Source organism: Pezoporus occidentalis, unplaced genomic scaffold, assembly GCF_034315485.1.
Source record: "Pezoporus occidentalis ecotype Australia unplaced genomic scaffold, CSIRO_AGI_Poc_V1 ctg112, whole genome shotgun sequence".
Classification (NCBI taxonomy): Eukaryota; Metazoa; Chordata; class Aves; order Psittaciformes; family Psittacidae; genus Pezoporus; species Pezoporus occidentalis.
Window position 1 is genome coordinate 976,395 of NW_026912907.1, and position 72,089 is coordinate 1,048,483.

General features: G+C 39.4%; 1 long non-coding RNA gene across 1 annotated transcript; it reads right to left on the reverse strand.

Moving 5' to 3' along the window:
* Window positions 1–11,438: 11,438 nt before the first annotated feature.
* Window positions 11,439–45,210, reverse strand: LOC134171402 (uncharacterized). Its single transcript, XR_009967621.1, has 3 exons — window positions 44,763–45,210; window positions 15,013–15,225; window positions 11,439–14,065 (listed from the first exon to the last, which is right to left on the reverse strand). It is a non-coding gene; the product is annotated as an uncharacterized LOC134171402 (long non-coding RNA).
* Between the last annotated feature and the right edge of the window lie 26,879 nt (window positions 45,211–72,089).

Genomic DNA, 72,089 nt, shown 5'->3' on the forward strand with positions numbered 1-72,089 from the left:
GGGAGGGAATATGACTGAACAGGGCAGTGTGATTCTATAAACACCACTAGCAGGTGGGTTTTTTTTTCCCCTCTTCCTACTTTGAAGACTCAGTAGCAGCTTCTGTTTCAGCTAATTGTCTTTCAGAAAGATTTTCTGAGAAACTAAAGCCAGTCTATGATCAAGGACATACAGAAGCAGCAGAGAATAAAAACCTTTTCTCTCCTCAGCTTAGACAAGACAGAAGTTGTGAGATCAATCTGCCAAAAGCACACACTTGTCAAGTTTACCTGCTTACTCTTCTAGCATCTTTGTCCAAATTTCCTCTCAACAGGAAATCAAACGTTCTTAAAAGCAGTTCCTCTGTGGACTGGCTCTGGTGTTACTTGGCTGTGACACTGCTGATGACATTCATTACAACCAAAGGTTGTCAGTTTACAGCCTTTAGGCCATTTCCACCATGCCATTCTACCTCGCCATCACAAATCCAGATGAAAAACAATGCAATGCCAATAGTCTGGGAAGGCTCTAGAAAATGAAGAAGTTTATTTTGATAGACAGTGAATGCTCCTTTACTCACCTGGATTTAATTTAATTTTACTTATTTTTGGGACCCCTTCATTAAATGCAGTTGTTTTGAAATTAAACATGAATTAAGAGGTAAATGTCTCTGCCAACTCTGAAGTCCAGTGATATGTTCTTAATTAATGTGATGTACTGGTCTGTAGTTTACCATTTTTTCTGGTAACTTCAGGATTTGCAGTGTGGCTTATATCCAATGCAAAAAACATGTTAAAGACTAAAGTCAGTGTTCTTGCTTTATAGGTATTAGACTCATGGGATAAGTTAAGTAAAACCAACATCCACTAAACCAAACTTGAAATTATTGTTTCATGTTTTATGGACATGAAAATGTACATAACTTGAAGGCAAGTTGCATAATATAAATGTTAGGTTGTCTTTGCATTCCCAGTTCTTTGTCTTGCTTCAACTCAAAAGCTGGGAGGCCATTTAGAAGACAGGCAAAGATTCCCTTTGCATAACATTTCTAATGCTTCCAATGTGATGTAACTTACAGTGAAAAAGAAAGAGCGACAGAAAGCAGGAAGTAGAGGATTTTTGATTGAGAAAGAGCATTTAAACAATCTGATATAGTGAGGGCTGTAGGATAAATTGTACTTGCACAGTTTTTCCTAAGGAAGGAAGAATACCAGTTAAAGAATCAGTCCTAAAATCTTGTAACTGTAAACAGAATGTTGAGGTGAAGAGGTGTTATTTCCAGAGAAATGTAAATATTTAAGAGGTCTATTAAACATAGTAACACGCCCTTAGATAGAGGTAATGAGTTCAACAATGCTTGGAAAAACCTGTCTTGTGTGCTGTAAATTGATTGCACAGTTGTTTATGCGGTGCGTTGGCCAGTGGAGGAAGTCAGCTTACATTTATCCTGCAGTTTGCAGTTGGAAAGGGTCTTCCCAAACTTGCAGAGGGTGGGTGAGTCTGCTGATGGAGTTCTGTAGTACCACAGGCTGTTCTTGAAGCATGCGAGTGATTAGATTAATTATATAGGCTTAGGTATTATTTAATTATAAAAACCAAAAAGAAGCTACTTAATTTCCACTGTGGCATGTCAATTATTTCTTTTCTAAAACAGTGGGTTTAACATCTCTGATTTGAAAATCATAGGCCTGATCATTTAGTACGCTATTTATCTGATCAGGTCATCCTACTGTCCCACTAATGCCAAGAGAGAGATGAGGTGTGAAATCAGTGTAAGAGAGAGAAGATCTGGTACCATCAATACAAAAAAACCCCATACCTATTTAAGATGCCCAACGACTATCACAAATTTCATCTTCCTCATGTTCTTTTAAGTAAGCTTTTTCTCCTGCCTGTGTTTTGTGGAGTAAAATGTGATTACTTAAAGCCAAAAGGCTGTAAAAGCAGAAGACACTATAAAAAAGCTTAAAATACTGGGGTTTAATCGACATTATTTTTAAACTGTTCATGATTTTGAAAGCAGAGATTAATGGTATCTCCTGTGAGTTTAGTTGTAAAAGTAAACAGCTCTGAAAGCTGTGCAAAATGTTCTCTGCAAACTTTCCTAATTTTGAAAACCTGTTTATGTAATGCCAATTCATTGTACATATTCTGCCCTTGTTTTTTTCTTCCTTTTGGCATATATGCACCTATTTCTGTGTTTACTCTGGTTAAAAATATTTCTGTAAATGTATTTCATCCTTTACTCCTTTGGAAGATTTCCTATCCAGTCCTTGTCTGTATACATACCTGCTACATATTCAGTCAAAATAAACAGGAAACAAGAAAAAGAGTTAAAGATTCTGCTGTGCAAAACTGTTCATCTTTGCTATTAACGTAACAGCCAAAGCTATCAGGTCAGAGTATTATTTATATCTTTGAGTGTAGTCTATATCTGATCTTTGCTCTTGCCTGAAAGGGTTTTGTTTAAATAATTCCAGTAGTACAGATTCTCACATTCACAGTCTTCTATTTTAGTTCTCCTTTCAAGGGAATTACTGCAGTTTTAACCTGCCTCTTACTCTCTTTCCTAGTGCAAAGCTGTGTGATTACAGGGGAAGGGTGATGAAGCACATCAGCTCTGTCTCTTAATCTTCTTATAAACCCTAACAGATTCTGAAGATGAAATTTGGGAAATGTTAATTGTGCGTGCAGAATTCATGTTAGGAAAATCTCTTTCAGAAAAAAAATATAGAGAAGAAAATATAGAGTGCACAGCCGGGCTGTTATGCAAGATGTTTATTTCCAACAAATATAGCCCAGTGGAAGCTATGCAGAAAATAGGCCAAAGCTGCTGAGCTGTGACATCGTACCATCATCAGAAAGGTCAAAGAAAACATTGGCACACTGAAAGTAGTAGAAATACTACTTGATACTACTAACCATTTTGCTCTACATTTAACATCTGCCTTTACCCTACATATTTGGAATAAAGCCACATAGTGGTAAGCAAGCCTGGGCTGTTTTAAAACTTCCAAAGAAACATGTTTGTGATAGCACATGGCAGCATAGCAACATGGCTGTGAGAACTACTCATTCTTTTGATGATGAAACTGAAAAACAGAAAAAAAAAAAAAAGGTAGAATGTGAAAAGTTGCCCTTCACTAAAATCTGACTTTGGAATTTTGTCTTAAGAAATTGAAACATTCTGCATGCAGCATATCTGAATGAATCTACAGATTCCTTAAACAAATTAACTTTTTTTTTTTCTCAGTCAGCTTAAGACAAACAAAATTCATTAAAATGTCATTAAACTCTTTTTTTTTTTTTTTTTTTTCTGTTGAATAACCTACTGATTAGAAACATTTCTTCAGCTCTCACTGTATTGTCAGGCTCAGAATGACACCAATGCAATGATGCTGTTCTGTTCTGTCACTGAGGAATCTTCAGTTTAGCCAGGCATCCCATTACTAAGTGCAAGGTCCTACACCTGGGTGGAGCAATCCCAGGCACAGCTGCAGGTTGGGCAGAGAAGAGATTTAGAGCAGCCCTGCGGAGAAGGACTTAGGAGTGTTGGTCAATGAGAAAATGAACATGAGCTGGTTTCAGTGTGCGCTCAAAGCCCAGAAAGCCAACCGTATCCTGGGCTGCATCAAAAGGAGCGTGACCAGCAGGTCCGAGGAGGTGATCCTGCCGCTCTGCTCTGCTCTCGCGAGACCTCACCTGGAGTATTGCGTGCAGTTCTGGTGTCCTCAACATAAAAAGGACATGGAACTGTTGGAACTAGTCCAGAGGAGGGCCACAAGGATGATCAGGGGACTGGAGCACCTCCTGTATGAGGGTAGGCTGAGAAAGTTGGGGCTGTTCAGCCTGGAGAAGAGAAGGCTGTGTGGAGACCTCATAGCAGCCTTCCAGTATCTGAAGGGGGCCTATAGGGATGCTGGGGAGGGACTCTTCATTAGGGACTGTAGTGACAGGACAAGGGGTAACAGGTTAAAACTTAAACAGGGGAAGTTTAGATTGGATATAAGGAAGAAGTTCTTTACTGTGAGGGTGGTGAGGCACTGGAATGGGTTGCCCAGGGAGGTTGTGAATGCTCCATCCCTGGCAGTGTTCAAGGCCAGGTTGGACAGAGCCTTGGGTGAGACAGTTTAGTGTGAGGTGTCCCTGCCCATGGCAGGGGTGTTGGAACTAGATGATCTTGAGGTCCTTTCCAACCCTAACTATTCTATGATTCTATGATTCTACATTCACATGGATCGCCTCTTCTCATGTTATGACTAAAGTGAGGCATATATATGCTCAAGTACACAATAAATTCTACACAAAGTAAACATTTTTAGTTCAGATTTATTTTAGCTTTCATGCCTCTTCATACTTCTGGCTAGGTTTAAAAAAGCACCCAAACCAAAATCAGATAACTATTTGAAAAAAATGTTAGCATATAGACACAAATGTCTGAGTACAAAAAATAATTCTGACTAATTTCTTACATACTATTGAATGCCCATTTTTTAAAATTGATTTGGTTTTCTTACATGCTGTATATAACTGAAGCAAATACCAGGGGCCTTTTAAACGTTCATAGATCGGTTATCCTGGCTTGGGTACAGAGAAAGGTTCTGTTAATTCATGTTTTATTCCCTGCCATTTGTGAAGTAAGTTATTTCAAGAATAGAAAGAACATGGAGCTGATAGGCTAGCCTATAAGGAACACCAGTGACCTAACAGCATGCGGAGGTCAGGAGAGGATCCTCGAATTTTCAGCTTTCAAGCTGCAGCTGCTACACAGCCAAAGCCTCCTACTCTCCTTCTGGCCAAAGTCAGGACCACTGGGGGGTGGGTGGGGGGAGGCACCTATATAGTATGCACTAGATGCCTTGCTGCTGAAAAAGTCATTAAAAACATTTAATCTCTGATTTATTTTATTTTTTTCTACCCAGATTGTGTGACAGTTTTCTGTAGGCTCACAAACAGAAATTTGGAAACCAGCATTAAGAGCAGATTGTATTTGCCTCAGCTTGTGTATGCAGGGGAAGGAGAAAGCAACAAGGCTGAAAATTCATCTGACCAAGTGTAGGTACCTACAACACAGTTGCCATGTAGGCTGTTTGCTAGATTTATGGAAAGAAACAGACATTGCTAGAGAGCAGTTTTTCTCACCTACAATAGAAATCCCAAGCAGGATGGACAAAATATGCCAAAAAATGCCTTCTGCAGTGCTGCACAAGGTGCAAGAAGGAACCGTGGATGAATAAAACACGTGATCTGCACTGTAGGTGCCTAAATTCAGATGAAATGAATCTCATCCCAAATCTCCTTTTGCACGTCCGTCCCTCTAGTACAAGGAGTCAAGATGGCTTTTCACATGGAAACTTCTTTCAGGCATGTATTTTTGCGTGTGCTTGTATGGAGCCTGGCACAATAGAGACTACTTCAAGGCTTTGTTCATGTGGTGCAGCACCTACGCCCCATAGGTAGCCTGAAGTTTAATTTCTGATGGTAAATTTTTAGCTGAGTACTTCAAGGGAATGCAATCTGCTATTGCTTGCTTTACTTGCTGATGGGCACTTAGGCACATGAGATGAACTCACAGCCATCTGCACGATCATGGCTACAGGTCTGTGCTGCCTTTGCAAACCAGTTTGTGCTCTTGGGAGAACCTCAAGGCACATACTCATTGTTAGTAATTTTATAGCTTGTTTGTAGCTTTATACCTCCAGTAGCACACTTTCACAACTGAGGAATGGGACATGTAGATAATGGCACACAAATACTGATTTCGCCCCATGAAACCATCTGGCATTTAATTCCTAATGAGCTCTGCCCTTTCTTGTCTGCAATGTGAAAGTCAATGTCCAGGCCTGGTGCTGGGCTCTGAAGGCAGTAGGGGAGCTGCTTTCAGCCTCAAAACTGTTCAGATAGCTCAGCCTTTTCTTTTGCTACGTTTCTTCTTCATTACAGACTTCATACTTGTCCCGCAAAGGTTAAAACTTTGTATGCCAGGAAAACGAGTTCTTGATTTACTGTCATTTGCTTTATCTCTGTCCCTTGGCTAACTTCCAGTGGGATTTATTTGATTAGGATATAAATGAGACAAAATGGAATCATAATAGGCATTCAAACAAAACCAAACTTTGTCATGATTATTGTGTGATTTATAGCTGATATCCAGAGGACAGAGGAACACTAATCAAAAGAGGAAAATTTTGCACATAAAAACCGGATAATCCTGATGCAATCAAAATTGAATCAAACAAATGACAATCCAAATTAGCCAACATCTATTTTTTTCTTTTTCTTCCAGTGAGTGAATGACTTTCAACCTAGAAAGGGTTTGAGATTATTACAAATTTAGGTCCGCTGCCCCTTTTACGCTTTAACTTAGTTTGATATCTTGAATATATTAATCTTGCCTCTGTCTTAAACCATGATGGCTCTCACCACACTCTTTGTATAAATAGCTGCCTTATTAAGGCTCATTCTGTGCTGAATTCCAATGAGGACAAGAGCTTACTGCTTTTTCAGTATGTGTGAATTGTGTGTTCACAAAAGAAAAAGCTTTAAATCAAACTGCTGTGTGCATTTTCTTGATGGTGGTGGAATGACCAGTATCATCGTATTAGGCTGTTCAGAAGGATGTTCTTGAGAACTGTTTTTAAATTCAGGCTCCCTCAGCTGTTATTTTGCTGGCCAAGAAAAATAACTCTCCCGAACAATATGAGCCTTATGTATTGAAAGGCTGCAGATCTTTATGCTTGTTCTTTCAACTTTTATGAGTCACAGTGAAAGCTGAACCTGATAAAATCATTAAGAGGTTTCATTCTGTTATCTAGTGTTCCCTTTTCATCTTCCCAACCCCTGCACTTCATCAAGAATAATGTTTCAGGTTACAGAAAACTCAATTGTTGGAGCTTTCAGATGACAGCTATAGATGAGATTTCCCAATATTGATCCCCTTTCCCCCCATATCTTTTCTTTCCATACCTGAATCATATCTATCTGAATTATGAGCAAGCACAGATATCTCACTCTGGCAGACTGCATTAGAAGCACGTAGCACTGGGCCTCAGGTTACTGATTAGCAGCAGACTGACTCTGCTGTTAACCAGACATTTCTCCTTCTGCCAGAGACATCTCCATTCATAAATACCAGTGTGGAGACACAGAACCTTCTGCACTGTGGGGAAAGCTCTGCTGCCATTGTTTGAAAGGATTTTAGCCAAAGGACCACAACTACTCTGTCTTTGATGCCCATCAGAACTAACACAGACATTGTTGAGCCTCTTCTGACAGCAGGTGTGTATGTGGGGAAAGATTAAGTGACCCTGAGGTCTGTTTCAGGCCTGTGCTTCTATGATAAGTATGAAAACCAGGTGCTCCATGATTACTGATACAAGTGTACTGATTTAAATGAGAACACATTTAGGGAAATTTGGCTCTGACGTTTAGGTTTGGATCACATAAAGAATTAAACATGGCAGCATTCAACCTCATTTTAAAGTGCCATTTTGTCAGTTAAACCTGAAGGTGACTCACCACATCATGTGTGGAAATGCAAATGCCTTTGATGGATCCTCATAGTGGGGATGTGCACACAGCACACAGTAGTATGCAGTATTGATTCACCAGCAGCATGTTATGTTATTTACCATAGCAATTTTTTGTCTTATATTGTTATTTTAAAGGGGTCATCCATGAGTGTCAACATTTTAAGACAGAAATGTATGGAGGACTCAAATTTTATCAAGCCTGGAAAACATGCATTAGAAGTATTTTAATGAAGTAGTTATGAAACATGGCTGAGAAAAAAATAAAGATACTCTACAATACAAATCAATATAAAGCATGGCAGGTACAATTAGTACAGCTGACCAACTAAGAGTCTTTCAAGTACAGAGTTTAAGATATTGGTATATAAAGTACAGCATGTGACAGAATTCTTACATGTAGCTCACTTATTTCTCCTGAGGAAAAGCAGTAGTGAAGACATTCACGTAGTGCAGTGAAGTGCGAGCTTTAGAAGAACAATCACTTGAACCTCCTTGTATGGAGAAAGAAGAAATGCAAGCAGGCAGCTCCAACTCATATATGCTGTATTGCCTTCTAGAGCTTCCCATATCTCCCACAAAGAATTTAGGACACACACAAGAGGCAACAGTGGAAAGTCCCAAGAAAGGAAATCCAGTTGGGTTACAGCACAAAACCTCTTCAGGATAAGGGTGGTTAAGGACAGGAACTGACTGTGCAGGGAAGCTGTGGGTGAGGCCCTGAGCAAATTTACCTTGCTTTGAAGTTAGCACTCCTTTGAGCATGTAATCAGACTAGAGTTTGGGTTAGAGACCTCCAACTAAAACCCAACCTCAGTCTATGGTCCTGTGTACTCTTGGCTTAGGTACTCTGCCTCCACCCCTCATCCCAAACCTTCCTCTTTGTACAGTAGTACTGATCCTGTATAATTGGTCACCGATTTCACTAATAGTATTTGTATGCATAAACCTAAGCATATTCATGGAACATGGCTATATAGAGATGTGGATATTGGTACAATCTTTTTTTTTTTTTTTGTATCCTACCTTTCCCCTTTCCACAAATGCTTCAAGAGTTTTTAAACTTTCTTTTTTGTCAACTCCAACTTCAGTTGTCACATTGGCATATTGCTATAGCCCTTTATCTTTCTGATTTCTACCTTGCTTCCACTGGATTGCAGTTGCCACTGACAGAAATAAGAATCCTGTGATATTTTTCGATGCTTATCAAGAAGATGTCTTAAAAATGATGGGGAAAAAATCCCACATTATTTTTAGAGTCTCAGAAGTGGCTTGCAATTTTTGATTAGGAAAGGTATCTGTTTGAACAGTATCTGTTGATGTTCAGAGACTGCCTCAAAGATGAGTCACTAGAACTGGCAAATACAACCTTGAAAATGCCACTAAGCTGTTATTCTCTTTTCTGTTTCTTAATGCACTGACTAAAATGTTACCTTGATGTAATTTCATATATTACCGTTGTGCTCTCCTACACTACACTCCATGCAAATTGTCTTCACTACTGTATCTCAAATGGTCAAACGTGTATTATTTAGGTTAAATGTTACAAAAACTTTTTATCAGGGGTGGTAAAAAATCCATACAGCCTCTGATAAAATCTGCAGAGGCTTGCAGGTCTAAGTTAAATTTATTTAGCTACACAAATTCAGTAGAAAGGATATTTTCAGCTATATGGAGGCCAATGCATACAATTTTGTGAATTCTAACTGTAAGAGACTGCACATGCTCTTGTCATAAAAATATATCCATATATGTGTGTCTAATTTTACCCTTGGTACATGCTCTTCTTCCCTTCAAAAGAATGGGAAGGCAAAGCGATTGATACTATTTATTGACTCAGAACAGGGCAGATAACAGGACAATGGACTGGCTGATCTGCCAAGCTCAGCAGGTTGTGATCAGCAGCACAAAGTCCAGCTGAAAGCCAGTCATTTAATGATGCATCTCCTGGGTCAATACTAGGGAGAATACTGTTGAAGCTCTTTATTGATGATCTGGATAGTGGGACTGGGTATAGGTTCGACATGTTTGCTTATGACACAAAACTAGGAGGACCAGTTGATACACCAGACGGCTGTGCTGCCATTTGGAAGGACCTCAACAGGTACAAGAAATGGGCTTACAGAAACCTCATTAAGTTCAGTCAAGGTGAATGCCAAGTCCTGCACCTCAGCAGGAGTAATCCCATGCACCAGTGCAAGCTGGAGGCAAGCTAGCTGGAAAACAGCTCTGCAGAGAAGGACCTTGGAGTTCTGATGGACAGCAAGCTGACCAGGTGCCAGCAATGTGCCCTTGCAGCAAAGATGTCCAACAGCATCCTGGGCTGTATTACAAAGACCCATGGGTCAAGGGAGATGATTCTTCTGCTCAACTCACCCCAGTGAGACACATCTGGAGGGCCAGGTCTAGTTCTGGACTCTGCAGTAAAGGACAGTCAAAGAAATACTAGACCAAGTCCACCAAAGGGCTAGGAAAATGGTTAAGAGACTGAAGCATCTCACATATGAGGAGAGGCTGAGACAGCCAAGACTGTTCAACCTGGAGCAGAGAGGGCTCAATTGGGTCTTATCCATGCAAATACCTTGTGGGGGAAGTAAAAAGATGGAGCCAGGCTTCCCTCAGTGGTGCCCCGTGACAGGATGACAGGCAATGGGTACAAACTCAGACACAGAAAACTCAAAACACAAGGCAAATATTTTTTACTATGAGAGTGATCAAACACTGAAACAGGTTGCTCAGTGAGGTTGTGGAGTTTCCATCCTTGCTGATATTCAAAACCCAGCTGCACACAGCTGAGAGTAATCTGCTGGAGCTGATCCTGCTTTGAGCAAGGGGGTCTTAGTAAATGATCTGCAGAGGTCCCTGCCAGCATCAGCCATTCTCTGATTCTCTGTTATTTCATAAATATCCAAGAGTAGTGGCTGGCATAGTCATAAACTCAGGCTATACAATAAAGAAATTATCTAAAATCTTGTAAGTTACTGACTGAATAATTATGGCAAACCATTGTTCAGCATGCTCACTAAAAAGTTGGATTTGAGTTTCAAAACAGACCTGTGAAGCAGACTCTTTTTAAAAATAGAATGTGGATAGTCTTAAAAAGGAAGGTAAAGCAAGGACATACAAAACTCCATAACTATTTGTTCAAGTGATTTAATGTAGAAACTCATTACATATGAGTTTCTATTCTCATATAATGGCTAAAAAGACATAAACCAAGAAGGGAATTTATGAGCTGAAGAACCAATTCTTAAAAGAAAAGTCCCACAAAATACATTTATATGATAGAAAATACCTTTTGAAAGGTTTTGCACTAGGATGTGCAAAATATACTTCCACAGAATTCTATGGGATACTTCAGAAAACCTAGACAAAGATTTTAATTTTCTATTAAACATGAAAGATTTTTAATGTAATTTTCTACAGCCATATTACTTTTCTACAGAAGACTCTTGTCTTCCTCAGATCATTCAGATGCTCAACAGTAGTGTGAACATTCATTCATTTTATTGTTACTATTTTTGGCTTTCTTTTACTTTCACTGCATAAAACCCCAAAACTCCCAATAATAATAAACTCAATTCAGAGCTGTTGTGCCTAGTTACTAGAGCATGCATTGTACCTGTCATGGCTTTTTGGCCTTAGAAATCTAACAAATGCTTTTAGCCTTTGTGACTCTTTATGGAGAGTGCATACATTACTGTCTTTTTATATACATTTCATGGGGGTCCAGTTCCTTTTTTACTCTCTGGTATATCCTCTCTGAGGCATAACAGCTAAAAACACTATTTAACTTCAATTCCAGTGAAGGATGGCTATGAAAAGATCAGAGACAGAAGAACTATTTCTCTTTCTTTTTTAAATATGATTGGCTTAAGAACTTCCTTTCAGAAGTAAAATAAAATGAATAGAATAGAATAGAATAACAAATAAACCCCACCCACTGTTCTAGCACTTCATCTGAAAATATGCTTAATGGTTTTGAAAGATATCTGGGAATCCAACAGGTATGTGATTACCTCGGTGGTGGAATTACACAGAAAGTGCATCATCCTACTGTGTAAAACTCTTCTGCCATACTGCCCCAGACACAGTACAGAGCCTATATGCCAGCTAAGCAATGACTGTAAGTGAACTTCACGCTTTAATTTTCTCCTGTGTGTAGCATTGGAGAGCACTTAGTGCTGTACAGTGCTGTGGTTCAGCGGGTCTATGCCTTCTCTTGTTAAGGAATTTCGGTATTAATGAAGTGTCTCCCACTAAAACTGAACCAGTTCTTACTTTCTGTAAGAGAGTCACATGGAAAAAGTTGCTCTGTGTGTTTTCATGTTTGATAGTTTCTTTCCTCTATAATTTCAAAACTCATACGAATCCAGTGATTTTCTCCATGATCTATTTTTGCAGAAAAACAGGTATATCAGTGATCATACAATGCACAGCAGTCGATACTGAGAAAAAAATCCAGACTATATAATAGCTGCTCATTCTTCACTTTGATGTCTTTAACAATTGTCAGGTATTTGGTATCCACCTCGTTCTTCCATTCTATTATGCAAAGCTCTACTACCTAATAAAAATCATAGTGTTATGGTAAAGAGAGAAGCTTTATGAGACTTCAGCAGGTGCTAGGATATTTTCTTCTATAAAACTGCACTTGCTCAGGACGGCTTCAGTTACATTTTAGCAGGATGTTATTTATGTCCACGTATTTCTCCTCTAAAAGTTTCAAAGGGCAAACTAGGTAATGTCATTAAGTGGCTGAACACAGTAAAGGTTCCAAAAACTAGGTCATTATTGAGATTAACGACTGGATTAAAAGGATTTAGAAGAGTGGTAGGATTTTGATTTGCAAATTACTCCAAAGACCTTTGACTTATGTAAAGTCTCCTCTTAAAGACTATCAAGCCAAAGTATTACATCAAGCAATTTAGTTGTTGCAAATTACTCTTGCCTGTTTTTTGACCTTGTGTGTATTACCCATATTTCTACACTGGAATCGTTTTTCATAATTCGACACTTGTATTGCTCTTTTGGATGTGGCAAATGCAGGGGGAGCACTAATGTGAAAGAGATAATTTGTAAAATAATTAAATCTTATTAAGTATAAACTATGGGATTCTTGAAGGATTTCACCTGAGGGTCTTTTAGCCAGATGCTAAAACAGGAGACCTTGTTTAACAGCAGATTCTAGAAATTCAATCAAAATCAAGTCCCCAGAAAAAACCTCACAAATTTATTTAGATTAACCTTAGTGCCATTCTACAAGAGTATACACAGCTGTTTTAGTATATGAAAAATATTTCTAATAGCACAAGCTTATAAATGCTTTGGGAAATTAAACTGGAGGGTCTGCATGGATGAGGTCACCCATTTAGCATCAGCTAAAGGGAAAAAAATACTTTCACGGGTTACTTGGTATAACACTCCCTCCATTGACAGCATGTTTATGTCTTAGCCTGTGTGCGAAGGCTGTTTATGGCACTTGTATGTTTTGGTGTATGAAAGAAGGAGGGGAGGTACTTCTGTGCGGGCAATTTAGCACGGCCAAATGTGGTGGTGGGAAAGAGGGCAGATGACATTCTGCAGATGAGTGATTCTGTAAGATACAACATTTGTGACAATAGGCAAAATAGGCAAAATGCATCAAATACACCCCAGGGTTAGAAAAGGTAAATAAAGGTAAATAATTTTAGGATTTTCAGCACACAGTCAATTAATGAAGGCAAATACTTGCAGGTCATATTTTCATGAAACATATTCTTGATACATTATCCAGTCACTCGTATCTGAAGAGCACTCTATTTTTACAAACCTTTAACCTGCCAAATGCTCTTATAATTTTACTGCTCTGCTTTTAAACAGTATTACTTTAAAATGTCAGTCTCCACTGGCCTGTCAGAGTTGGGATGATGTAATTTCAGAAATTGCCTTAATCACCTTCAACCTTTAAAGTACAAATTCTAATCAAAAGTACTAGTAATGCTGTTGTGTCTGAAAAACGTACGTGGTATATGAGATCATTAGTTCACCTAAGGGATTCATGTACACACATTACTCACAACGTGCATAAGTTTTTTCTGAGTTCAAACAGAATGGATGACAAAATTCCCATGTAAATAAATCTTAATTATGTAGTGAGTGAATGAATACAGAATTAAGGCCAAGGAATGGTCCAATATGATGAGCTTAGATTTATCATTCAGGAGTTGGTTTAGTGTTAAGATACCATTTGTGCAACATTATAAAAGCCTATCAGTAACTTTCAGATTCCAAAAAGCCCGAACTGAAACATTTAATTCTTACATCAAGGAAATAACAGAGCTTCTCTCTGAACACAGCTTCAGCTCTAAAAAACTGTAGCTTTCAACGTTTTCTTCTGTCAGTACCTTGTTGGCAGAGTTATTATGAGGAATGCAGCTTTTCCACTTGCTGGCTTCATCCCCTTAATTTTGTTTATAGTCAAGCTGGCTTTCTATTTCTACGGCATTCAGATCTCATCAAATGTTTTCTCCAGTCTAAAAATGTGATTCTTCTTCCTTTCCTTAAGCAGTTTTCCACTGTAATTACAGAAAGCAACATTTAAATGTGCATTGTGAAAAGGTGTTATTCATGTAGAAAACTCCAAGGGAAAAACAGCTCATTTTAAAATCTGGTCTCAAAAGGCTCAAGGCTGGAAGGGATTAAAGGGATAAAAAAGGGATACAAGAAAAGCTGATGTGGTAAATTGTCCTGACTAATGTCTATGGTTCTGACCAAGTGTTAGATTTTGATCCCAACATTATTTTTTTTTTTTTCCTCTATTTTACTTAAAAACAGCTGTTGACTTTAAAATGAGAGGATCACAACACAGGCTGCTTTAGTTAAAGATGACAGCCCAATACTCAAGATGCAAATTTAGCTTCTCGGTATCGTTTGCTTATGGTTTTCTGGAGTCTTGGCTGTAATGTCTCCAGAAGGAGAGGTGAAGAGCTTGTCCTATACAAATTGCTTTTAACCTGATGGGAAAGGCCACCAAATCAGAAGCAAGAACTGTGCCTTTGAACTTGATAGAATTATAGAGTGGCTTTGCTTGGGAGAGACCTTGAACATAGAATCATAGAATCACAGAATCATAACCACAGACTGGTTAAAATTGGAAGGGACCTTAAAGATCATCTGGTTCCGGACACAGACAGGGACACCTTCCAATAGACCAGGTTGCTCAAAGTGCTGTCCAACCTGGCCTTGAACACTTCCAGGGATGGGGAATTCACAACTTCTCTGGATAACCTGTTTTCCAGTGCCTCTCTACCCTCATAGTAAAGAATTTCTTCATTATATCTAATCTAAATGTACCCTCTTTTGGTTTAAAACCATTACCCCTTGTCCTATCCCTAGATGCCCTTGTAAAAAGTCTTTGTTAGACTGAGATGTCCAGCCCAGCAGCCTTTCACATCCTGGTACTGTCCTTGCCGCTAAGCTGTATCATTAGATGTAATTTGTAGTGATAAGTTGTTGTAACTACCTTTTATGAAGAATCACATCTTGTTGACTTATTTTAGCCATGTTGTGAGGATAGCTACTCCCTTGAGGGGATTCACATTGGAAAATGCCATGTTGCTGGATTCACTTCAAGTCTGAATGGAAGACAGATGTTGAAACATCCAACTTCAAAACTCATGGTCCTATAGAAAAGAGAGTTTTAGCTGCCAAGGGATCCTAGATGTCTGAGAAGCACCTACAGAAGAAGAAAATAGCTGAGTCAAGGATCTGGGGCTGTAATACTCAAACCTGATTTTGGTATTTCAGAGCCTTAATTCAGTCCTTTAAAGAGATCTCAGGTTTGGAAGGCACAGCACATTAGAAGTGTAGTGGGAAAGTGAACATCCATCCCGCAGATTCTCCCCAGCCCCCTGCAGAGGGGTGACAGTGCTCCTTCAGCCAGGCATGCCTGCAGGTCCTGCGAAGTGCTGGGTGAGATCCTCACTGCACACAGCCTCTGACTGCCTACAAGCACTTAGTAGCAAAGAAGCACATATTGGTGGATTATACTAGTTCGTCATGACTAACATAAACATGTTTATGTTTATCTGCTCTTGGCTTTAGCACCTGTTTCTTGCTCCAGCAGAGGTTTCTGTTTAAGGAAGGATTAAATGATGTTCCCTAAAATATGAGGAAGAAGTGCTTAGCAATATTTCCTTTGCTTTTGAGGATCAAAAGAAAAATAGTTTCAATAAAAAAAAGTTTCAATGTACAAAAATCAGAACCTTCTGATTAGTAGTTCTTATTTACAGAATCTAGAAGGAAACAAGTCCCGAAAGAATCATTCATAAACATCAGTTGCAACAATACTGCAGAACAGCATCTTTATAACTCTTCAACCAAGTGAACCAAGGACAAGGAAAGGAAGAAGAGATTCTTGGATTATTTTTTTTTAAATGGAAACCAAAAGATTATAAGAAAAAGCTTCTTGAAGTGCCAAAATATTTGATGCAATATCTCTGGTTTCATATGAAAATAATTAGAAATATATAAAACCAAGTGTGCACACCATAAACTTCGGCAGGTCAACATATAAAGAGCTCTAGCTCACAAGGACTGTGCAATAACATTGGAAGTGTAAGATTTGGACTTGCCAATAGTTCCAGCAGGTCTCAGCCCAAAGTTCTTTATGCCTTTTTATTGGTGGAAGCCAAACATATCTGTATGTGTTTAGGAGGTTTACTGTTGTTGTTTTGAAATGGTGAAGCTTTTTGTGTTTTGGTGGTGCTTTTTAGTTTTTGTGGTGGGTTTCTGGGGGGTTGGTTGGTTGGGTTTTGGTTTAGTTTGGTTTTGTTTGGTTGGTTGATTTGGCTTGTTTTAATCCCAGGGGTATCTACAGGAACATTTGGAAGACTTACTCAAATTGTGTCCCTGAATTTCTTCCTCAAACAGCTTCCACTCTAGAGACAGAATTCACCTACCTTTACCTATATAGCAGTTGAGCGTCTACTCCATGCTAGATGGCTGCATTCCTTTTAAAAAGTAAGTGGGTAGCCCACTTCCAGAGGGCAATTCATTTTAATCTGGCTAAATTACTTCTTATAGTATAAACTGAATCACCCTCAGGAGGTTCCTGTCACTCTCTACTGACTCTCACTTAGACTAGATTATTAACTTCTAGATGGCTGAAGTTAGGTGAATCCCATTTGAAAAGGCAATGTTTAAATGATGAATGGGATAAACAGAAAGGTGATAAGAAAGAAGGACAAGATAAGGGATTTTAAAAATATGTTTTAGAATCAATCAGCACAGTATATAACCTTTACTAAATCAGCACCAGAAACTGCATTTTTTTACTAATCTTAAGTTTTCATTACTTCAATAATTGAAATGAAGAGCAACTATCAGTAGGAGGAAGATGAGATATGGCACTCAAATTTAGCCTGCTAGTCACAGAAGTCCTTGCATTACAGAAACCAATTAATTTGTCTGTCCTTTCTTTTAACAAGAGTTAATTCAGATTACAGACTATTTCCATCAGTATTGGTTGTCGTATCTACTTAAACAAGTGGTCCAATCGTATTATTCTTTGGATGCCCACACACAAACATGTATGTTTCTCCAACTTTTGGTTGCAGAATGGAGTGACTTCCAAAAATAATTTCATAATTTTAAATTTCTCATCTTACTACTGAGTGTACACACTCAGCATCTACATTTTATCTAAAATGCCGGAAGAATGAGCAAAAACAATGAAAATTGTTCATTTCATATGATAGAGTAGCTATACACGTTATTATACACATTATTATATGTCCCTTCCCTCTTTTCCTTTCTTTCCTTTCCTCTTCTCTTCTTTCCTTTCTTTTCTTTCTTTCCTTTCAAGCAGCAGCCATTATATTCAAAGAGGGAAAAAATCAATAAGGGTCACACATCTTTATTTTATTTATGAACTAATTCAGTTGCGTCAGATGAATAAGTGTTGTTTTCAACTATGTTTTTTAACACTTCCCACAAGTGATTTAGACTGTGGGATTTCAAGTCTACTAATTTTATTAGCCAGTGTCTGAGATGTTGTTTTACAACCGAAAAAATATCTGAGAGATAAGAAATTCACTGTAGCCTGATATCTCTTCACACTGCACAGTTGAAATATAGCCTTGGGCAACTACCATTCCACACAATAGAATAGGATCTTCTGTGGCTCTGCATCCTCTATGCAGAGATTTACAGTGTAATCCAAAACATCACTTACATGCCTAAAGTAAAAGATCCAGCAGGATTAGACTGTATCTATGAGACTTCGGGTAAGATATACTCCACAACCCAACTCGTACTTGTAGTCCCACAACTAGACAGACCAAAATCCCAGCTGGAGAGCAGTGTCATACAGGCAGCTCCCTTCCGGACCGTCCCCTGGCCCTGCTGTCTGCACAAGGGGTGGCATGGCAGCAGTGCAGGCGTGCCACAAGGAGCAAGATGTAGCTCAGGTCTTCCCAGAACTGGAAGTCTCAAAGAAATCTTGAGGTCCCACAACAAAAAATAAACTCTACTCTGTTACTACAGGAGTTACTGGACATGTGCAGATCTGCAGAATTAAAATTTGGTATTTCTCAAGCAGAAAGATCAAAAGAAAATAGGATTGTCAGTGGTTCATGACAAAAACCTGTGGACAAGGTATTCTTACAGTATCTGATTATGTAATTTATTAAACAAATCATAGAATTTCACATTATAGAATCTGGAGAAGAATTCATGTGGGAACATGATGCTTTTTCTTTCTTGGCACTAGAAAGGAAATCAAGCTATGAAAAGCTTTAAGGAAGTATGAAAGACATGAAATGAAGCCAAGCTGAGCCAGGAAAATCAAACTTGTGGTTGAAATTCATGATTGTTTGGGGGAAATAGGGAGAAGGGTGTACCACTTTTTTCTAGTTTAGTGGAAATACCACTTTGGGCAAGGCATTCTGGCTTAACTTTTTGGCTTAGATTTGTCTGTTTCTGTCAATAAAGTGGTTCAGAATCGAAAGATTAGATCCAAAATCAAAATTTAAAAGGTTGTAGAGGTTCCCAACAAAGTTACAGCCTAAATTCACACTCTTTGTAGGAGGGAACTCCAATGAATGAAGACATCTTCATATTAATTTTACCTGCAAAATAAACCATACAGATATAAATGGAAAAAAACTCTCAACTTTGCAGTCAAAGACAGTATTTCTTCTTTTGTCTTTTTTCTTTTTTTTTTCTTGACACTTTTAACTATTTTTAGACCACCACAATGAATTCAGACTCGGGGTAAAAAAAAACATGAAAGCTGAGTTGCCATTTTTTCTACTTCTCTATTTTTCAGTTTCCAATTTCATCAATATCAACACTAAAACATACTGTTAATTTTCCTTATACCCAGATATTCTTATATAAAAACGTAGCTGAAAATAAGGATCTTGACCTTTCAGTTAATGTGTTTTAGGCTACATCAGGAGTTAGCGATATATTCAGGATACTAATTTCAAGCTAATCATTTGTTAATTATATTAATGAGGCTGTTAATAACTTTATTAACTTAGTATCTCAGCACATCATGATCTTCAGCACTGTTATCTCAAGAATCCCCTTGGATGGCAGCTCCCATGGAAGCTGTGTGATGTTCCAAGACAGTCTGGGTGAGACTGATCTCATGGAAGCATCTACAATTCACCTGACTCCTTTTTGAGTTCCTTCTATAGAAAATTAAGAGAAATGGGTACACTTAGGAGATTAATCTGAGCTATCTATTTCGGGATGAGAGAAACCATGTCCTAGAAATGTCTTTCTTTCCTTCAACTATAAAGGGACTCTATCCTCCAAGTGCGACGAATTCTAAGTTTCCTGGTCATAGAGACATCATTCAAGGTATGGTGGAATGAAGCTTTTTGCTCCAAATACTTTAGGAATAGGCTTGTTGCTTTGGGGACGGGAATCTAGGGAAGATTTGGGCATTTGATCCCAGCAATAAAATGGAATACTTTAAAAAAATATCGAGGCCATTTTAAGAGGTAGTACAAAGTAGTATTCTTTTTTAGACTCACTATTCCGCAGAGTTAATTTAAATGTGAATTCAGCACCAGAGATCTTTTCAGTGCTGTTTAAATTTCTTTCTCTGCCAGATTGTTGGTTAGATTGAACTGCACTGAGCAAACTTTATATTTGTGGCATTTGCAAAGCAAGGACTAATGTCCCTATGAGATGTCCATTCTGAGGGCACAGATTGACCCCCTAGTTTCTGGGGGAGGGGGAGAAATCACAGTTTTTTTGTAGGCATAATCAAAATTGAGAGTTAGGAGGCTGCATGAAGAAAACTATAGGCAACTTTTGATACGTCAGACTGAACTTTCAACTAGGCTAGGTCTTCGCTTGTTTTATTTTTCTCCAGTACGTGACTTCCTACTCAGCTTCTACTCTTTCACTCTCAACGGTGTCCTGAAGGTATCTGGAATGAGCTTAAAACAGCTTTGGGTTTCTTTCCAATTACACCACTCTAAAAGAGCACATTGCACTGATCTCTGCATAGTGAAATTTCTTTTTGAAATATCATCATGTTTAGTGCTACAAAGAATGGTATTTTTTGACCCTTTTAGGGTCCTTAAAGTGGAACTCCTACAGTGTGCTTTAATGACTTTCGGGTGGAAGGTCTTGATGCTGTTCAGCAATATATTCATCTCAAAATTTCTGACCTGCTTACCATGGGCTTGGTCCTACACAAATGTGTAACAACGACACATTTTTGCAAGAAACTCTGTTTTAAGTCTTTTAAAACCAGAAATTCCATCAAGCAGTTTACTGTATGTGAAGCCATTTTGTAACATTAGCATCCATGGTAAAGAGTTTAAATATCCATGTGTATCCCTAGTATAAACAAATACATAGATAAGAGCATGTCTATTTTTCTGTATGGGTGCACATGCAGAAAATTGAGTACCAAGTAATGAAGGCTTTGCTGAGTATTGCACAAATGCCAAACAAGCAGAGAAAGCTGAAAACCTGACCATTCACCAAAGCGATGAAAAGCTATTAACAGATACCCAGTGCCTCCCAGGAAATTTTAGTTTATCTAAAATCAAACATGTCTGATGCTTCAAAACAGTTATGTGCTGCCTCCACAGTTTCCACACACTCAAACCCCCCACCAACTATTAGTAATTCCTCATTAGTATGCACCTGAATGTATCCTAGGAGAATACTGGGTTACAGATGCAGCACCCTGAAGAGGTTATCAATTCGCCTTAATCATTGTCATCTGTAGCATTTAAACAATACTCTGCCTAATGCTAAGAATACACTCCTGAACTCAAACTGCATAATTACCTACACTATTGCTATTTTAAATTATTTTCCTTTTCAAGTCAACCAGTAAAAATGATTTTTCACTAGGAAATGAGTAAACCTCTTATCTGCCCTTTGGTAAGAAGAGTGACAGATTTTAGATCTAATATTTGTACAAGGCAACACTGTGCATTAAAAGTGGCTCAATACAATGGGTATTAAGAACTCAGCAAAAGCTCAAGGCTATCAACATGGTAAGTAAATTGTGTTTCTGGATGGGTTCTGACTCATATTCAGATATCACCAAGTTTCATGTCAAATCTAAGGCTAATGGGGTGTAAAGCAGAAGACAGGGAATGCAGTAATTGTGGGAGAAAGAGGAGGAGAAAATAAAAATACTGTGCAAAATTAGAAGCACAAAGTAGATAGGGACAGGGAGAAGATGACAAAGCATTCAATATTGCGATGTCCATCAGGATTGGACTGAGGCTCTAACTACCTGTCCCTGGACTTTCACAAACACCTCACAACTGTTCCACATCTCCTTCAGATTGCCCAGCTTTGGTAATACCACAGGCAAGGCATAAAGCTTGCCTAGACTTCTCTTTAACAAATCATCCAAAGTCTCTGCCACCTGCACTCATGGCCACCCTTTATCTGTGTGTTTACAAGCATTATTTTAAAGCCATTCTTGATAAAGCCAGGTTAGGATAAACAGCTAGTGGGCTTGTAGAGAGAAAAGTGGCAGACACTTTCACCTTAGATCCTTCACATTCCCATATTTAGGAAAAGCAGCTGCACTGACATGCAGAGGCATCTTTCTTCTTGAACTTCAAAGAACACAATTCACATCAAACTGGAAAGAGTCCATTGAAAATACAGCACCATGATTCAAGCTATTTTTAAAAAGATGAGTGATTTTGTAGGACTTCCTTTCATTTATGCATCCTGGCTGAAAATTCTTCTTCTGATTTGTAACAAGGAGCCAACACTATAGCTTTGCTAATTCACATACACAACATTCACTCATTTAAACTATGTGGCCATGGCTCTCAAGTCATGGCCAGCAAGGGACTGAATAAGTTTGTACTAATATTTGAAAGAGATTCATTTCCCCACTAATGCTCAAGGTTATTTAGGATTGGGACTCCAGGATAATTTAAAATTTTTAGAAGGAAAAAGACTTAGAGAACAAGTGGGAAACAAAGATGAGCACGAGTTGTGGAGAGTTACAAAATGCAGTAAATTATGGAAAAATGGTTGAAATAACAGAAGTTTTGACAGACTTTCATAGTCAGATGAGCTGATGGAATACTATGCAGAGAAATTACATAAGTCAGTGGATTTACTGCTGGTTTCAACAGAACCACATAAAGCCACTCTGCTGGAGATTTTAAGTAGGGATAGTCTTCAGCTATCCTTAAAACTATCAATGTCCCCACGTCAGATAATAATGAGCTAAAAGTGGATCTTTTATTTGTACTTTAAAATCCTTTATTATTGCACTTTTCACATTAAATATCTTTCCAGTTGGCAATGAAAGTAGTATAATTTGAAAAATATAGCTTGCTCTGAAGATTGCCAGTATATGCTTCAGGCTGATAGAGATTACTTCCCAGCTGCTTCCCATTCACAGACAGTATGTGTGGCCTTCCTTAAAGAAGATGGAAAATGCGGTACTATATCCCATACCACATGTCTTACACCCACTTCATGTGTTTATATTGGGTTTTACTTCTGGTTGCTAAAAGGCATGGTTTCTTTGAGACATTGCTTTCGCTGTATTTTGTATATGTCTTTTGGTTCTGTTATTGTTTTTGTTGCTGTGTTTTATCCTGCTGTCTAAGAGAACATTTGTGGGGCTTCAAATGACGGGCAAAACTGGGTAAGCTCTGCAAGTTTGTTCTGGAAGTTCTTTGATACTATTTATCATCACTCTGAAGGAAACTGTGCCCCAGTAGGCTCAACTGATGCACCAAACCAAGTGTTATCTACAAAATGGTCATCTCATGCTGCCCTTTAACTGCTGGCTCCACTGTCAGCAGTAATAAAACTAGGGGACAGTCCTTGGGAGGGAAGCCAGCCATTGATTCACTCCTGATACCTGACGGTGTTGGCTAATGTGTGATCTCGTGGTGTCACAGAGATAAAGTGCAAATTGTTTTTGAAAATAATTGGCAGGAGTAGAGTGGATGCATTTTTCAGAATGTCACACCCAGTGAGCTGTGACACACAGCCGAGCTTTGTTCCTTTACCAAGTAGAGGAATCAGGTTTATGTTTTATGGAAAGATCCAAGATCAGCCCAGCACTGCGCTGATTTACTCTTTTTTCACCTCTTGTCCTCAGTGTTCTTCCTGAAAGAGACAGATTAATGTTATACCTGCCAGCAATTCAGTGAGCAAAGCAATAGCTTTTCAAAAGATGGTGAACTACTGCATGCATTAAATGCATGCTCTCCCAACTCAGGTTTATATTCATACTCTGATGTGTAAAGCACATCATCGGTGGTCTATGATGCCCATAAAGCAGTCTAGTTCAAGAAGAGGCTGTGAGTTCACTCACCACCCCTGAATGGAGGGAGCACATCCATCTCTTACTGACAGCAGGGGAATGAATTGCACTGTCCTCAGCACACCTCCATCACTGGGCTACCAGTGATCAGCTTTCAAGAGCAGAGTACTGCCATGGCGTGCTCAAGGGCAGAGTGCATCCTCAACCATATTGCACAGATCAGCTCCCAGTGCTTGCCTGACTGGAAGTGACTGGAAGTGGGGTGGCTTTCCAAAAGCTTTTCCCTCATAAGAGGGCATGATACCAAGTGCCAGGCTTATGCCCAGGAGGGCTTTCACTAAGAAGTTTGCCCATGCCGCTATCTCTGCACTGAAGCAAGAGTTCCCATGAACTGCTCTCTCAGCTGTACTGCATGGGCAGTTAAGCTCAGCTCCATGTTCTCTATCTAAAATCGCTGCAGTAATGTCTGGCCATTTAGTTGGCAGTGGCAAAACATGGGAATGCAAAGACACAGAAAGCTTTTTGGCTGCAAACTGCTGGGGGCTTGGAGTACTCCATAGCAGGAGGCAAGTGCTCTTTTCTGCAGGCACACACTAGAGATCCCATCACTGCCAGGATAGCACATTGCCTTGCCTTTTGGGCCTATTTGGTATTTAAAAAGAGGAACAGCTTCTTCTACTACTGTTTTCTGCAATAAAGTGAGCCACTGAATTTACTTATCTCCTTCTGGATTCCTTCTGTTTTGTACATCTGCTTGCACTGTATGCTTCTTAGGCAGGCAATGCCTCTTGCTACGTTTAAATATGTGCACAAAGCCAAAATCAGCAGCATTACCAAATGGGCATTAAATTCTAAGCTTACTGGGGTATATACCAACTGGGTATTTGAAGACCCACACCAGTGCACAGGGACCACAGTATTACCTGGAACTTCTAGTGAGAACACCAGTAAAAAAAAAAAGACAAAATAGAGGGGGAAAAGAAAAGATAGAAATGGCAATGACTCAACAAACAGAAGAGCCAAGACCATGATTTCTAATAAAAGACTGTAGGCAAATTACTGCATCGCTAAACGTGGTTCAGCTTCAGTCTGCATCCAGAAAAACAGGCCACGAACTGGGCAGGAATAAAGCAGCAAATAACAGTCTTTTAGAGCAAACAAGGAGAGAACATGCTGAAAGATGTAGACTATGCAACAGAAGCAATTGCAGCATGCCCAGTGGGTTAGGAGGAAAGGTGGTTATGGTGCCACTCACTACTGTTGTGTGAAATTGTTTTGGTATAGGGTTCCCTACTACTTCCTTGATTCTGTTTTGCTTGAAAGTGTGGCAAAAACCTTAAAAGATACTCAGTTACTCAACGCTGAAAGGAAGATACTAAGAGGTAAAACTTGTCCCAGAGACACAAAAGTGAAGCAAGAAACTGAAGGGCTTGTCAAATCAGGCAAAGATCTGCTCCTAACACACAGCTGAAGGTGAACATGCTCCTAAAACATAATTGTGAAGCCTCCCCAAGAAAGAGGTCATCCATGATTTAAGTGACCAGCTGTCATACCCTCAAGGAGCACCATAGGCAGTCCCATAACCACTTCTCTCACTAAAGAATCCAGCTGAGTATGAGAGCAGACTTTCCCCTGATTTTTCAGTTCTCTTAGAGGGGACGGAAGGAAAAAAATTCTTTTTGCACCTTAATAAAATTTAGAGGAAAAACAATCCTGAAACAATTGCTTTAGCAGTTAACAAAATTAAAATGTAGTTATGAAAATGAACCTACAAATTGCCTTCAAATTCAAGCCATGATCAGAGTTGCCAAAATTCATAACCTGAATGTTACTTCTTTAATACACATATCTAGAATAATGCAAATGGAGACTGGCTCCAGTCAAAGTCCACATTACAGACAGCATAAAACCAGGTCCTGCTAAATAAGAATGCTTGGTACCTCTGCCCAGAGCTTGGTCTGCACCCAAACTAAACATCACCTGAGGTTCACAAAGCTCAGATAAGTTTGCTAATTTTTTAACTGCCACCTGCCTCCTTAACAGTTCTTGGAATTAGAGGTCAGAGTGCCAAAACTGCCCTGGAACCTGTTTCAGTGCCATTATGTGAACGCCACAAAAAGTCTTCCACCAAAACTTTTGGAATTCCAGCTGACTTCTGACTTGACTGAAGGAATTATCGGAAGAGGCAGAGAAGACACAATCCTATGCATAGAGTGGAACTGACAGGGCATAAAAAGGCAAAGAAGTGCACTTTTTCTTCACCTATGTTTTGGGGTTTCTTTACAGCTGGCTGCTGCATTTTATCCTGAAAATAGGAAAGGGGAGGAAACAAAGGAACTTGATTGCTTAATTTCTGGATTTCCTTTTATTCCTTTTTTCCCCACAGATGCAAGAATATCATTCTGTGCATGAGTCTTATCAAATTTGACACAATTCACCCTACCCACAACCAATTCCAAGGTTTTCCTGTCCTTTGGTGTGTGCTGTTGCAAGGACAGTCTCTGCAGTTCTGAAGATGTGGCTATTGCACTGTCTCACCATCACTCTCAGCATCTCGGAGCATGGAACCTACTGTGCTTTCTTGATCCAGAGCAACAGAAACATGCTACTTCAGGGCTAATTAACTGAAGCCCAAAGTAATGAAATAACTGTGCCCTCAATTCACAGAAGGGTTTTGGTTTTAGGATGGCATGAGGTGCAACTTTATATTATGGAAAATATGTCCTAAACCAATGCCTGTGAGGTGAACAGCAGCCTGAGTATGTGATAGAGTACTGTGGGTTTAAGCAAAGAAGCATTTGGCTGGGAGTTGAAATTAGAGTTTATTGTCTGCCCTTGAGTAAACAAAGCTATAATGGGTTATTGAGACTGCTGACTTCTAAGAAACAATACTTTCTGTGCAAGCATGACATTTTAAAACCATGAAGCCTGAGGCATGTATGCTTATTATCATATGTCTTTTTATTGACCCATTTTATGTTAATGCTTTTGAAAGAACACAGAAATACACAGCATATGAAGGGAACAGAGCTGAGGTGTATGAATAGGACTGTCAATGATTATTGGTATATGCCAAGATGACAGGCAAGTAAAAAAAATCTAGGACAACACTTCAGAAGTAGCTGCAACTATAAATGAGCAACATAGGTTTGTTCGAAAGGTGTTGCCTCTCAGGGAAATTTCCAAACTAGAGCTTAATGATCTGGGATGTACAGATGCACAAAACCCCTTACGATGGTGTTCACACAATGGACCAAGAATGTGCTCTTTTTCAATCCAACTTTGACTATTCCTAGACCAATACACCTCTTTGTCAACATCACATTGGTGAGAAGACGTGGAAGCTTTACAGATTGTTTTTAAATTATTCCTGTGTCCTGAGGTCTTTTCTGCACATTCTGTGTCACTTTTGCTGTTTTTACAAGCAGTTTGACAGTTTGCCAGTTTCTTGTAGGATCAAGGCCTAGTGAAAACTGCATTTAGTTTTTCTTCTGGTTAATATTTTGGTTAAAAAGATGGGCAAGTAGAAAAAGCTGTATAAACCAGCTGTTGTATGAGATTTTGAGGACATAAAGCATTTCAAAGCATACCCTTAGAAAGAACAAGAGCTGCCATTGTCCTATTTCTTATTCCTGTCAGAGCCTGAATGAGCAACCATGCTGCCTTCTTCTGTCTACAGCTGGAGGTGCTGGGATGAGAACAGATTCATCTTGTGCCATGGTCAGGTCTCATTTCTGTCTGTGGATAGTGAGTTACAGCAACACTGCTACAGCAGCAACTCTTGTTACAGGCTCATTTTGGGGACACATTAAGTAATAAAGAACACATTAAAAAATAGAATCTGCTGTACAATATTCTTAAAGTTGTGAGGAAAATAAAGAAAAAATAATCCATTTTTAGGGTAAAAATTTTCCTGAAAACCAGAGAAAAAGCCTTGCCAATCAAAGCTGTATCACTGACAGTCATGACTAAATGCATGCATGACAGGATTTCATCTGAGAACAAACTAACTCAGGAAGTATCATTCCCAGAAAGACCTCTGCAAAATGTCTTCCTTAAACCCAGTTTGTGTGGTAAGCCCCTGGCTCACAAACACGATACTGAAGCATACTGAATTTACAGCAAAAGGCTTTTTGTTTGTTTGATTTGACTTGGCAATATGAAATCCCAAGCAAAATATTGCATCCTGATTTTCCAAATAGAAAGCAAAAAAAGGATTGGAAAAATCTGGAATTTCCTTAAGAACCAAGTGTCAAAAGCTTTACTCATGACATTTGTCCTGTGTACAGTTCAGCTCCATCCAAGATATCCAGCTTGACTAAGTGACTACAAATAGGACTTAAGTTTGGTGGCTATAAGCATACCTAATACTCTATCTTGTTTCTGAAGCAGGAGCTCACGCTGTACATTTGGCTTGTCTGGCTCTGTAAGACAGCAGAGCTCTACTCCAGTATTTGAGGCTGGGCTCCTCTCAGGACAACCTTTCTTTTCCCCATCAGAAAGAAAGCAATCATGCAAAGGGAATGCATAAATTGCTGTGACCTTGTTACATCAGTACCTCCCATTTCCAAACAATGTACAAGGAAACCCTTTGTGTGTATTCATTTTCCAATGCATTCCAGGTAATCAGGGACGCATTTTCATCCACACTCTGAACATAAAAATATTTACAATATGTAGCAATAGCATACCAAAGGAAAGCTACACACAATAGTACCTTATGTTAAGACGCACTCCACTACTGAATGTTATCTATTTCATGTAATAAAAAAATTTGGTTTTCATATTTTATTAAATGAAAAGAAAAAAAAAAGATAAATGCCTTAATTCACATGGTTATTTGATGGCAGCAGAAGCTCAGATAAGAGTGGAGTATCTTTATTTCTTTTGATTTGACTTTCTTTCATCTGAGTTTCACTTACAATAGCAGCTGGCTTGAAAGACATAATGTAATTCCCATCAGTGATTATTTTTTTTTTTTTTTAGTTAATGGCATTATGAGCTAGAGGATCCATTTGACACAAGATCAGGAAGATGGTAACAAGTTCTTTTTATTTGCTGTTGTTTAATAGTGAGTTTTTTCAATATCTTACATAGCTGTCCTGTGGGGAAGAGATTAAATTCTCTAAGAGTGTTAATATACTGGAATAAATATGGAAGGTCAGATAATGTGGAAATGCAATTAATGTCACCAACTAGTTACAAGGAATGGAGGTGGGAAAGGATTTCAGTCAGCTAAGTTTTCTCTACATTATATATAATACACTAATCATGGGATAAGGAAATAAACTAGTTCCTCAGGTGACCTGGATCTATTTCTGGCCTTGCCACAGATATGAATTCTGACATGGGGTGAATAATTTTATATATAAATAGACATTTAAAATATATTGTTTCTAGAGAGCAGTCAGACCACAATCAAAGCCAGATCAGTACCACAATCAAAAACAGATTCTAAGGTATGTTAGGCACGTGCTTTGTCTCAAATGTTCAGAATATTTAGACACAGATTCTCATTTCTAAGTGTTTTTATAATAGCCATGCAGCAGGATATCACCTGAAGCCTACAGGTAAGATGCAGATAATAGCAACACCGTACCATCACCATATGGATAGTATGAACTTTTGGACAAATGTATCTGTTACTATTTAGCCATTGTTTTTTCTTTTGTCTTCTTCCTCTTGCTGCGACTGCCGGTGCTTCATTCATCGCCCTTTGCAGCAAAAGGACTCTACACTCTTGTTCTTGGTGATCTCAGGAGAAAAATGAAGGAGGGAAAAGGACATAATCCAAATGACTGATATGTTTTCTTCTTTACCATCTCACATTTTGTCTTATTCATGACTTGGCCTTAGCTATACTACTTGCACAGCAATTTCATGTTGCTGTAAAAATGTTTTATTGGAAAGGAGTAAGCTAAAGGAACTTAAAATCTACAGATTGATATCCTTACAAACACCCTTTTTAGCATAAAAATGTTCTCCGCTTTTTTCCCAAAACTCAATATATTTCATTTTGTTTCTGCTATTATCACAAAGTTTTTATTTCAATTCCCTACTAACTTTATCTGAATTAATTCCACATGAAATGCTACTTGCTTTATCTTATACTATGGTAAATTTAATCCAAGAAACATGGAGACAATCATCAGTTCAAAAAGATTAAGGTCATTTGAGCTAGCTTTGATGTTTATGCATGTCATCTAGAAATTAGAAAGAGTTACTGGGAGGTATCTTTATATCTCTAATTAGTTGGTTACAGTAGTTCTACAATCTCTGTCATCAATTCTAGGTCTCTGTACTCTGCACAAGAAGTTCATTGATACCACTTACTATCTGAAATGTAAAAGAATTACACTGCATTTTTACAGTGTAGTTAGATACAGACACACAAAATTCCATAAATAGAGTTTCCATTAGGGTAGCACATTTGTCAGTTCTAAATAAATTGATTTTCAACAAAGTCTTTACTCCTTGATGTGCTTTTCAACTCATTTGCAAAGGGATAGTTGTTGAGGAAGGCAAATAAGAGAGAAAAAAAAATAGTCTCACTATACATTTAAACCAGAAGCGTTTAGTACATATATGCTTATATTTATACTAAGAGAATAAAGATTAGATTCCAATTTGATTCGTGACACGGCTCCATTGAAAAACAGCTACTGCAAGACCATGCTCATGCTATAATTTGTATTAGACAGGATGAGCCATGATGCAGAGCACATGTCTTAAATTAGAAGCTGCCTTTTCATCAGTATGTCAGCTGAAGACCACATCCTAATCTTAGCCATGTGCCATTCTGCACAGCACATGCATGTGCATCTGAGACAAGAGTGCTGTCCCAGGATGCGGCATAAAAAAAGAGGCTGTTCAACTTGGTGTGGGCCATGAAGAAGCACCTTGGGGAATTAAAAAAAAGCCAAAAGCCAACCCACCCCCCCCCCCCCCCCAAAAAAAAAAAAAAAACCAAAAAAAACCAGAAAAAACAATCGCAAAACAGAAAAAAAATTAAAGAAAAAAAATAGGCTAAAAGCCAGCACCATACAGAGATGTTTGAATCTAAATGGCTTTAGAATGGTCCATTTCAAGCAGTTAATTTGTCAGTGTTTTTTCCCTATGAAGTGAAAGGACAACACAGTATGAACACACAAAGAGTTTCTTAATCACTGCAGCTCTTGTCACCCTCCTTGCATAACAGCATTATGTAAGTATCTGATTTGCATCAGTGTACAGCTCTGATTGCTGAGAAAGCAGTTTGCAATTCAATAAGGTTCATACACAACATTGTCTTTCTCTTTATTTTCTTGCAGTATATTGGTAGCCGGAATGATACAGATTTTTTCTTCACACTAACAAACACCAAGGCTGCTGTGAATAATATGATTTTTGTCTGTGGGTGTACTGAAAGACCTTTCCAGACTGAGAAAGATTGTTCATATTTTGTACACTTATTCGGAGAAAATTAATTCTAAAACTAATTAGAAAACTAATTCTAAAGGTTTCTATATTCCATTTTCTGATTTTGTGCCCGCCTTGTCTCAATACTCAAGGCTCAATATGAAAAAGACAAAAAATATCACTAGGTCAGGAAGCACGGACACACAGTTTCTTCAAAGAGAAGGATGGGATTGCTTTACAATACACTTTTAGCTCACAGTGTCTGAATCATTTGCTGCCTGGAAGTATTTTCTTATAGTACTGATGATATCCAGCATCTCAGAGCTCAGCATATTAGGTTTTGATTCAGAAAAGCTAAAGATGACATTTCTAGCCTTATATTGCTAAACCCACAACAGACACCAGAGCTAAAATCTGGGATACTTACAAGAAGTGATCTCAGACATCTTTTCCGAGTGGTCTTTGGTACAAACAGACCTCAGCATAACCAGAAAAGACAAGAGCTGAGAGGCAAGGGGGAAGACAAGTTACCCTTTCCATTGTGCACATATACCAGTAAGCATAAAGGGAGAGGCATCAGGAAACCCACAGTAGAGTTGGAAGTCGGACCTGTAGATATCTCCTGCCTGACACTTCCATTGGGAGGCTGTGCAGGAAAGCCAGGTGGAGAATGTGGGTCTTGTACATGTTTTAAACCAAGTGAAAATTGCTTTATCAGCAATGTCATCATCATAAACCAGATAGAGTTTGCTAGCCCTGTGTCTGAAGCACTGGGTCACTGGTGGTTTTTTGAGAAACCACTTGAGGTTTGGGCTAGAAAAGGCTGTGAAAGAAGTTCAGTAACACGTCCACCTGCAGACTGAAGGTGCTGTGAGTATCCAGCACAGGGAAATGTGCTTCTTTAAAGGTTTTTTTTATTAGTGAATTCGGGAGACTGCAGCAATATCTGAATTAAACCATGAAACAAACACCAGGGAACAGTGGCAAAGGATTAAAGTGATTGAGTATTGTAGGGAAAGCTATAGGCACATCAAGTATTTTTTGTACAGAAATGGCTTACTTATTCTTCATCTCTTTATTTCAAGGATAATGCACTAAACAAATGGATTAAAGCTACTTTTGAGAAGATAATATCTGAAAGTAGGCCAGTAAGCCGAGTTTCTTAAATTGGCCCTTTTTCAACAATATGCAAGACTTCCTCCTCATTAATAGCAGACAAGAGAATTCAGGTGAAAGCAGCATAGTGAGCTTTTGGGTTTTAAACACTCCTGTTTCAGTGTACCCAGTATTTTTCAAATACTATCATTGAATGAACTGAGAATTTGCTTCTAAAGACATTTTCCCCCCTTTGGAGGAATGGAACATTTGAGATACCCTTTGGCAGTTAAAGCATGTGAAAAGAAGTCAAAACAAATGGCATATTTGAGCTGATGAAAAAATCCTAGTAGTAAAACAAATGAGGTCTTTATTAAGACGAAAGAACCAAACACATTACATCAACTCTTTCTGAGCTGCTTATGGATTTCTTTAGACAGAAAAGTTCATGACATTTGTATTCCTATTAGTCACTGTATTTTATTTAAGCTTACTAAATGACTGCTATGATATTTCTTTCCCCTTATTTTTTAAATCATCTAGGTTTATTTTCAAATTGTATGCTAATGATTTCTATTAAACTTCTGGAGGTATCACCAGCTTTCTACAGAAACACACAATGGAAGAAGAAGGAATGCTTTTACTGAAGCACTATTCTGTAGAGCTCCTACCACTACCAGCAGCTAAGAGTATTTTCTTTACTCTCAGCCGTGTGATATATTAGTGAAGATTACTCCATGTTTTACAGCTTGTTCACTACCACGAATGGCAGTGGACAGTTAAAATGCAGTGCATGTTTATAGAGGTGAAAAACACACAGCTATTTTAAAGTGCATTTCTGGGGAGGGCTAGAGTCAGTTGCCTTAAAAGGACATTAACAGTACAATTTAAAGCTCAGAGGTTAAGGAAATGTAATGAGACATCTTAATTCAGGGGGATCAGGAATGACTTTACCAATTTTAAGCATATGTTCACCTGTGTTTTCTACTAGGTGCTGATCTGAGCACTGTTTCTCCTCACAGCTCATTCCCAGTGCTGCTTACTTTTCCTCCCCAGTTACCAGTCTTTCTCTTCTTAGCAAGTGCCAGCCTTCAAAAACAGCCTTTCCTTGCAGCACCAACAACCTCTAGTCTTAATTTCTTTATCTTATTTTCTTCCCCCCAGTTAGTTTAGATCAGATCTGAATGACTTTCTTCCCATGTGCATGGGTTTCAGGGCAAAGGAGAACAGCAAATATGTTTAAACACCCCTCCCCCTCCATACTCCCCTTAGTTTTAGTATCTGACAGGGCTCAGCAAGTAAAAGTAGACAATTCTACCTGGTTTATAGCAGAGTCAAGTATGGATGGATTTTTAAACAGTAAGCAAAATGCACATCTCACAAAAGCAGCAAAACCATCAAGAAGAAGAAAACTCCCACACTCTGGCAGACACCCAGCATATGAAAACCCAGTTTGCCCAGCTAATTCCAAATTGAACAGTGTATTTTGTAATGTGAAGTACTTGGTTGTCTGGAAAATAAGCTAGGAAAATCTCCTGTATGTAATACACATAGACATAGCACACTGACCATCCCTTTTCCCTTCTCTGTGATTCTTCTTCCCTTAAGTTTCCTAATTTCATTATGCACTCATGTTGCCCGATATAGCAGTGCTGTAGTGTATTTCAATTAAAGACTGGTGATAAAAGAGAAACAAAGAGAAAAAATTGTTTCTCTTTTTTCAGAAACCCTACTGACAAACTGAACTTTGGAACACATTACTGTAACAGATTTGAAGCACAAGACAGATGTAAAGGCAATAGTACACTCTCAAATTCATCACTACAGAAAGGTAACTGAACAGTTTCAGGAATACAATAAAAACTCTAAGGTGGCACAAAGATACCATAGAAGAGTGTTATGATCAAGGGTTTTTTGTTTGTTTTTTTTTTTTTTTGTTGTCCAACTCAAATGCCTTTTCATTTCTTGGCTATAGGTGATCTTTAGAAATGGCAAGCATTTCTGTCAATTGGATTTTTTAAACTTCCATGTTCTCTTAAGGGTCTTCTTGCAAAACCTAACTTCCAAAGCCCAGCAGTATCAAATCCAATATTCTCTTTCATAAAAATAGAAAACATTAACCCCCCCCCAAAAAAAAAAAACTGATTTGCTTTAAGCTTTATGTTAAAATCCAACTCCCAGTCTTAGCTTAGACCTCTAATTTATAATTCTAAGTATATCCTTCAACCATCTGTATCACTCTTTCTAACCCTCCACATCCGTTCATTCAAAAGGTATTCCTCATTCCTCTCAAAATCAAGACCCATAATCATGGACAACTCCTTCCCCTGCAAATGAGAAACCCAGATGTGACAGAAATTTGATCTGTATCCCAGCTCAAAGTATTTTTGTTCCTATATATTTTTTTTTTTTTGTGAGGCTAAGAAGTATTTCCTTTGCCAGAAAGGAGGTGTTACACCCTCTCAGCTACAGATCAAGATTCATGGAAAGCCCCAGAACCAATTGCTTCTGATGTCCAACCACCACCACTCTGCCTACTGACACCCCCAGAGGGTTTCACAGACTACAGCTGCCTTGTATAATACCACCTCAGAGGACAGCTCTGGGACTGGAACCAAAGTGTGTGACAGGACACATCCAGCCACGCTGCATCCAGAGATGTCTTTGGAGGGTGGCAGAGACTAGCAGACACTGGAAACTCACCCCTCTCCCTTATGACCTCACACAACTGGTGCTCTGTGGGAAAACTTATGGAGAGGAGGCATAACAGAGACTTTTGACCTTAATTTCACATGTTAAGGAGCATGTACCCCAAAGTATCTCTTTAGATGCTTATCCTCCAAATGAGCAAAAAACCAGTAAGCATTGACCTGAAGGCCCTGACAACATCAATAATATGCCCTCCAAAATATTAATTCAGTCGCAAGCATTCCACCAGATGTATTCCTGTAGGCTTAAAGTCACCTTTCAATGGTTGCCTTTTTGAAGTTTTTCGTAAAACAGCAGTTGCATCCTGCTGCTGCAGCAAGCCCCAGATAACTCCCAGTAACAGCAGTTCTGAGAAATACGATGACATTGGTAAAAAAAAAGCTGTAGCAGCTAGTACTAAGACACACATTGAGGATACACAAGGTAATGAAAAGTATGGTTTACGTTTATGTTTGCTTTCAGTATCAGATATGCAGTAGGTAATCTCTACCCTCGGTTCTAAATGCCTTTTTCTGCTCCTTCTCCACAAAGCAAAGTAAATCCCTGCAGATTTAGCACAAGCAACTTTACTGTTCCACGTAAAGCATGCTGATGGCACTGTGAACATAACCAATTCCTTGAAGGAAATGAAAGGAGAACCTACTGTGCCAAACTCAGCTTTTGAGCCATTATGAAAATATGTTTTAACCACTTTAGAGTCTCTATAAGTGTTTCATTTCTATTTATCATGAAATTAGCACAGGTTACTTATGATGGGAACACATTTGCATTGATTAGAAACTAAGCCAATCAAATCAAGAATCAGCACTGCTAAAATCCACAAAGCTGTGGAGAACACAAGTCATGACTTGAGTTAATTTTTTTGAAATAGCCAAAATATGGTTCAAACATTTTAGAGAACCTCAGAGGGTCTCGACAAACACATAGCCAGACTCCATCATGCTTTTCCAAATGCATGCCTACAAATGCAGACAAGCAAAGTGTAAGAGGGGCAACAGAAGATCAGCAATGTAAAATGTGTAATTGTCCTGCGTAATACACAGTGTTATTCACAGACCTAGGACCTAGTCTCAGCTCTCCAGGTTCATAAGATGAACTGGATATCTACTACATTGTACTGAAACCCAGGCATCATATCTCCTTGAAAAAACGATGCAAGGAGAAGGTCTTCCTCCTCCATCCCCTGCCACCCTGCTACCCACAAGAAATGATCTGTATTGTGTCTGAAAGGGAAGGTGGAGTTCAACCTATAGATCTTTTTTTGCTCAGGCTGTATCTGCCATACCTCTGCTGTCAGTAAGTACCTGAAGCTGATTCTAGTAGAGTCCTCAGATAACTCTCACCTTTCCGTAAGTGGGAATAGACTATTCCCATTTGAGTTGTCACTTTGATTTTGCCTTTCAGAGTACATTTTGTGTTCCTTCTTTTGAAGTCTGACACTTGCAGCTTGTTTGTGTTGCTAGCATCTTTGTATGCTAAGCTGCACATATGAGGTTTCTCAAGTGGAAACTGAGGGGAAGCCATAAAAATATCATACTTAACTAACTGGACAAAATCAACAAACTCCAGAGAAAAAACAGCATTAGCGGATAGGTTTAAGTCTCTGGATAGTCTTCCAATCTGTTCTTTGGTTTTTAGTGATGATGGGATGAGTTCTGTGCTGTGAGTAACAAAGAATTTTTGATGAAGAGTTAGGAATTTTTAAAGGAGGATATGATTCACAGAGGCCACAAGAGCTTTGCTTTATTTATGATCTGCTTCAGGGTTGGTAGTAAACTCATTACTTTAGCAGTACTGACCAGAGATTAACAGGGCAACTCTGAGAGATGGAAAAGCAGGGAACAAGACATGTCAAGATACATATGTTCAAAAATTATGTCAGCTGGCCCTTGAGAGGATAACAGTTCTACAGGTGCAAGGACTAAAAATATCATGTAAAGCTCAGCATTTCTATTAAAACGCTCACAAAATTCACAGTGAAATCTGATGGATATAGTTCAAACATTACCTTAAACACACCAAAACCAGAGAAAACAACAGAATTTTGTAACGGTGTGAAATGAGCTTACAATAAATGGCTCTCAACCAGACTGGATGACACAGAGGATCTTCAAACAGTTCACTGTCTCAAAGGGTTTTTACAGCAGCAGTGTGACACTTCCTTTTCTAGTGTTTTAATGGCTTCATGACACAGAAGACATCAGAGGAGATCCTACAACTCACTCAACAGCCTGCATAGTCAGACCTTCCAGTAAAATAGGATCACAATTCAGATTAGAAGGGACTGTTTGACCTTCCTCATAGTGAAAAGCTTGTCTCGCTCTTGTTTCATCCTATGGACACTGCCTCATTGTGAAGAGCATGACTCCATTTTCTTGCTGCCTCATAAAACTCCCAAAGCCACTGCTGGAGCTGGTGAGACAGCTCTGGTGCCTCAGGCTCTCTCCAAGAGTAGGTTTTCCAGCCCCTGACTGCATTTCTGGGTCTTTGCTGAACTCATGCCAGAGTCCCAATCTCTTTTAGCATTGGCTCCATCTCATATAATGAGGATCTACGTCTAAGTAAGCTCTTCTTGCATCTCTAGCTTGCAGAAAAAAATATACAGCCTCAAAGGACCTATCATACAGACCTCCTATTGCACTGGCTGTTTTCTGACAGTGCTTATTTTCCATCTTTAGCTGTGAAGGGAACTCAGACTAAACAGCCTCATTTTCTCAGTCACGTTAGATTATAGAAAGTTCAACCATAATGTCACTCTTTTTATTCCCTTTGAACTATATTTTTCAAAAGATTTGTAAAAAATAAAAGAAGGGAAAATCAGTTCTAGGAAGTGGGTCACTACTTAGGATGCTTGCCTGCGAGTAGATATTTGCCAAGATCGACAAGAAAATGACACCAGTCAGCAAGTTTTTTGTTTACAGTTACTTTTACTCTGTAATCCTACTATCTTCAATGGTTTGGCTTTCATACAGTTCAGGAAGTTTCCTATATTAACAGTAGTTTTCTGGGTTTGCTCCTAAATCGTAAGAAGATCTGTTTGTACTAGGTTTACCCTTTTCCTCATTTTCGTGTCAACAAAGAGAAAGATGCTGAAGCATGTCAGTGCAGTGTGATTTACTCAAGCACCTCATGATGCCAAAGGATTCCTCTCATCTGCACTGGTACACATGGCACATATTGGATCTGATGCTGATTAATCAGATTCACTAGAATGAACCAAAGCAAACACTTAATAGACCAGGGTGAACAGCCAGAGCAAACAGTTTGTAAATAACTCAGCAGCTGAAAATCCAAATTCATCCAAGTAAATTCAGCAAACATGAACCACTAACACACTGCCCAAAAACCAGGAACGACTCTCAGTCAGGAAAAAAAACCAGCTAAATTAGCATGAATACTATTTGCTCAGCCTTAACCTTTACATTAAGTTCCACAAGGCAAATCTGTTACATGCTGTTCAGCTTGAGAACTGCATAAAAACTTGCTGCAAAAGTCTATTTTTACCTCCAGCCCAGAAAATATTTCTTCCTTATTTGAGACCTAACTGGGGTATCACATTTTGTCAAAATTCTTAAATCAATGATGATTATTAGTCAAAGGTTTTATACCAATGTTCTTCCTTACCAGCATTTTTGTATATTGCACATTTTTATAGATTTTGTTCATAAGATCACAGTCACTTATAAGTCTTAGTCTCTTTTTTTTTTAAGGAATGGTCTAAGTCAATTTTCCATTTACCTCCAAAGTAAAAATTACAACATCATATGGAGATTTCTTGATGTTTGTCTTGAGCATACCCTTGCTTGATACACTGGTTTTGGTAAGGAATATGTCTTCACTAAAAAGCAGCCCTTGTTCACTGTATATTGTATCTTCATCTTTGCAGGAGAGCTGTCTTTGAACTCATGTACTCATACAAAGTAGGATTTAATGATATACAACACTTGCATGCAACTTAATTACATCAGAGCCTAGAATACTTTCTTGTGGTTCAATGATAAAACTATAAATGAACACTTTGAACAAAATCCCAAAGTGGTTAAACCACATTATAAAGTAGTGACATTTGGCTGAAGAATCAAAACCATACAAATAAATAATTATATATGTGTGTTTGAGCAGGCTGTGCATGTGAAGGAAGATGAGTCACTCCATTTTTACATTGGCCTTGTGACAGCTGAGCAATGTAATTATCTTCTTTTGCATTGTGCTAGTTTTATCTCATTGGTATTAGATTTTTATTTTTTCCATATTCTAATTTCTGCGTCAGGTGAAGTGCAAGACTCGGGGAAGCAAGGCATTGCTATAATTGAGTTTGCTCAGGTTTGATCTAAAGAATATTTCAATACTTTTAAAGAAAGACAGAGTGGTTATTACACACACAAATAATGATCAATAAATATTCCCACTGAACAGTTTTAAATTGGATTAATTTACTCTAGTTTAAAATCAGGAAAGAAAAACAAACAAGAAAATCCTTTCAACCAGGCCAAAGGGTTTACTGAATCCATACTACAAATGAAATGTATTCATGAAGGTATATAAAGCTAGAAACATTTTTTCTGGCTTTTGTTCATCATTCCAAATAAAATAATAATAATAAAAAAGGTAAAAATTACTATATTTACAATGAGGACTCTGCTAGTTGACTTATGAAATATGTGTGAGCACAGGGCGAATGGCAAAAGGCAATGCTAAGCTACTATTATTACTACCAAAACATGTGGGCAAATGAAAAATACACAAAATCTTGAGACTGCAAATACATAGCAGAAAGCCTGGGTATACCCTTAAATAATGAAATGTTAATAAATACCCCTTGCCTATTATAACATGTATCCCAACTGGAATTAATCGGATTAATCTGATGTCAAAAAGACTTCTTCCAGTACCAGGCTTTGACAAGACTCCTGTAAAGCCAGTTAAGTTGGACAACTATTAAGACAGAATTAGTTTTAAAATTACATGTGCTTCTGTTTTTTACTAATGAGCTTGAACACCAAGCCTGTTCATCACAAATAGATTCACAGGAATAAAAACAAAACAGGAAAGTATTCCTGGTAAAGTAGCATACAAAGAGGAAGGCAGTCATATTTTGCACTGGTTTGGAATATGGGATTCAGACTATTAATATGAATGTCTATAATAGTAGACATACACATCTACAGTGTACATTTTGTACACTAAAATGAGATGGCTGTACACTAAAATGAGAGCAGATCTCTGTAAAGCAAGTGTCAAAATTTGGTGGAAAGAATCTCACCTGAAGTGACAAACATATACAGTACAGTAGTCAAGCTTTTACTTAACCTATTGCTAGCAGTGTGAAAGGAGTCATCACCTTGCATCTGATTATCTAGGCTGACTCAGCAGTCAAAGACCACTGACCTGATGGCAGCACATGTGTATCTGCATAAAAGGGGAAAAATACCCTGGCTTTCAGACTATCTCCATTATCTCCGTAACTTTACCCTTGCTTAGGTTACATTTCAGGGTTAGAGTACAGGAGGCGTGAGTGGATATGCAGTGGCTACTCTGCCAGAGCTCTGCTGGAACTCAGGTACTCCTGCAGTACTACAGGTCCTGTCTCACCACATAAGCTAAGGGAGGCACACTTGTTGCAGCCAAAACTACCAGATCAAATCCAGGTTTCATTACTCATTTTGTAGCTCAGTGACATTTCCATCAAATCATACAAGCTCTAACAAAGAAAAAAGTAACTCTGGTCCACTGACTCCAAAATCCTATGCACCGCAGTAGATATTCTTACTATCCCATAATACTGCGGAATAAGTCATAAAGAAATGTTTATGAATATGAAAAAATAGAATTAAGAAGATGACATGTCATTTTGATCTTAAATTCTGAACTTCAGTGGTGAAAACCAGTGCAGATTACCTCTTTATATAAAAGTATTCCAGTAGTGCAAGTTCCCCCAAGCAGCACATTTTGCAGATACAGCAACTTTCTTATATGATTGTGAACAGTAAGCGATCCATGGGCAACACTATACAAGAGTAAAAGGACGAACAGCCTTACACACAAAACCTATTAAAACTAAAACCACAAGGCTCTGTTTTCAAGCCATTCAAAAGTTGAAGTCAGAAGCATTACTAATGACAGGCATATGTAATAAGAGCTGTGTGGTGAAGCAAGGCATCGTTGCGGCCAGATTTAGAGCCAGATCATCACTTTAGAAATATCAATAGCTGGATAGGGTCCAAGCTACTTCTTCATCAAAGCAGCGTGACTCTTGACTCCAATGAAAATAATAACCTTACTTTGGGGAGACAAAGTCCTGATCAATAATGAATCTTAACATGTCTACGGGATCTTTTGCCTTTTCAAATGTGAATTAGTACTGACACCTTCTTAGCATTCAGCCAGCTGTGGCTACTCACTGAAAGCTGAGTGGCAAATATGGGCTGCTGGAAGTTGAATTAAAATGTGATATTTGAAGTGTGCTTTACCATGAAAACTATGATACCACTGTAAAAAGTAGCTGAGGGAAAACTAGAGAAACATCTGACTGTGGTTATTAAATGTCTGATATGAAATGTAGTGTGACACACACATTGTTAGGGTCCTAAAACATCACACAAGACCTTAGTCCTTCAAGTCACCTCTCCAGTTTTTGGAGCCAAAGGACAATCATCAATCTTTTCAAGTTTCTCATGGATTGCCATACAGCTTGCTCACCAAACTTGTAACTGAAAATTCTACCAATTTTGCTGTTTAATAGAACATTACAGATTAGCTGTGGCCCACATATCAAAGCCACACAATTCAAGAGTTCACGAGACACAACTCTGGACTGCACAGATTTTGTTCCTCTACTCAAACTTCTGATACTTTGTCTTTCAAAACAACCCAGTATTCACCAAGAAGGTCCCTGGAAACCTCTGGGAAAACAGGAATTACTAAATTAGACCCCTGACCCATTTAATCCTCTCTCTGGTAACATGAAGACTCAAGAAGGTAGGCACTCATGACCACCACAATAGGTTTCAACTCTGATTTGCTGTGTAACTTAATGATTGACTTAAATGCTAAATTGCAGGCTTTGCTCTTCATTATGCATTTTTATTATCATAAATCTCGATGTGAATTATAGCTTTAGAATCACTACATTCCTAAAATATATTTAAAAGCATGTTTTGAAGGTCTCAATTCTATGGCTAACATTCACATGAGGAAAGAGGATAATTTTAACTGATTGCCTGTCCAGGCTTCCTCTGTGATCAAGTTCTACACTATATCCAAAAGCATGCTGACACAAATGCAGAATTCTCTATGCACTGGGAAATCTGTTTTACCAGTAGTAGGTTAGGACTGAGTCCCCAAATAAGCATCTTATACATTTTGCATAAGTCTTGTTATTCATTTAGTAAGCATTACAGTAGCTGTTAACATTCAAAATACAGCCACTACTCTGATAGAAATGTAAGTATCTCAAACACCCATTTGAACAGACATTCCTGCAGGACTGAGTGGAAATTCATCAAAGAGCATAAATGCTTGCCTAAACACCCGCTGAAGTTGGCAGCACAAATGTATGTGAAACTTCTGACTGAATCAGGACCACTAACTGCTTCAAGCCATTTTTTTAATCTGGACTTCCAGAGGTGTCACAACCATTCCACTCACATGTCCTGCACTGCATAGTTGCATGGATAATGTTTCATACATATATGTATGATATATACAGACTCCAGAGGCAGAAAAACACATTTTACTCACAGCATTCCAAGTCTTCCCTGGAGCACATATACATATCTTAAATTCTAGAAACCTTGACTTTGTAGTATTTATGCAGAAATTAAGTTTGTCTAATGTTTTTACAATGAAGACCTGAAAATCAGGTTTCTGAACTCGTTTATACACCTTAAGAAACTACCTGATTTTTAAAAGCAATGAGCCTCGGGTGACTCTGGTGGACTTAGGCGAGAGGTCTTCTAAGAGAGCTGGCAAAAAATGCCTAATCTGCTCCCTTTGTCATTGGTAGGAGTATTAGTGTTGAGCCCAGCAGAGCTCAGCAGCTAACTTTTAGACATCTGGTTTTGAAAACAGGTAGTCATAGGAACTGAACACCAAAGAACAGGGCAGGGTTTTCAGAACACCACAAATGTCTGATTCTGAGTGTTTACTGTCATTGGTTGCTTGAAAAACTAACAGGTGTATGGGAAATAGGATAGGAGAAAGATGTCTTCTTGTTTCAAAATAATTTTAATCCTATTGTACCTCCTATGCCTAAGCCTTGAAAGAGTAGATATGCCATCTGTTTCAATAAAAAATGAATAGTATATATGTATACAAACCCACATGTAATTGGGGCACTCCAGGAACTAGGGAGAGCAAATGAAGAATCTATCATTAAAATATTAAACATGGAAAATTACAAAACAATAAAACATCTGTCCTTTCAGCACTCTAATACGCGGGGTAATGTTTAACTACTACAATTATACTCATAAATTTTCCTCAGAGCGTCACATTTCTGTGCTCATCAAAGCAACACAAAGTTCGTCATTTACAGCAACAGATTGAAGGAGTTCAGCAAGCTCAATTCTCCCTATTTCTTTCTAATTTTCATTTCAATTATTGGTTATTAGTAGAATCTTCTCAAACACATTTCTCTTCGAGGTGCATTTTCTTTTAATGATTGAGTTTCTTCATACTGCAGCTGATGTACTTCTCAGCATTTTAGTTATGATTACCAAATTCAGAATGAAAATGAAAACCACTTAATTATGCAATTGTCTTCCAGACAGCACAATAATTAAAGCCCTCAGAAAAGCAGCCCAGAGGCACTGGCTGTGCAGAAAGGTAAAGAACATATAATATAGGTGCCTTAGAAAAGGACTATATAAAACATTTTAGGGAAATAAATTACATATGCATCCCTGGACAGATGCTCGTAAGAACTATGTACCTTAATCAACATAGCATTTACATAACAGAGCACGTGCAGCAAGACATACCACCGTGATCTGTCTGTTCAAAAGTTCTAACAGACTGAAGCTATACATGAAATGACAAGAAATAAGGTGAAAATAAAATGTGTGACACATTAAGAAGAAAAACTAAAAATATAGGTGGGATTAATCTGCAAATAAAGCAGTTAAAAGTTTACTAATCAATGCATAAAAAATAATAAAAGCTGAAGATGTTCTTGTTGAAGGACTAATCTAGAAAGGTATCTCTAGTGTGGTTATAAATGCTCAAGCAGTGGTATTGAAGGTGTGCAGATGCCATATTAAAAGACAGTGTAGTGTAAACTTATTTAGACACATCTCCAAGCTATTACACTTTCCTAAGCTTTGGAAGTATCTGCAGCTGCACACAGCAGAACCCAAAACAGCTGGACTCTCTTATACAGTGAAAGGCTAAACCTAAAGAAGTTTCACAATTATAACTTGCATGAGAAATCCTTCAGTTAAATCCAAGAGAAACACATTTACCTTTCTAAAAAGCCTTAACCCCTCCATTCTAGCTTTGTGAGGTAATGACACAGGACAGGATTAGGCTATGATCAGATGGTGGGACTGGTTAAAAACCACAGAATTTCTGCTGCTGCCCAGAGACAGGAAGGACGACTGTGTGCACACTGGACAAGTTCCACCAGCTGCAAGGGGTGATACAAGCTCTCAAGTGCTTAGAACCCATGTGGAGAATGGCCCCTCTGTATATAACTTGCACCACCTCTGAATTAACTGTGCCAGAGTTATTATGCTATTTTTCCTGAATGCCATCACCACACAGAAAATGCTGTTACATTAGAAGAATATGTGAACAATGATTTTCTTTTTCATGCTAGAAGCCTCAAACTGCTACACAAGAAATCAGCTTCCTTCTGTTCCCAGAAGTTAACACTCATTTTGCATGTGTTTTGGCACTTGGCAGTACATAATTATTGGCTACACTCTTTGCCATGAAGTACTTTCCTTTTATAATTAAGAAATCCTTTGAATTGTGGACAGTTAGCTTTTCTACTGCTGAAGACTGCAACCAATTAGTATGCAAATTACAAGTCGACACTGACAGCTCTTATGGGCAAGATAATGCTCATGAACCAAACGCTACCTGTGCTTAATGCATGATCAATAGAAAATACTGATTTTTAGAAGCTTCAAAGCATTTATCTTTGGGTGGATCAGAACACATAACTGCTTGCTCCCTTCTATCAGTGTGAACCAAGGCACAGGCTCAGTGAAAATCAGAAGATACAAATTTCTTTGGAAGAGTCTTCTTTCACTTCCCATCTTTACAGTTCTTACCTACACTACACTTGGACTCGCACCTCTGTGATGCTCAGTCTGTGTGGCACTCATGAGAAAAATAGGTTCTGGAAAAGAGATATAAAGGAGTCAAACCACTCCTTGAGACTGTGAGATCTTTTAACAGTTCCAGAAGTGTTATCCAGTGCTTGAATACATTAGGACACAGCATCCTGCTAATCAGCTCCTGCTTCTGCCTTCTAAGTTCCCTAAATGCATTTTTTGTGGCTATAAAGCACTAGCAGATATCAAGCTTTTTTTTTAATATGGCTATACAGCAGGTCTCAAACTGTTTATATAACTATATTTATATGTAAAATTGGTGGTTTTCCAGTGAAACTACTGGTTTGATGTATTTATTGTGCACTTGGATACGTCTGAAATTAGGTTTGAGGGCATTTGCTAATTCTCCATTGCAACTGTTTTACCACTCTTTCTTGATAATTCCATGAAAAAAAAACAAAACCAAAAACCCCAAAACAAAACAAACGAACAAACAAACAAAACACACACAAAACCCCAAACAAAACAAACAAAATACTTCTACTCCATTTTGGTCCTTTCAGCTGCTGTTTCCTTGCTTTAAGAATTTGTCACCTCAGGTACTACTTGATACACAGAAGTCCACGAAATGTCTTTACAAAATACATAAAATCAGCTTGATACCAGGTTCCCGTAAAGGGATTAAATTTGCAGCAAACGGCCTTTGTTACTTCAGTGAGGAAAGACGCGTTGACTAAACCTGACAGAGCGGGCTGAGTGCCACCGACCCCGTGCCCTAAGCCCCATGGAAGAAAGCAGTCCCCCGGAGACACGTTGCTCCCGCGGACCCGAGCCCCGTCCCGCCGCCACGAGCCCCGTCCCACCGCCACGAGCGGGCCGCTACCGCGGGCACCGGGCCCTGCCCGCCGCTCCGCCACAGCCACGAGTGCTCCCTGCCGGCGCGGGAGGGCGGCAGCCGCGGCGGCGGCGCGGGAAGGCAGCGGCCCCCACAGGCCGAGCAGTCGGCGACTACCGGGGTGCAGGCGGGAGGTGGGGCTGTTTACAGCGCGGGCAGGGCAGCATCACTGGCCTCGCTAATCCTGAGGCTTTAGGCTTCACAGAGGGGAAAAGCACGACCAGTACGGAAAGCAAACTGCGGGTCCCAAAGCCGCGGCACCCCACCGGCCATGGCCCGGCGCAGGGCGGGGCCTCGCCCCTCTCAGTGGCCCCCCACACGTACGCCCACAGCCGCCAGTCCGCCCACACCGGCTCGCCTCCGCTCCGCTCGGCTCAGGCTTGCCAGGTACGCCCCTACCGAAGCGGCCGTCGGTCTGGGCGCCCCGCTGCGCCCCGCGCTCCCATAGGCTGGCGGCGCCTCAGCGACAGCCAATCAGAAGGCAGTTGTCAGGCTCTCCCGTCTATTTTTAGCGTGAGCAAAGAGAGGCGGGTGGAGGCGCAGGCAGCCGCGCAGAGCCGCGCAGAGCCGCGCAGAGCCGCGCAGAGCCGCGCAGAGCCGCGCAGAGCCGCGCAGAGCCGCGCAGAGCGCGCTCACACGGTCGAGGCGGCCGGTCGGCAGCATTGAGCTGCTTGTCGGCTAAAGCGCGAGCGGGCGGCAGGGTCCTGGGAAGCACCCACTGCCGCGCTCCTTCCCGGGGGAGGGCAAAGTGTCGTGTTAAAATAATGCTTTAATATCAATGGCTGCTGCAGCCGAGGATGGCTCTGCGGACCGCTCCATCCCCTGTCTTCACAGCTTTTCTTTCCCCTGCCTTGAAACGCTGGAAAGGATGGCCCTGTGCTGGTGCTGCATGTGAAATGGTTGCTCCCTTTACCCCTGCGCACAGGCGGAGCACAGCCTCTTGAAATGTATAGCGGCAGGAGGGGAAGTTAGGAGTACTAGTACGGGCTGAATTCTGCGTCTCCTGAAGTTTTATTTTGTATATTCTCAAAGTCACGCATAAGGTAGCTGGTTATTTCTAACTGAGGTGCTTCTGGCACATCGGTAACTACTGAATATGTAGGTTCTGGAGAAGCAAGATGAGGTACAAACGTAGATAATACCAACATTGAGTATTTTTGAGGGCTCATAGGTAGCTGGAATTGCATTGTTTCCAATTTTTCATAGAGGTCCAGATTCAATACAGTGTTTTCGTATATTCTTGAAGGATTAGACATGTTGAAGCATTCACTGGAGTACAGGGATGAAGGAGGGCCCCTGGGTTAGTGAAAGGAAGGGTAAAGTGCAGTAAGGAAAACTGTTCTAATATTTAAATTTACTTAAAGCGGTGGCAATATCAGTATACTGTAGAAATGTCAAGGAAAAAAACCTTCTTGCTAAGTAAGTTATTAAGACCCTTCTGTAAGTATAAAGAGTTTAGACATCTGTCTAAATACACAGGTATTTTGCCACAGGTGATCAGTTCTTTGGGGGTTTGTGCATAATGATGGATCGTAATAGATTCTTGGGCTTTGTAGTGACTTGCTCATATAAAATACAAAGAGCAGATGAAATGCAGACCTGTCTGTGCAGTAAATCTGCAGCTCCCCAAAAAGAGTAAACTGATCTGCAGGCCTTGTGGTGAGCCTACAGCGCAGGAATGGATTTCGGCATCCACACACATCGAGAGAGTATTGTACACCTTGAGAAGAAAATCTTGCAAAATAAGACAGCGCCTCCAAAGTCATCCAACAGCCACTCGCTGTACAATGAAAAGTGTTCCCTGACAAATCTTGCAGTATCAGGGCAGAAATTTGCCTGCCTGCTCTTTGTCGTCACCAACCCATGTGACGGTTATTGTCAGGCTGTTCCGAAATCCTTGTCCTCATTACTTGATTCCCATGGATGCTTTTCAGTTGCCAGTAGGACATACCAAATCGGCAGTGAAACAAAAGAACGGAGTCTGTTGCAACAATGTTTGGATGCCATTTAAAAAAAGTGGCCTGTGGATTTAAAATTTGCTTGGAAAAAAATAAAAGCTGTTTATTCTGTCATTGCCAGAATATCGATATAGTCAGAAACATTATTTCAGCGAAATTTTTACATGCCATTGAACTTTTTCTCTCTGTTCACAGGTTGTCAGTCTTACATGCAGATTAAACTTAAGTTCTCACAGAGGAAGTTCATGCAGTGTGAATTTCGTTAGCTTTGCTGATCCCATTATGCACCATAATGCGAGAGTGAAGATTGCTCTGCATAAATATTCATCTAGCATCTTTCAAGTTTTCACTTTTCATTCTGCTGCTGCCTGACCCTGTCTGCCACTTTTCTCTGAATAATCATTACTGCTGAGCAACCCATTTGGAGAAAAATGCATTTGCAAGACTAAAATATCCAAGCAGCACTGGACTTGTGAATTGTGACTAGGACACGTTGCAGACCATTGCAGTGTATAGCTGTGGATGTTAAAATGTTCTAATGTGCTGTTGGAATTGATGTGCATTTTTCTCTCAAAGTGTCATGACCTCTGACTCACACAGAGGCCATACAGAACACGCGGCTGGCAGCACCCCAGTTTTCACTCTGGTCACTCTGAGTCCAAATTATATGTTTTTCTTGTTTTAATTCCAGTAGGTTTTGAATTGTCTCAGTGACTTTTTTAGTGCAGTTTCTATAGCTTCCCAACCTAAAGGCTCTGCTTTTTGCAATGAGGTGAATTGGAATGGGTGCAAATGACATAAACAAATGTGTTGTGTTTTTGTGGAGGCGAGGAGTCAAGTCAAGGGCTCTTTCCATAGCAAGTGAGTTAAAATGACTACACATTAGAGAATTTAGTCCAAACATGATAAAATTTACCGCAGTTCTCAACAGGACCTGGGATATGAATGCCTGCTCTCCACTATTGTTAAATCAAGCCAGTAAAGGAAATTGCTGTTGTGGTCTGTTCCCAAATGTACTGCTTTGTCTTTCAGACTATGTATTTTGAGCATGTGAGAACAGGCACAGATTTTCTAGGTGAGCTAACTAGATTGCATCCCCATCCCCCTCCAGTTGCGCTGCAGTTTGTGGAGTATACTTAACTGAGCATGTGATGGCTGTGTGTATTAGCTGTTTGTTTTCGGGGAAGACTGTGTCTGAGTTTGCCCCCCACCCCCTACAGTTATGCAGCTGAGTTACCTACATTTGGGAAAATCAGGGTCAGCACCCCTGTAATGCAAGGAATGACCATTGCTGGTCATTCTCCAGATCATGGGGTCTCACATCTGTATTGCCATGCTGTGCCTTCAGGGAGATGAGCATGATAAGCTTTTCAGTGCGTCAGACGTGCAGTCACAACTCCCTCATACAGAGATCTCCTACAGAAAAAAATCCACCCTGACTCGCAGCTGCCTGAGAAAAGCAAAAGACACTGCAGGGATGCATCCCCATGGCAGGAGTGTGATGAGCCACTTCACAGGCTGCGCTGCAGGTCTTCCCAAAGCTTTCCTTGTTGCAAAGCATTGGAGAACACAACCTGTTCTCCCATGCAGTGCTCCAAGACATGCTGGCAAAGGGACACACACTTCTCTACTTATGTATAGTTTTGCCAGGTATTATCATAACACTTTTTTTCTTTCCCCTGTTTTCTTTCAGTCAGAATTCCCGTAGACAACACTTACATAATTACTCTGGTTATCAGCTTGACATCTGAATTGCAGAAACTGCACTAACAGGGAAAAGCTGCTAGATAGCAGGCACTGATGCCGTAACAGGTAAAAAAGAGTAATCATATTACTCAAGGAAGACCAAAGTTGTGAAAATATGCTGTCTTCAGAATTCAAGTCTAAACCCGACGTATTTCCATGCTGACTGAAGTGAATGAAATTTCTTTCTAGCTAGACAGCTTTGATCCAGTCTTCCAGCAAAAATACCCCAACCCAGTGCAGAGTACCCCAACCCCAACCCAGTCACATTTGTGTGACAAAGGCTATATATATGATTCAGAAAGGTCTGTTACTGGCTGATTTTTGGCCAACTGCTTGGGCCTGGTCCTGCACCCATGTACTTGGCCCGTGTGCTCACACAGAGACTAAAACAGAAGCCTGGACATCAAAGAAATGGGTGAGGCATTTTCCAACAGAAGAGTGGGCTGTTATTCTCTCTGTAAAGAGCTATTATGTTCATAATAACACCCCAGTCTGGTTTAGTGGGAAGTTAGAATGGCAATCATTTTCCCATTAGCAGCAGCATAATCTCATTTTTAATGTGTACTTCGTATCCACAAGCCTTAAAATAGATCTTCTCTCTGTGTTTTATGAGGACTGATGCTGACATTAATATCTCTCCATGCCCTATGCCTTTTTCTAAAAGAAAATTGTCATGTAAAAGACCCTTGTTCTTCTAATTAAGATCAAATCATTTGCAGAGTACATTATATTTTGAACCTGTCACTTCAGAGCGTATACATCACATTGACTTGTATGTGGTGCGGTCATTCAGCCGTGTGAGCGAAGGATTATGCACAGGCTTTCTGTATGCTTTGGGGCTTGAACCCTGCAAGCAGAAGATCACAGATGCTTTCTGTCATGTATTAATAGCTGGCTCAGCACAAGGACTGGAAGCCCAGAGCTCCCGTAAATGCTAAAAACGTTTCACCTCTAGGACTTAGAATGCATAACTTAATGTGTCAGTGAAGCACTCTGGAAGCTGCTTTTTTCTCCAAGCCACTTTTAAAAGGACCTGAAGTTCAGAGCAACATTAATGTATCATAAAATTTTTAAACTAATGTGACACTGTGATTGTTTTATTTTTGCAGTGGAGGCATAACATCTATTTTCATAAGAAAAACTGCATTGTTTCAGATATGTAAGAACAAACTCACCTATTTGGCATTCCTGGTTAAGCAGTAAAGAGATTAATAAATCTGGCCCACCCTTAATTACAGCATTTCTTGCGCAAACCTAAGATGGTTTGTCTTTACAATGTCAGTGGAGTGAAAGCAGTTTCTACAGTGGAGTCCCTGTTGAACCAACAAGGTGATGGCTCCTGGTCCTAGTCCTGATGCTCCACAGCTTCCCATGAGACCTTATTAATGTCTTCATCCTAGGCCGTGGAAGAAGAGAGAGAATACAGGGTGTTTTTTTTTTTCTAGTTGTTAGTGCAGGTTTTGGAGTGAATTAGCATTTGAATTTGGTTCTAACCAAACTGGACTAATTTTCAGCATTGTTTTGTGGGATGTCCCTGCCTATGTCAACCTCAAATGGTGGGAGCATTACTGATAAACATTTATCAAAAGAACAGATTGATCTTTAGGGAGCATTCATTTTGGTACTGGAAATAGATGCTAATTTCCTCTGCTCTGTGCTACATCTGAACCAATTCTGAAATGTAGTTCCTTAATGGGGAAGGCGCATCCCCTGAGGAAATACAGTGATCCACATTTAGTCCCAATCCCTAATACACAGCCAACGTATCTGTCTACATCTGGTCAGCTTCATATTCTTCCCATCCGTGAGAACGTGGCAACGTGCTTTGCCTTGGGGACTGGGAATGAGTTCAGCATTTACAGTATGATCATTGTAGTGGAACAATGTAAAGATAGGGACTGATTCCATCCTTTTCCAGGCATAGCTCATGTTCAAGGGCTGACTTTTGTGTCAGTTCTTACCCAAGTTAATGAGTCTGGGTTACTGAACACCCCCAGCCACAGCCATTTTCCAGGCCCATTTCTCTGTCCAGTGGTGTCTGGAGTGCTTTGCTTCCTTGGTGTTGCTGCCAGTTCAATGGAGCTATCTGTGATGGTACTGTAGACCTGAGGAATAACACTTGGGCCTATTCCTATGTTGAGTGATTTGGAGATTTTTTTCTGTTTCACAAGATAATTACAGATGTGTTATCTGTGGGGTGCCCACTCTATTCTTCTTCACTTGGAGGGTGCAGAAGCAGATTCTGCGTTGAGGGCCTGACTTGATTCCTCCCTTTCTTTGTTGACAGTGCTTCTTTTAACCAGGGAATGATTAACCTGCCTTGCCTCTCTCCCTGCTTTCTTACTGCTTTGATGCATTCTTTTATGAAGTGAGAAGAAGGTAACCAGATCTCTGGGCATATCCTTACTCTGTCTGCTTTAGGCTTTAGGCAGAATCAGGACACACAACCCAATGCGGGTTAGACAAATCATGCTGTACCATACGGCAGAAGCAGCTGTACAGCAAGGTAACATCTGAGATGAAGCTGAAATCCATCCCTGTTGCCGGTGGTGCTGTGGCTCTGGCAAGCTCACTGGTGTGTGCTGCCTCCTGGCCTCCCCCTTCACTGAAACATCAGCTTTTAGCCGCTGCCAGGGGCACTGTCATTGGAGTTGGGGTTTTTTTTTTGATCTTGCTGCTGTTCCAGGTCAGTGGATTCTATGTTTTTCCAGCACACTGAAAAAATAAATGATCTCTCGGAGCTGCATCATCTCACTGTTTTTTTCTTCAAGATTACTGTCATCAAGTGAACAAACATTTGAACTGTTCGCGTTGATTTAGTTTCCTTTTCTAACTGGTCACTATTAGAGGTTGTTTGGTTTCTACTTTATCTTGGAATAGGATTATGCATTATGGCAACCAGTTAGTTCAGATCCTGTTGTGTTGCTTTCTAGGTGTTTAGCCAAGAATTGGAGCAACAATTATGTAAATGCAGTCTTCTTTTCTGTGACTTTCAGTAGCATTTTTGCTGTGAAGTGACATTTACTTCTGAGAACGAAACAGGCTCTTTTAAGAATAATGATTACACCAAGAGTGAGAGAAATGCAATTACAAATAATGTTCAGAAAGTTAAATATATCACGGCCTCACTTGGCTCTTTGCACAAACCCAGTTAATGACTGGACAATTAATAACTGGATAAATTGCTCCAGGAGAAGGCACAGTTAAATGGACTCCACACATCATTCATCTCTGAGTCCAGGTGACTTTTTAAGATATTTTTGAGGTGATTGCTACTGAGACTTCTTTTCATTCTCTCCCTAATTAAATATGCTTGTGTCTTGCCTTACCTTACAATTTAAGCCCTGGAAGAGATTGCTTTTGTGCTCTTCATATTTTTAGCTATGTTGCCTCCTTTCCTAGAATGAGTCACAACAGACTTCACATTGTCCCTAATTTATTGTACCGTGTGAGGTGTACATGAGGGCATTACTAGAGCTCAGAAATCCACTACCACAGGATGTGGGATGATTATAACAAAATGGGGAGAAAAATTAAAGCAGAAATCAGTCAAACAAATGAACAATGCACCTCCTGCCCCAGCAAATGCTACTCTGAAGTGTAAAAGAATTTAAAGTCTATTTATTTGTACAAAGCAATGCACTAGTAATAGACAGCATTTGAGGCTTCAATACTTCCCTTAGTATCTTCATAGCTTGCGAAGTGCCCTGTGTATTCTAAAGTGAAAGGATCTCTCTCATAATCTTGTGTATGATTTTCATAAACTCATTCAGTTTTTAAAAGTGTTCTAGGGAGAAAAAAATCAGTATGTTTTTAAACAGCAGAGACAGACTGAAATTCATGAAATGAAAGATCACCTTAAGCTGTTGCTTTGAAGTTTCACCAGAGTTTTCCAGCTCACTTCCCACTGATGGAAAACTTGCCAAAAGTACTCCCAGCAGACATAAAAACTATTTGGCCTGCTGAAATCCACACTTGGAGATTATCAGCAGATCAAAGACACAAGAGTCAAGCTGTATGCTATAGACAATTTACATAAAATTCATACATATATTTCACTGCCTGTGTGTCTCTAGCTAATTAATGCATGCCTTACACAGGTAGCTCTAAGCAGGATGTGGAAAGATGTGCCAACAATATCTACAGCATGAAAAGCATGTTTTGGATGATTGCTTTAGAGTTTAAATATTTCAGGCTGACCCTACCGAATTTTTTTCCTCTGGAAAACTTTCAACGATTCTTAAGTTTCTTAAGTTCCTCAATAACTGCTGTTGTTATTATTAGAGGTTTATTGAGTCTAAAGTGTCTCTTATGTTTTATTTCATTATACAAGCACATCTGAATGGTTTATCTTTAATTAGATAATGGTTATTTGGAAAGGATGCTTTGCACAGAAACAGCAGCAACTAAAACTGAGATTCTTATTAACAGAAGTGTTTGAACCTGAAAGCTTTGTTTCTTATTTCTTCATTAATTTCTTCCCATGGAAGGAGGTTTTGGGTAGAGATGAGTTGAGCATCTAGCAGGCAAAAGCTTGTGAAGCAGCACATGTCGGGATAAAGAACCTGAGGCTGCTCCTCCTGCCCACTTCAGCAAACTGCTTGTTGTCTGCTAAGTGTGACACTCCTCACCCCTTGTCGAAGTGGCATTTGCAAAGTCTCTGATGGAGCCAAACATCCCACCCCGTGTATTTCAGTTCTGGGACAGGCTTCAGCAAAGCATGCCAGAAGATCCAGATACACATCTGCTACAGAGGTGGGGGGACACTAACTTTGACACTGCATTTTCATGTCATGGACTGAAAGGTTTTGTTTTCAACAAATCAGCGGAAAAAATAACACCCTACACTTTTCTAACTGCCACAAGATAGAATTGTCCTCTGTAAGCCCAAGCGCAGAGCTTGCAACTGATTTCATAGTATTCCAGACCTTCAGCCTTAGCGAGGCAGTTAGTGGATGTGTAAGGAGTCAGAGATAAAATGGACTGGAGCAGAAACAAAAAGTAATCCTACTTGAGGTAAAAATCTCACAGTGATGTGGAGTGAAGCCACTGCAAATGCCTCTTCAATGATCTGTAAAAATACAAGCACAACATACAAAGCTCATTTTAATAGATTTTATTTTAAACCCTTCCTTTGAACATAGCAAGACTTCCTGCTCTGTATAGTCAGTCCTGATTTTTTTCTCATTATTCACTGTGTGTTTGTTTGGTTTTAGTTAACTGCATTTCTCTTCCTGGGATAATGCTGTTTTGTCATATTTCAGTCTCAGTTTCTAGGCCTGTTTGCTATGCACGGTCAGCTAAAAATAAGCTGCTTTTCCCTTGGACGACTTATATAAATTCAGTCCCTAGCTGTTGCACAGTGCTTTCCAGATGATGCTGAGTTGATTTCACTCATAGCTTGTGTAACTTTGATGGCACCAACAGAGACAGAATATGGTGCTGGGTTTTCCAACAAGAATTCATATCAAATACTTCTCTACTGTTGTTCCCCAGATCACAGCCCAATTTAAACATATTTAAGCTGTACAGTGGGCCCTCAATCTTTTTTTATATGGTTGCTAACATTGCATGTAAGACACCTTTCATTTTCATGCCTGGAAATTCCTTTTGGATATCTATCTGTGATGTTTAAGCCAGTCCTGAAATAAATGTTGCTGTTTGAGCTGCCACATGGTATTATTCTGGTAGCTTGGGATGCCCTCCCACAGCCTTGTTTGGCCAGTCAGATCCTCCTGAGATATTCCTGTGTTGCTGGAGAGGACTGATCTGTGCTACATGACATGCCCCTCTCTTAACATGTTTTGTATAACTTGTCAAAGCAGCTGATCATAATGGCCTCTTGGTTTAAAATTGATTGATTGACTTCCTGCTTTGTTCAGATACTATAATATTGCTGTAAACACAGGACTTGTGAAGGAGCCACAAGGCTGTGAGCAGCTAGGGCCAAAACTGTGGGGATAGCAACGGGGAATATGGGGGAAACAAAGTAGTGACAGAATCAGGTATGAGGCAAGCCTTTCCTATTCATTCATAAAAAAGCATTATCCTAAATATTACCAATTGGATTTAAGCCATAAATATGCCCACTGTTTAGATCTAGTTTCCACTTAGAGCAATAAAGGACAGAGGTACCTATGAACCACCTCACTGGTATGTGGATCTAAAACTTATACCCATAAAATGCTTGCTCAGCTGCTGCCCAGATGCGTGTGCCCCTTCATCTACAGTCTTGATAGGCACTTACAGAGAATAGCCACAAAATACATCATCTGGTAAAAGGCTCAAGGCTTGTTGCCAGATCCACTGGCTCAGCTGCTAGAGGGCTTACTGGGGTGTGGGGTCCAAATTTTCTTGAATCCTTGGCCTGCAGGAATAGAATTTATTCAGCTCCGCACCATCTGTTGAAACTTTTTCATGCGGCAATAATTAAGTAATTATTAGGGCAGAGAAAGCGTAAGTCTATGGCTTGGGGACAAGGATGGGGGTGGCTTGACTCCTGCACAAGCTCTGTTGAACACTATATGGAAAATACTCAAGACATTTGTGAGAGCAGGGATGGGAGCATTGACTCTCCTCTGTAACTCAGAATATCACATTTGCTAGAGCATCCACCTGGGGTCTTTGGGATGAACCTTCAGGTCTCCACAGGGACCAAAGAGAAATGTAGCCCAGGTCTTCCTCCTGCTGGACAAGAGAGCTAACCAGTGAGTCACTGCAAAAGAAGGAGGTGTACTCCTTCCTCCCCCTTGACTTTGTGTGTCAAATAGAGATCAAGGTCAGTGCTCAAAATCATCATCTTGAGACCAGCACCTCCTGTCAACCCCAGCTAACACCTTCTCACAGAGAAGAAGCACAAATAATATGCCTGAACTTCTATGAGTGCAGGCATATCCTCACTTAGCCCATGGGGTTTTCTGCATCTGTAGGATGCTTTCATCTTTACATTGAGTTCAGTATGAAGTCATGGGTTCTGAGGCTCATGTACTACTTCTAATGGCATCAGCTGGTCTATTAAAAGATGCTACTTCACTTTCTGAGCCATCTTCACTTTATTGGGGTCTTACCTGCCTAAATCAAGGCTTGGGATATCACCAGACAGTTTGGACACAGGTAATTTTGTTGATCTGCATCATAACTCTTTTGGCATTGCCAGTATCAGACAGAAATAGTACATGAAGGTGTATGCAATATCACTTTTATTGGAGGTTTGGTTTTACAGACCTCATTGAAATTGCTTTTTATTGCCATCAGAAGGTGTATCACAATATCAGATGACCCCAAAAGACATTTTGAAAAAGTGAATTCAGTCCGGATTATTACTGAATGAATGTACCATCAAATTTTCATGAATTAATTAACTGCTAAAAAAATTGTAGTCAATCCACTTGTTATAGAAATTCTTATCCTGAAATTACAGAACTGAGGACATAAATAGAAATATTCGAATGAACAAATATATTTCAAAATTTTTTCCCCATTTTTCTCCAGTAATTAACTTATTATAACTTATTATTAACTTATAACTTATTTGCAAAGCTGTTTTTTGTTTATTAACAAAGAATTCTATTGTGGCATCACTGTAAATTTTTCAAAGCCAGTTTAAGATTTAAAAGGCACCTTTATTTTTTTTCCCCTAAAGGGAAGGTAATAGTAGTACTTTTAGTTGTTGTAATGTTTCAGTGGGACTATATTAAATTTCAGTGAAAGGCAGGCTCTCATATAACCCCAACATTTTAGGCATAAGTCTAATTTTTGAAAGTTCCTTAATACTGAGAAACCTACCTCTCCTGCATGATACCTAGTCTGCCTTCTGTGGATCATCAAGACCTACAGTGAGCACACTCCCAAAGGCAGCCTGACATACAGCTGGAAGATGCCCTGCAGAGCATACAACACCCCAGCATTTGTTTATGCCATAATATATGCTTGAACAGCCTTAGGGGTGCTGCAGGCTATCCCTGAGACATACACAGGGCTGGAAGGCAAGAAACATCAGGAGAAACTTGATGCTTACTTCTGTTCCCAAAATCAAATGTTGAAAATATGCTGCCATGAGTTTCAAAAACATATTCACTACATATCTCTGGCCAGTAAAGTGCCCCAGTTCTAGCAGCTTGCTGAATATTGTTTGGAAGAATTAAGGGATTTAAGATGAAATAATACTTCCCTCTTCATATGACTATATAATACCTTTCCTGATATTGAAATACCCCAAATCAGGAGGAAAATGAAGGAAACAAAGAAAATAGTGATTTTTTTTTTCTGTTTTTCTGTTGCAAAGCTGGGGAAGGGAAACCCTACAAATACAAGTGGTACATCCATAGATTCCATTTATCAGTGATGGTTCTGGCTTGAACATCCCTCCACCCTAGGGAAGCTATTGAATTTTGGGAGTAACCTTATTACTTCATCTGAGCAAAAGCTAGTTTTCAGAGTATTCCTTTAGCCTCCTATTGTTTACTAATACTCTTTGCTTCCTAATTCTGAATTAAAATGTATGGAGAAATGGAAATGATTTATTATAAGACGCAGTGGGAAATCATGCAATCAGTTTGACCTAAGCTTTAATAGGTATTATTTTGGGTCTTTAAGGCCTCTGTGAGATCTTGCTTCACTGAAGGCTTAGTCCATCTGTACAGCTAAGTTAATAGACCACTGGATGTCACTCTTGCTCTCCCGTGAAGCAAACACACAGCAATAAAAGCTGAAGAATGTAGTTTTAAAGTCCTGGATACACTATGAGGTGGTAAATGACAGGTTATGACCAGAATATATATTGTAGCATAATGTCTATATGACACCTGGAAAGGCCTTCTATTAAGAGCTTGTATTACCTTTTACGTAAAGAACTCCTTGAGGCTAAGACTCCTATTTACTGATTTATTTCTAGTCCCTCCAAAAATGGCACTGTAAAGTCGAAGCCTGTAGAATCTACTCAAAATCTGCGATACAGTTCCCTGGTGACAGGGAGTCATGACCTATTGATTCTATAGTATATTAAACTTCTGCATTTTCAGTAAGTTAAATCTGAGTTTTATTTAAGCAGAAGGATTTGAATAGATTGTAAGCTTTTTATAGGAAAAGCTTTGTCTACTACCTTCTTGCCATTGCCACCAGATTCAAATACTGTCTAATAGCAACAATACAGATATTCACAGCTGTTTCAGCAACTTCTGCAGTAGCATCCTTCCAAATAATTTTAACTCTTGTCACTGCTCTGTGCTTTTGCTTATAACTGACTACATTTTCATGGCTCTCAAAAAAAAGTCCCATAAACCCCAGGAAAATGTTCCACATAGGCATTATTAAAAACTGTGTAAGTTGTGTGAGGGCAGAGGGAGGAAGAGGAAGATAGACCTTGTAAATGGTCTGAGATGAACAGATGACAATTAACATGAGCTAAGAATTTAGCCCCCAAAAGTTTAAGTAAACCTGTACAAAGTTTGCCTCTGAAACATCCTCATCCACTGCTGGCTGGCTGAAGATACCCAGAAGCACGTAGTCCTCTCAGGTTCCTCTCAGCCTGACTGCAAACAGGGGTGGGCTCTCAAGGGGAGCCCATACTCTTCGTACTCTTCACTTATAAATCATCCTGTGAGAAGAGTGTGGTCCTCTTGAGGTAACTGATTTGGTGGCTCCCCATCAGCAAAACATAAATGAAATATCAGAGAAGAATATTAGCTGGCACACAGAAATGTTCACAAAGTACTGCGGTTATCCTTGCCTGTGAGACACTGTCCCAAGTGAAGAACTAGTTATCAGTTACTTGCACTCTAGTTGTTGCAGAATGTTGTTTTTATATAATGAGTTGTATATGTAAGCATAAATGTATTTTAGGGAAGAAAAGGAAGAAAAAGTAAGGGAAAAAAGGAAGAAAAGCAGAAGTAATTGAAAATGGAAACTAATTTGTGAAAAATTTGTAATAAAACTTAATTCTGATTTCCAGAAGAGACAAAAAGATTCATAAATTTTTAGAGACAGAAAAAGGGAAGAGTAATCTATACATTTTATTACACAAAGTCACACAAAGAGTGAGATGGAGAATTGAAAATAACATTTTACCTTCCGATTTTACAGTACCAAGAGTACAGAGCAGTCGATATTATAAGAATTCGGTACTTTTTAAGATTGACATATTATAATAACCAGGAGCAGTGAAGCTTCCCAGAAGTGAGGCAGTCTAAAACAGCTAAGCCAGCAGATAATAAAAAGACAAAATATAAATTCAAAAACTGAAATCTGTGTGCTTCCTCTTGAGCAACATTAAAATAACAATAAGGCAATAAGGACTATGATGTAGATTTTCATGAAGAAAAAGAAGGTATCTAAACCAAAGTTAAATAAGACTGTGCAGATTTACGAGACAGTCTAAATCCAGCAGTTAAAGGACTAGAACATAGGGCTTGACAATTATGAGAAAGAGGCTATAGACTAATCATATCTAGCCGAAGTATGTCACTGGTAGTGAAAAAATTATACCAAATTCTTTTAATTTTTTCCTAAATGTCTTCCTTTAAATGTATTTTTCACATTAATATGAAATATTATGTATCTTATACTCTGAAAGTGGTATTTATTGACATGTTTCCTTAATCTCAATATAATACTTTGATTCTCAGGGTTCTTGTTACCTGTATTTGTACTCTTAATTCTTTCTCTGCCCACTAGATGGTACTGTCCACTTTAAATCCAACATTCAAGGCTGAAATTACAGGATGTCTTTGTTTCATCATTTCATCCAGATCACAGGCATCAAGGATTACATTATATTTTTCAGCTGCCCCACCATAAATTCACTTTAACTCCACTAATTTTACATCAGTTTCTGTAGGAACATCCACGGATTGCCAGACATTGGCGTCAGATCTTAAAATGAAATGGAAATATTTCAGCCAAACATAAGTATTTGCAAAACTCGTACATTGCATCACAGTTTAAAGATACTCAACGTTTTTGGCTGCACACAACTTCTTCCTCAGAATTCACTATTACCTCTAAAGCCACAGGTGTCTTTCTTACAGTTGAAAGAACATTCTATTTGTATTTTGGATTCATTACTCCTTTCAGCATAACTGTGCTATTTTGTAGCCAGAAATTTCAAGTAATTTTCTAAATTTAATATGAATACCTGAGCATGTTAGATAAACTTGAAAAAGTAAGGGGATGCCCCCACAAAACTCGGTACAGCAGATGGGGGTTTGAGAAATAACCCTAAAACCAAAAACAGGAATCAACTTGGAACAATTGGAAAAGGAAACTCTCCAGGACAAAAATGGCAGATAGACTTTTCTAAATTACCTAAGAAAGGAGGTTATCGATATTTGATGCTATTGACAGACACTTTTTCAGGCTGGCCAGAAGCATTCCCTTAGGGTGAATAAGGTGAGACAAGTAATTAAAACACTATTAAATGGATTTAATATGTTGTAGCTAGAATGCAGTTTATAACTATGGTCTCACCTGATGGTGTCAAACAGGCAATCCAGGAGGTTCCTTGATTGTGTGGAAGACAACTTCCTTAGGGACTGTAGTGGTAAGACAAGGGGTAATGAGTTAAAACTTAAACAGGGGAAGTTTAGATTGAATGTAAGGAAGAAGTTCTTTACTGTGAGAATGGTGAGGCACTGGAATGGGTTGCCCAGGGAAGTTGTGAATGCTCCATCCCTGGCAGTGTTCAAGGCCAGGTTGGACAGAGCCGTGGGTGGCATGGTTTAGTGTGAGGTGTCCCTGCCCATGGCAGGGGGGTTGGAACTAGATGATCTTAAGGTCCTTTCCAACCCTGACTATTCTATGATTCTCTGAATATTTGGGTCTTACAGCTGTACATATTGTCTGTTTTACTTGCCATACCCATGCTCATGGATTATGTGTCTGTTTCCTCAGATACTCTTCAGAGATTAGCAGAAAAGAAGCCCAGATTTGCTCTCTGAAGAATAAGGTCTAAGCCGTCATTACCAAACCTTATCCTCTGTTCTTGCTTAGGGAAGAATTATTCATCAAAGGAGTGAAAGCTACTTCGATAAATTTTAATAATCATACATGTAAATGAATTTCAAGCAATGGAACTGAGGGGTTTTCAGCAGCAGTGAGCTTTGGGGAAAAAGTAGAACTCGGGAGCCAACATGAATCATCCTGAATCGTCACCACCTTGTGGTAATGGAGGAGCTATGACACTTGCAACCAAAAGGATCATACTTCCATAAGGGCATGGACCTGCAGTCCGTTATTCTTCCTGAAGTTAGATCCATGATATAACCTTCTTCTAGATGACTCACTTCATCAAACATAACATTTACTTGAGCCCATGCTTTACTTTCCCCTGTTCTATGCTCCCCACGCCACAATCCATTTCTTGTGGTTTGTTTAATTTGTGTAGTTTTACCACTGAGCAACTATTGCATTTGGCCTGGAATGATGTGAAGAAGGGTGTGCCTTGTGCACAGAAATTGAAGCAGATTGTGTGGCACAGTAAGAGACCAGGTTCCTTCAATCAGAGAAGACATGACCTTCCAGTTGAAAAGTAAATGTAGGATGTTATTCTGAGAACATGAGCACTTGAACCCAGGCAACAGTTTCTGATTCTTACAGTCTGTTAAAGGTGAAGCAGTCACTCAGCTGAAGATGATAATTGCCTTTTGAGATGTGGCAGTCATGATGTTTATGACAGCCAAAATAATTACTCCTTTCAGGAATATTTTAAACTTATACATAGCTACTTTTCTGTGTGTTAAGTGTTCTACAGTGTACTTGGTTTCTATACTAACTGTTGTTTGCTTATCTTCTGTAAAGCAGCTTGTTACTGGAAAGCATTAGGAGAAAGAAAACCATTCAAAATGGGATTTCCTACTGGATCAGTATCTCTGACATAGATGTTCTTGCTCAAGGGATTTACAAGCACCCGTCTATCACAGGAGTCATACTTTTGCACTGCAGCCATTCTTGGAAGTGAATATGTAGAACATAAGATAGAAATTAAGCCCAAATTCATGAGCACTTAAATGTTGCACCCAAACTTCTCTAAGAGAAACAAATAAACAAAATCAGCTGAAGTCAGAATTGTTTAAAATTCTGACCATCACAAGCTGGAAGTATGTGCCTGATTTATTACCTGGGTATGATATTCACAAATGAGAAGAAGTAAGTTCACTCCTGGGAAATTCCTTTTTATGTTGGAGAGACTTCAAGACCACCTTAAAATACATACACATTGCTGTTCATTAATTTTCCATCTGCCTGTATTGGGTATGTTCAATTCATCATGTACCATTAATTTAAAGAACTTCAAATACTTTTGTTAGAGTTGGATGGATGTTATAGATAATTTTCCATTGATATATATTTATGTATTTTAATGACATCTTCATATTTCCAAGGGTCTAGTGGTGGATCAAGTAATGCTGAAAAGGCTCCAGACATTGCCTATCATTTTATGCAGTTGTGGTGTAGTGTAACTGACAGGATCAAGGCATTGGCAAGGAAACCAGTGGGATCTCCATCCAAGGAGGCAGCAGCACCAGTTCTCTTTCTCCTCTTCTTTATGACCTGCTACATGAGCCAAGACACAGTGGAACCAGTTGCTTATTTGATGACTTTACCTTTAAGCAGTAGGACAACGTGTGCTGCTCAAAGCAGTTTTACAAAGCTATTGTTAAAAGACAACTGTGCTTGCATTAATGCTTTCACAGTAATGAGACAATCTCATTTATAGTCTTATTGTCTGAATAGTCTCATTGAACTGAATCATAAGAAATACAAGAGAAAAAGGCCTTGTAAATGTATTTTCCAGACAAAAAAAAAAAAAAGTAATCAGCATCACTGCTATTTCTTATATTTATTTGGTTTATTTTCTGAAGTTTCTGTCCTGGTGATTCAGATTGTTGTTCAAGATTCCCCATCTGAACAAGCTGAACAGGTAGTACCAATATATACAAGAATATTTAATTTAAAATTGAATTTGGATCAGAAATAACCAATTTCTGAGAATGTTTAGAAGAAGTGTACCTCAGTCTGATATACTGACAGAGGCTATTAAAATAGTCCAAAGAAACAGATGACCTTTTGACTCTCTTATCATCAGCAGGTGTCTCATGTTCTTTACACTTACGTGGTTCATTAAAAATAACATCCTAATATTTGGATCACAAGCACTGAAATCGTATATGGCCTGCACAAGTAAGATGTGGTATCAATCACATTCAAAGAATTGGCCATGATCTGTAATCCAGTGTTACTCTGAAAGTCCTGAACTTAATGGATATAATGTGAAGGAGTGATTTGGCAGAATACCACCGAATAAAGATGTGTGGTGCTTCCCTAGTCCAGAGAAATGTGCCTCTGGTACTTTTAATGAAAAATAGCACATGTGCTCTCATCAGCTGGAAGCTAAACAGACAGACTGAAATAGCAAGAAAGGATCAATAAATTCTTCCCACCTTGGAAGACACGGGTTCAAGAAAACTGGTACAGCAATACTTCATTATATGCAGCTGGTGGATTTGGCAAACTGAGCTTGTCTCTAACAAAGCAAAGCTTATAGCTTTTACAATGCCATCTGCAGACAGACTTTTCATCACCTTTTGTTTGGCAGTAACACACTATTTACTCTTCCAAAGGGGAAAAAATGAGACAGGTTCTGCAGGATCCAGTATTTAAATTGATGTTTTGTTCAGGAAAGACAATGTAAGGTTAAAGACACAGTGATGGAAAGCTGCTAGAAGTTTTTACCCAAACTTTGAATAAAATAATAACTGTGTATGCCATTACAAATCTAACTGTAGTTCTTAGAAAATATTGTTGAAAAGGAACATAAAAGGTCTGATCTAAAAGAAAGGCATAATTGAAATAACTCTTCTTCTACCTACATCATAATATCTCATGCTATTAGTGAAAATGGAATTTGCTCTATATCTCTATAGATCCCGTACACTTCTCTGTTCAACCTTGGCTGAAATATAGGATGGTGTTCCTGAAAGACCAATGTCTTACTGACCACAACCCCATCAGTGGACTGCATCTGGTGGTTCCAGTTGCTGAAGCTGTTTCACCTTTGGTGGTGCAATTGCAGTCACCCATTTGGATACCTGTGGTATTTTGTTCAGCTTTCAGAACAGGTATGGCCAAAAAAGGGAAGATATTTGTAAACCCCATGATTGTGAAGTTCATAAACACTTCGTGTGGTCATCCTTTGAGAAAATTCAGGCAGGCCTGCTTCAAAATCTTCTCTTTTTCTTGGATGGGAAATGACCTGGACAGCCTTGCTATGGTAGGCATCATCCAAGGTTATGATTCGACATTTGGCAAAAAATAAATAAAAAAAAACCAGCCTGGAATTATTTGGTGGACTTCTGTAGGAGCCATTTGTACTGATCAGTTGACAGACAAGAAAAAGAGGAGAAAGAGAGGGCTGAGTTAATACATCTCATAATGATTCATTCAGTGCCTAGAGGGAAATGGCAGGATGTCGTTACAAAGGTTACACTGAACAGGTAAATATAGCTCTGTAAGACATCCATAAAGCTTTTCCCATGGTAAAAAGAAGATGAGAATAAAGTAAGTGAAGAAAAACCTCAATGAGAGTACATGAGATGGAGCAGAAAGCTGAAAGGGAAGACAGAGTGCATTAGTTTAGTGGTCCTTAATCACTACTCAAAGACAAGCTTAATAGACTTGGACAGGGACTTTCATGAAATCAGAACTATTTGTTACGGTTAGTAAAAACTAAAGCCAAAACCTGAAAAACCTGAAAAATAATTAGGAATGGTGAAATTGCAGTCTGTATCTTAAACTAAGTTTCCCAAAATTTGGACTAAGGCTTGGATCTGATTTTGTTCTGTGTCTAATAGGTACAAGAGAGATGATTTAATGTGTTAGTTGAGCTGAGGTCTGATAACAAAATAAGTCATATTATGGCCAGTACAATCTCTTTTTTTATCATAGATCAAAAACTTGTCTGCTTGAAGCACAAGTTTTTCTAATTTAAATAGTTCTGCTAGTCTGTGATCTCTCCTACATGTTTTCACATGCATTAAACCAGTTGATTTAGTATGATATTGTTAACAGATGAGTTTCTGTGCACACATTCATTAGTCAACCTGGAGTTTATGTTTTGTGTTCATGATGTTTGTTTTGGTTAAGGTTTTTTTCCCCCCTTTGAACTTGATATGCGGAAGGAAGCCCCTTGTGAGATTATTGCTTTCTAGCATCAGCACAGAAGGTATATCTGGTCTTTGTTTGCCTGATAAATAGAGAAACTTTAAACACATGTTCTCAATGGTGAGTGTACTGATTTAACTGATAGAAAAGTCTAGTAGATAGAATTTATTTACATTTTTTTAGCTCCAGCTAACTCTTAAAGAATACAAATTCATTGTGTTATATCCTCGTTTTTTATGAGTGCATACTTTAAGAATAAGGCCCCTTTGAAAAGGAAACGTACTATCTCTTTGAAGCTCTGGCACGCTGCTGAGCAACATTTAACAGACTGCTTTCTCCTGTCAGGAAGCTTAATGAGCTGCCTTCTCGGGAAGAAGCCGAGTTAAATTTCTGGATTCTCACTTGTTGGAGAGCAATTTTGTTTCACCTGAAAGAGGAAAAATAACATTTTTCATCCTCTATTCTACTGTTGGCGAGACATTGACAGACACTGGGCAAATGGGACAAATTTGAACTCCAGACAGCTTCTTTATCTGACAGACAGAACCAAAACTAAACTAATTTTAAATGACTGTCTTTTGCCCTACTGATATACTTTACACTCAAGAAATGTGGGGGAATGTGCTCCTCACACTCACATGTGCACAATCAAACATTTATTTATAGTTATTTGTGTTTCTATGTTGTGTGAAAGTCAGGTCCTGGAACAGGCCCCTCTGATGTTAGGCACAGCATACACTGAGAAAAAAAAAGCAGTTCTGTCAAGGGAAAAATATAAACAGATCTATAAGAGACAAATAAGGAGACCTTACCTGTTAATGTGATATGTAGTGGCCTCAGCATACAGCAAGCTAAGAAATCCCAATGCTTCAGCTGCCTTTGAAGCAGAGGTAGTAGGCTTTTAGGAGGAAGGGGAAAGGAAATGATGTAAATTTATGTATGATTACCAGAAGTTCTTCCCAAGGTTGAGGATCAAATAGAAGAAAAATAAAAATACTTGCTTGAAAGTTTGCAACTGGGCAATGGAGACTGGCTGCAATGGAAGGACATCACATCTGATGAAGTGAAGATGACGGATTGGATGGAAGTAAACCATTAGGGGCTTCAAGAGTGAGGATGGGCCACTTGAATCATTTTGATGAAGTGGTTGTAGGAACTTGTGTCAATATCTGTATCTCACACGTGGAGCCACAAAAGCAGTCACTTCTGTAAGCTAAACATACCAATGCTTTCAGTTGCAGTTTGGAGACTTGTGGTTTATGAGTCACTGCAACAATACCACAGACGTCCTATGGATAATCCTTTCCTCCATTAACACACCAGAAATATTCCTGGAGCTCCACACTACAGCCTTTTCTATAAAAGAAAGAAGCAAGTTTTCCATTCCCCAGGAAACAAACTGAACTTCTTGAGGCCAGTCTTCCCTTACAAATACCAGCACAGACAGCTAATGAGTATATGCTTGTGCACCATTCTGGCTACCAGTCACCTGCCCATACTGTGAACCTAATTCTCAGGGGCTTTTCCTATATAGGAAAAATGCTGACTTTCCACGGGTACCTCCTGGTAAACTCACTCATTCACATGTTACCATCCCCATCCTCCTCCCAGCTCCCCATCACACCCTACTGCATATGCATGCACAGGTCCCAGAAGGGAAACGGTTAAAATAATCTTGAGGTTTTAGATACATTTCTGTACTTTTTCATATTAGCATTGAGTCAGGCTTAATATTATTTTTCTTCCATCATGTCTGTGACTTCTTCACAAAGGAACAGTAGACGTTGGTGTGACCTCTGAAACTATTTTAAATTTTGGAACTGAAAACAAAATCAGATGTATGTCCATCTGGCTGGTTGAAAGCCTATGGACAGCATATATTTTCCATGCAAGGCTGTCTGATAAATCTATCTAAAGCTGACTTTGTCCATCATCAGACTCCATTCTAGCCAAAACCACAAGGAGAAGAGAGTGATCTGAAACAGATTGCCAGGGGCTCTTTGCCTGCTATATTTGTACAGATGTGCATGGTTAGACAACTCTGGCTTGAAAAAAGGGGAGAGTGAGTAACCAAAAGTGGAATACAGGTGGTCCTCTGCTCAAAAGTCCCTGTATAGTTGCACTGGGTGTCTGTCTTTCTGTCAGCAGTAGAGTTCTCCTTAGTTGGCTCCTGAGAAGGTGTTAAATCCCAGAAAATCTTTTATGAGATTTATCAGTTGGATACAAACTTCGGTCTAATGGGAGAGAATAGGTGCAATGATAAACCACTTGGGGCTGGAATAGACAGCTGTGGCAAGAAAGCTGTAAAACACACCATTTATGCTGCAGAAAGCAGACACAGAATGATACAGGAGAGGTTGCCATGAACTACATTTGATTTCATTTTCCTGAGTGACCCACAGGGATGATGTAGTCAGTGCTGAGTGGAAAGTGAGCAAGCAGAGTCCTGACATTTATTTTCTGAGGACTGGTCAGTGGGGGAGGTAGATCTGATGACTTCAGTTAGAAGATCCCTCTAGGGTTTTGGAGTCCCTTCGCCTGGCAGCCTTGGGTTTCTGTTCCAGCCTTGGTCTTAAATCCTTTCTGTGCAACCTGAGACTATTCACAATGTGCAAAGCCGAAGGCTTGCATCTGTCAGAGAGGTCCCTTCTGAAAGCCAGGGAGAAGGCTGTGCTTTGTAACTAAGTGGTAAGACATGATTTTACTGTGAGTCTTTAGCACATCTTGGAAAACAAGCTAAAAAAACTGTGCTGTGGTAAGAAACTAAAAGAAATTTTGGAGACAGCATAAGGACTGAAGGAATCTGCAGCTGGTCTGCAATACACTGACCTTCAAGTGTAAGAAATGTAAACTTATTGCATGGAGTAACATGAAAGACTGAACTGGCCACAAAGACAATGGGGAGGGTAACTTGTCCTGTTTGACTGGCTGAGATTGAATTTTGAACTCCTGAGCTGTTTGGAGGGCATTGGCATCCGTATAGCCAACATTAGACTGGACAGAGTAATAACATGTAGAGCCAAAGTTGTGAAAACATAAAGGATTTATTGTCGTAAGACAGAAGTGAAGAGTCATGTTTTTGTAGTGTGAAAAGACCCAGAACAAAACACAGCAAACCAAAACCCCAACAGCATCTGAGCAATATTTTGACAGAACTTGTATGTAGGGTGGAGGCTAAGGGAGGTAGGATCGAAGATTACAGGAAATGTGACTGAGAGGGAGGAAAGTGTGCAGATGTCAACAGCAGTGAAGAAAAGTGAAAGAAGGGAGGATTTACAAGTGGAGGAGAGAGAGGTTCAAATAAGACAAGCGTCAGCTGGCACCAGACAGTCCAAAAGCAGTGTGCCAAGAAGGCAGCTACGTACCAACATAGCAAGGGGATGGAAACCATCAGATTTGTCAGCATTCGTCCCTTGGGGAAGCAGCTTGGAAGAAAAAAAAGACATTGGTGAAAATGGAACTTCTTACTGTGACTATAGCAAGGCTCATAAAAAGAAACGTGGAAAGAGTATTGCCCCTTAGTTAGGGAAAAATGACTTCTGGGGATCTTTATCCTTCTTCAAACTGGGATATAACCTAAAGAACCTATATTGCTGTGCTTGAAAGTTCTCACAAGTAATAGGAAAGGCATGTCCTTTTTGGAAACTTGAATTTTTTTCACAGCTCAGAAAATCTTGCAGCACTCCCCAGTTACAGTGTGGTGGTATCTCTCTGGCAGTCAAGGTGGAAACTGTGCAACTACTTTTAAACAGAAAGCTTTGCTTTTCACTGTGCCTGTATTGCTGCACTTGGAACAAGTCTGAGGAGATGGAGATAATTTACCTAGCCAATAAACGGGCTGTGAAATTAGTTTTACTTAATACTCCCATTCCTTAGAGCAGGACTTGCTCTGACTCCTGGGCCCATCTTTGTCTTGCTTTCACTGGAGAAGCGGCACCACAAAGTCTTGTACCTTAACTGTGTTGCCAGATGGTAAGACAACAGGAAATGGTGACAGAGGAATAGGAAAAGCTATTAGCTTGGTTGGTGGATATGCTTTGAGTGCTTTGTTGGTGAGATGAGGCAGCATCATTCATGGTTTCTCACACCTCTTTGGTGACCAGAAGCAGAGACTGTGGTACCAGCACTGTTAACAGCTGAATGTGTGTTAGGTATCACAAGTGGCTGCCAAGGTAAAGTAGGTATTACTAACCCATTCTGGGACTGCTCATGTGAATGCTTTTAATATAGACATGCTCTAAATATTAATGGAAAATTATTCAGATTTTGGATGCAATGGGTGGCTTACACAAGGAAAATTGATCTAATCAGAAGTTTTAGCTCAGTCTGTTTTTTCAATTTTTGATTCAACCAGCAAGCATGAAATGTTTGATGTAAAATTTGAGTGTATGAGCTACCTTAGCATGCTGTCCAAATAAATTTCTGAAGGGCTGCTTTTAGAAGGAATGCTCTGGAAATGACAACACCAAGCTACACATGTTGACTAATCTCTGATTCATTCAACTGCATTTTAATCTGAGCCAAAAATTAAGTTTCGGGGAAGATCAACGTAAAACCTGTGTCTAACACCCCACTTGCCTCCCTAAAAACACAATGCTCCAGACAAAAGGAGTCCTGAGTATAATTTTTCTGTGAGTCCCTTTTCAGCAGTTTAGTTCAGTCCACGTATACTGAAGTTACTCATATGCTTTATGTGAGCCATTCTGATAAAGCTTCCTGACGTAGAACCTTTGTCAAGATGAAGTTGTAGTGGTTGGTGGTCAGTGGCCCTGCCCTCCTTGGCCTCCTTCCTCCATTTGCAGCCTACAGAAGAACCCCTGCAAGGCTGACCAACAGCTCTCTGAGCATTAATTACCCCAACTTTTCTCCTTTCCTAGATGATTTTTTAATTTTCCTAATTCATAGTTTATAGTCTAATAAAATTAGATATAGAGATAGAGCAGCTCCTGGCACAATTTTGGCCAAGGCCAACTTCCATTGTCTCAGATGATCCGCAGCCCTCGTGACAGCAGGGGACAGGAGCCATTCCTCCAGGCAGTCTGGAAGTGGAAGGGTGTCTTACCTGCTTTGGAAGACAAGAACACTTACACAGTATGGTGCTGGGCATTTCTGTGACTGTTGGCTGAATAATCATGGGCTCTCTTGGGCACATCTACTCTACCAGTATAAAGGCAGACTAAGATACAATAAAGAGAACCTTTTATTAGAGAACATGGTCTTGAGCCTGGCGAGGTGCAACAAGAGGGAGCGTCTGCAAGCAAAAAGGAAAATATATTGCTTTAGCAATATTTGTTCAGAGTGTGACTCAGGTGACAAACCACATCCCACACATACCAAACCCACTCCTACTTTGTACTGGCAGGAAGCAGTGACTCAAGACCCTCAGTGCTGCTCTGCCTCCACTGCTAAGGCAGCAGCCAGAGGCAAGTGCTATTGCTTAATTCAGTTGTCTGATCAGCCTTGGTGAAGAAACCAAACAGGCAAAATTTCATCTTAGGGCCATCAACCACTTGGTGGTCTCTGTATTGATGTTACCAGCCTGTGCCACTTTTCCACGGCAAAGCACTTTTTACTGATGGTTTGTAAAATACACATGGGGAAAGCTTGGAACCTGAAGCAGAGTCGTCCTGCTTGCCTAGACATAGATGTTAGGGGTAGAAAGCAGTTCATGGTTAATTTCAGCTCACATTAATTATCTCACCTTAAGAATAAAAGCCCAGATAACTTTATGCATAATTGCTAGGTAAAATAAGAGTTAGTGAAAATAAGTACCATTGTTAATAAAAATAGAAAACCATTATTATCTAAACAAAACTGAAAGTGGACACAGTGATACTGTAATATCTCTGAAACAGAGCAGATCACAGGTGGGGTTATAGGTCACAACTCTCCTCTGTACCAGTATGTAAAGGTTCCCAAGAAATTGCTTCATAAGCCAAGGATCATGCAATCAGGTTTATGATTTAGCGTAAGGTGTCCCTGCCCACGGCAGGGGGGTTGGAACTAGACGATCTTAAGGTCCTTTCCAACCCTAACTATTCTATGATTCTATGATTCTATGATAGCACCATTGTGAACATCTTTTCTGAGTTACTCTATTACATGGGCAATGGGACTTCCGTATTATATCTTGTAATGGTAGGCCTTTTAGGAAAACATCCAAGCAGGATCAGATTGTTACTGTTGAATGAGCTGCAACAGTTGATGAGGTGTTGTAATAATTAATTACCTTCTGAGATCAATGGGTACTGCATTTTCCCTGAAAGCTACCTCAGTTGCAACTCCCAGCCATTTAATCTTGTCTGAGCTCTTGCTAAGTGGGAAAATGTTTTTTATCACCTTTTTTACTCCGTATCTATGACACATTTGTGATCCTGTCACACAAGTATTTCTCACCAGACTGACTCTTTTGAGTGTGTTCCTAGACAGACCTAGTCCTTCAGTCATTCTCATGAGCTTTTTTTGACATCTCTGGCTTTCAGATTTCCACCTTGACTTTTGAGAGTTGGACTAACATTTCTGTGGCAGCCTTACTGCCCACCAGAAACCTTACCCTGCCCACTTACTCCT